Below are 69,716 nucleotides of genomic sequence, written 5' to 3'. Positions count from 1 at the left end.
GTTAGTTGCGGTGAGCAAGCCGAGTGCCACGACAGCGTGGCCTGCCTCCGTCATATCTCCGGCAAGCTGCACAAGAAGGTCTGGATTGCCGCCGGCCATATTCTCTCTCTCTCTCTGATCCCTCTTTCTGAAATCTCAAGTAAATTCCAAGTCTCAGATCTGGAGGCCAAGAGTCGTGAAACAGTCTACACCACTCCGGCTTGCAATAAATTCAGAGAAGCAAAGCCGTCGAGCAAGTTGTGCTTGGAGAACTCCGACGAGATGGAGTCTCCGGCGGTGTCTGTCCATCAGAGAATTGGATTCAAGTTTTGCTTTGGGTTTTGCATTTTGCTAGGAAATGTCATCATCCCATCTGATTGCATTTTGCAGATGAAAAAGGAAATAGAAATGGAGAAGAAGAACTGAAGGTATGACGGGACACGTGAAGAACTAAAGGAAGTGGGAAAAGTCATTTTTACCCTTATTTTGTGCCTCACGTGCTGGGCACGTGGTCATAGTTAATGGTTCTGTGACGGAAATCGACCGCAGGTACGATGTTGATATGAAAAAATGAGTTCAGGTATCACATTGATAACTTTGAAAGTTCAGGTATCATTTTAAAAGTCCTTGAAGAGTTCAGGCACTGTTGAAGTATATACTTTTGAGGGTAAATTAGTCTTTTAACCTCATTAAGTGCCTCACGTGCTGGGCACGTGATCATAGTTAACGGTTCTGTGACGGAAATCGACCGCAGGTACGACATTGATACCAAAAAATGAGTCCAGGTATCACATTGATAACTTTGAAAGTTCAGGTATCATTTCAAAAGTCCTCGAAGAGTTCAGACACTGTTGAAGTAAAAAACCCTTTTTGTAACTCCTATTAATTAACTTGAGAATTAGTTTATTATAGTGTTTTAGATATAACTACAAGCATATAAATGTGTGTAATCACTGGGCAACAAGTTGGTATTCTTACTTTTCCTTGTGATCTTCTTGTCGTAATCATCATCATTCTTGGCAGTTTTGCTGTTCCATGCTATACCATATGACAGCTTGTTTAAACTTCTTACATGGCGGCCTCTCTCTTCGGCTTTGGATGGTCAGTAGTAGCACCAGCAGGTGCCTCAATTATATGATCACTGCATCTAGTTTTTTTTTTTTTTTTTACCAACAACTAGGCTAAGTCGCAGTTTCTTGAGAGAGATGGTTATCTCCTCACTTTCTCTAGCACGTCGAAGCCCAATAATAGACGGCGCATTCTGGCGTGGCTCTTCAAGTTCCCTAATCTACACTTGCCTCCGAGCCCGACGCATTGCTACCACGGATTGCGACAGGAAGGTCTTCGAAATGCTACGAGGTATTTGGGCTTGAAAAATAGGCGTCTTCATTCATTACTTATGTTTAAGACAGAAATAATGATTCTCAAACGTTTTAGTCACATTTAATTTTGAAAAATGCAAAATCAAGATATCGAATCAAGAAAATCTAGAGTAATAGAACCGCAAGTCAATGATTGAAATATCTGCCATATTTCTGATATATCCCCTGATATATCTCTTTTGGAGGGACTGATATATCATAGAGGGAAAATATCTAATCCTACCCTCCACCGTTTTTGTAAAATTTATCTGACATCGTCAAATCAAATATCCTCGATATGACGATATATAAGATATTTAGGATATATCCCGATATAATGAAGAAATATCTGTAAAATCTGACGAGAGAAACAAAAAATAAAAAAAATTACTCAATTATTACAGAGAAACATACATTATGAGATATGTAGGTTACGTGGGGGTGTAAAATTTTAAGAACAGTTTCTAGTCAAGAAATGACCTAATAGAGAGGCAATGCAACCTGTTTGGGAAAAATGCCTCGAGGTGAAACTTCTAAAGGCGGATTTGGGTGAGGAGAAAATGAGAAATCCCCTCAATGCAAATCTAGGAGAGAAATAATTCCCTAAAAGGGAATTTGTGTGAGAAGAAATCCCCTCAAAGCGAATATAAGTGAGGAATAATCCCCTCAAGAACAATCTGGGTGAGGAGAAATCCCCTCAAAGTGAATCTGAGTGAGGAGTAATCTCCTCGAAGGGAATCTAGGTGAGGAGTAATCCTCTCGAATGGAATGTGAAGGAGGAGAAATTCCCTCAAGACGAATCTGGGTGAGAAGAAATCAACAATTATAGTACTTTTGTAAATCAGCGAGCTACTTTTCAATCATATAAAGTCTCTTTTTTGATGTAGATAAAGTTGACATTCATATTTATTATATGTAAATTCAATAAATTGACTCTATTAATTTTTTTTCTTCAAAATATTCCTGATATATCAAAATATTCTTTTTTTAAAGTTCCGATAGATTCGATATGCCCCAAGTCTACCACCCTACTTGAAGATAACCGCACCGAGAATTTTTTTTTCCTTTTTTTTATTATGTTTATGATTTCCTTGTAGGGGTCCCAAGTTTCCATTTATTCAACGGGAAAAATAACTGAAACATAAATCTTATGAAATCTAGCACCTGTCCAAAGAATTGCGTTGAAAACTTGAAATAATACACTGCCTTGTTTTTAGTCACCATTGCACTGACGAATCATATTCGAGGCTTTTTTTCATGAAGCTATTATCAGATTCTCAAAAGCCTAGAAAGATTTGACTTTGGAGTCCCTACCGCCTATAGCCCAGTCGGGGTTTCTTCACATCTTGCGCTCACAGACTCACAGTAGAGGTACGTAGCAATTAAGTTTGTGGTTCTAGTCGAAGTGGAAAGACTTGACTAAGTGCAATGCGTTGATTTCACTCTTGGACAGTGAATGCACTTGCTGGTTCAGTGCGATGTGAACTTTGCCGGCCGCACAAGTGGACTGCATTGGAGAAGAATGTAATTTTTTGACTACTGGGACTAAAACCATGCTGTAGTGTAGTCCCACATACGAAATAAGGGAATCGCACGCACTACTGCCAAGGTATTTTAATTTAACTCCATGCTATACAAGAGGAATATTGTCACGTTTGTATGGGCCCGATAAGGTTAGGGCAACTTGTTGATTGTTCTTACAATGGTCGATGGGAATGACACGGTGCAATTTCTGGATCTTTCTGGATCGAAGTGCAAGACGTACTGTTCTTTGAGGGATGACTTTGGAAGCATTTGTCACCTCTGTCCCCAAGTTAGGCAAGGAAATTCACTAAGTTTCAAAATGCGCATCTATTTCGATATTGACAGAAGTTTGTAAGCAATTGAACTTGAGCACTAGTATAAGAGTAGCATTTAATTATGAAGGTCCATTATTGTTTGACAACCTATTGGGATGCCAATGGATATTAGAACCAGAAGCGTCTGTGCTTTAAATGGCTCCATGTTCTTCTTCCTTCTGATTTTCTTATTCAGCTTGCTTCCATCCCATTATCATTGCGCTGACATTGTTAAGATAACTCCTTCGCAACCATTAGCGCAGGGACAAACTCTAGTTTCCCCTGGCCACATTTTTGAGTTAGGCTTCTTCAGTCCTAATAACTCTGCTAACAAGTATGTGGGGATATGGCACAAAGATATATCTCCGCGAAAAGTTGTATGGGTGGCCAACAGAGAAAATCCTCTTGCAGCTACAGACACCTCGGCGAGCTTGACTGTTAGCAGCAATGGGAATCTGAAGCTTGTTGATGGGAAACAGAAGTCTATTTGGTCTACCAATGTTACTTCTTTGGTGTCATCATTGGATAATAGTTCAGTTGCTGCAGTTCTTTTAGACAATGGAAACTTTGTTGTCAATGATCATCTGGGAGCTGACTTATGGCAGAGCTTTGATCATCCTGGTGACACAGTCCTGCCAAACATGGTTTTGCGTTACGATAAGTCTGGAAAGGGGAACTTCTTGAGTTCTTGGAAAGCAGAGAATGATCCATCACCAGGGAGATTCTTGCTTGGATTGGCGCCACAGACGCCGTCACAAGTGTTCATTTGGATAAATAATGGATCAAATGATTCACATTCAGTTCCTTACTGGAGAAGTGGACCGTGGGATAAGTCAAGCTTCATTGGTGTACCAGAAATGGATCATCGATATATAAATGGATTTAGTGTAGATGATAACTTAAAGCAGGGCACGCAAGATTTTTCTTATAGTTTATATGACAAACCTGTGGCATACATATACATATCTCCGGAAGGAATAGTGAGGCTTACATTTTCGAAGAATGATGGGAAGTGGTATGTTTATTGGCAGACACCTAAGAATGCATGTGACATTTATGGAGCTTGTGGACCTTTTGGAGTTTGCAAAGCTTCTGCATCTCCAATCTGTAGGTGTTTGAAAGGTTTTGTACCGAAGTCAAGCGCGCAATGGAGCAAAGGAAACTGGACAGGAGGGTGTGTGAGGCAGACCAAATTGTTTTGTGAGAGACAAACAAATAAATCAGTCTCATCAAGAGGAAAACAAGTTGGTGATGATGGGTTTTGGAAGATGGTGAAGTTGAAAATACCAGATTCTCATGAGTTCATTACTGCTTTCAATGCTGAAGAAACGTCCGACGACTGCAAATTACGGTGCCTAACCAACTGTTCTTGCCTTGCTTATGCATTTGTCAATAATATAGGGTGTTTGGTGTGGTCCAAAGATCTTATTGATATACAGCAGTTTTCGGCATCTGTCGGAGTAGATATTTATATTCGCCTAGCACGCTCCGAACTAGGTAACTGATAGTAGTGCTTGCATAACTCTTACGACAATCTCTTTTCTTAATTTTCTGTTTCATGCTTGTGTTTGTATTGTAAGTTCATTTTGTCTCTCCTTTTTTCAGGTGAAGGAAAGCCAATAAAGTTAATCGCCAGCCTTACAGCTATTGGTTTTGTGAGTATCTTGGCAGCCATAGTATTCGGATTTTACAGGAGGCAAGCTAACCAGAAGAGTAAGAAATAAACCAATTCATGCATTAGCACATTATCTCTCTGCTCTCTTTTTAAATATAAAATGAAATCAGTATAACTTTCATTAATAACTTCATAGGAGTATGTTTTTGTTTTCTTTATTCATTGGCATCCGAATGTTGCTTTGTTGTTTGGCTCCAACTCAGTGTTCGATGTTATTTATGGAAACAGGACAGAACTTTAAATCGACTGGTATGATTAAGAGTTCAAGAGATGGTCTCCGAGAATATATAGGAAAGCATGATCCCTCAGAGCTAAAGATATATGATTTTGATAGCATACTAATTGCTACAAACAATTTCAGTCTCGCAAACAAACTTGGGCAAGGAGGATTTGGCCCAGTCTATAAGGTACTTTCTTTCTCAAGGATACTATATATCTAATTTCGACAAGTACAAGAAACAAACATGACTTCAGTTAATAAATTGTGGAGCTCGTGATTTATAGGGTATGCTACAAGATGGGAAGGAAGTAGCTGTAAAGAGACTATCTAGTAGCTCAGGACAAGGCATTGAAGAGTTCAAGAACGAGATGTTGTTGATCTCCAATCTTCAACATAAAAATCTAGTTAGGATCATGGGTTGCTGCGTTAAAGAGGATGAGAAGTTACTGATTTACGAGTTCATGCCAAACAAAAGCTTGGATACTTTTCTATTCGGTTAGTTTCAATAGTGTTTTATGCATGTTCAGTTGCATTGCAAAACTCATCTTCACTTATCTTCTTAATATTTCAATATAATCTTTCATCTCTTAGATGTTTTTAAATGTCAAACTTGGGATAACCATTAAAATTTCTTTGAAAAAGTAGAATCTCACCTATCTTTTCTCATCTAAGAAGTCTGAAGAATTGAACCTTAGCAATATATGGGTTTTGGAATCACAAATTCACAGCGACATACTACCATAAAGCTATGAATAGTCACATGAAATAAATTACCAAGAGACAAACTCCATCAGTCAGTACTTTCTAGATCTAAACTATTAGATATATATTATATATTGAATGCGGCTGTCAAAAATAATGCAGAGAACTACTAGATATTGAATGCGTCTGTATAATATAATCTCTACTGTGTGTTCAACTCAGAAATCTATGATGCATTCACTACTACTTTTCATATAGCTGTGTCTGCATTTCCTAGCAATATATTACAACAAGGATAGAAATCTGGTGTTAACCAAGTTTTGAAATGGTAGCAGTCTCATGATATTTCATTGAAACATACATGAGAGTCGTGATCTATAAAAAAACCTTTACTGATTACACTAACTAGGTGCGTTGATTATTTGATCAGATACGAGGAAGAGAGCCGTGCTTGATTGGGTGACACGCTTTAATATTATTCAGGGTATTGCTAGAGGGCTTCTTTATCTTCATCATGATTCGTATGTGAAGGTAATACATAGAGATCTGAAAGTCAGCAACATTCTCTTGGATGAGAAAATGAATCCAAAAATTTCAGATTTTGGATTAGCACGCATAATTGAAGGAACACAAAATCTAGAAAATACTCAAAAAGTTGTGGGAACACGGTAAGAATCATTTTCTTCCTAATCTCCAATATGTTGAATAGTTACATACTAATTAATTAGTTTGCTATATGCAGTGGCTACATGTCTCCTGAGTATGCCATGGGGGGGATTTTTTCTGAAAAATCTGATGTCTACAGCTTCGGGGTTTTGATGTTGGAGATTATTAGCAGCAAGAAGAATACCAGCTTCTCTTTATATGACCAACAGCTAGGCTTTCTAGCCTATGTAAGTTCATACTCTTAACATCTACTGTAAAATGTGAACTCATGAGCATGCAGTGTCTTTCATAGTTTCATATAACTTAAACCATATATGTGATTCCTTTTTCAGGCATGGAACTTGTGGAATGAAGGCAGGGGGTTGGAGTTGGTAGATGAAATATTGGGCGATTCGTATTCCTCATTGGAAGTACTAAAATGCATACATATCGGGCTTCTGTGTGTACAAGACAATGCTGTGGATAGGCCAACCATGGCAGATATAGCTTTGATGTTAAGTAGTGAGAAAGATGGTCCACAACCTAAACTGCCTGTATTCACTATCCAAAACACAGCTCATTATCCTCAACCACACTCTGAGAATACAAATTCCTCCAAAAATGAAGCTAGCATTACAATGATTGAAGGACGATAAGCGATAGCAACTTACACCACAATGCAATGCTTTTCAGTCATTCTCAAGGGTTCTTATACATATTGAGGGTTTTCTTTTCGATGTAGAAAACAACTTGTTTCTCTTGGATTAAGTAGTATATGAAGGCATCTTCATAAAGAAGATGCACCTTCATTCATGAGTTTAGACAATATTGTATTGACAATTATTTATATAAAAATTAAGTCTCCAGCACATGATACCTTTTTGTCGAAGGAATTTCATCATTTGAAATTAGTTTCCCTAAATTGTTCACTATAAAATTTGATATATATTGTTGAGTCATTTAGAACGGTTAGGCATTTGGAGTATCACTGCAACGCTGCACCATTGCACCACTTGTCCATACCCACAATTATTTGTTTTGTGTTTTTTTACTGCCATATGAGATTAAAACTTAGGTAAATATGAGATGTTAATTGTGGATGCTAATTACCATAGATTAAAAACTGGGTCAATTTCCTGTCAATGGCGGCTTGCTGGGTCTCCGGTAGGCGTCGTATACTCCCTAAAAGCATACAACTCGTCAAAAAGTCAAAGCATGTAATCTACCTATTAGATGATTTCTTTGCATGTAATCTACCTCTCTCTCAGGATGAAAATATTATACTCCACTTCGCTTCCTTCACTTAAATTTAAACTTTTTCTCAATATTAATTGTGTCCATGGTTGAAAAAAATTTAAATATTACTGAAAGTGACCAGAGAAGATAGTGAGATGTGAACTGTATCAATGTTGATTGCGTCCACAGGGTCAACGTTCTGTGTTTGTTAGTTTGATCTCCATTAGTATATTATTAAAGACTAATCATCATTTATCAATGCCCATTCTTGGCAGATTGAATACAAGATATAGATGGCGTTTTTTTTTTTTTTGAGAAGAAATAGAATCCATTAATAACCAAAAAAATTACAAAGCATTGGAATAACCGGTTGTGGTATCAACACCACGACACATATTCCTACCAAGATCCCTAGTTATGGGTCCGTCACTAATAGTAACTTCCATGAACCGAAAATGTCCAACCCCTAACCAATTTTTACGCCTATCACCCCAGGCTACACAGAATGATAACCAATCCCGAGTGTCCCGATACGACCTCGTCACCAACATCAAGACGAACTGTTTCACCCTCTTCAACACCGTGTCCCAAAACCAGACCACGTGCAAGGGCAATTCACCATCACATTGATAACCAGAAAGCACCGACAATTTAACAAATAATCCCCAGGCAGAACACCATAAAAATAGCACAGCAAGACCAAGACTCCCAAACCCTAGCTCAAGTGAGTAGGGACTAAATATCAGACCTAAAAAACCAACAAAGAAAATCCTAAAAATAACCAAAGAGACACTAATGCAATCAACTCTACTTCCCATTGAAGCCACCAACAGCAACCCAGAAATTCTCATCGCCGGAGATATGTAAGCAACTGCAGCATCCCTTCCACCAGTTCCTTCGCGCACCACCAACTCACCACTCACCCAGCAACCCCATCCGTGCCAACTGCCCAACGACGCCCGACCTTGAGTCTTAAACCACCAACCCAGATCAGCCCCGAACCACCTCTGCCACCAACCCTCTCCATCTGCAAACCGCCACCCAACCTCCACCCAAGATCCATTAGAGGATACCCCAAACCACCTACATAGCCACCGTAGAGAACTCCATCCCCGATCGAATGCCAACACGCTCCAACCCATGGTTCGTGTTCCAATAGGATTTGCCGCCGCTGCCATCCAAAAAGAAGAAAAACTGATCACAAACTCCTTACCTACCATAACACGTTGGAGAATAGCCCAAACCCGTCCGGCAGCAACCACCTTACCCCGCCAAAGCCAAAGGCCCGCGTAGGCACAAGGACGCCGCCGGACGAGCAAACCAGCAAACCCTAGATGCGTCAAGTTTTTCCTCCGATATTTGTGGAGCAGTTTTGATCGTGAAGAGGAGCTGATATAGATGGCGTTCCATCTAGACAAAAGAAGAAAGGGACGTTTGGCACAGAAGACGTCATTCCAAGATATAGCAACTGGGCCTAATGGGCCATTACAAAAGGATTAGGAGTACTTAGGTGGGCTTGTTCTAACGATATATCTAACATTGTTGAAGGAAAATCAAGTTTAGTGTGCCTTATCAAACTAGGAGTAGCAATAGGAGAGAAGGTTCTAGATTTCCCTCCTACACGGATTGGTATTCCTTGTAACATTAGAACTAGTACTTTGTAATCCCTATATATAGGGCTCCTATTCTCAATAATAATACACATCTCTCTCTACACTTCTCTCATCAATCTCTCTCAATACCAATATACTTAAACACGTTATCAGCACGAGCCCTAAACCACAAAAGCCAAAAAGCCAAAACCCGAAAAGAATTTCATATCGCCAAAACTGCCGCAGCCCCTAGCCCGTGCTAGCATCGCTGCAGCCTGCCCCGCGTGCGCCCCTGCGCCTACTGCTGCCCCGCGTGCGCCCCTGCGCACACTGCTGCTCCGAGCGCCCGTGCGCCTGCAACCTTGCACAGCAGCCCCCGCTGTCCTGCGAGCTGCTCCTGCAGCCACACGCCCCTGCGTCGCTGCCTGCTGCCCCCTACAGCTCTGCCGCACGTCTGCTGCTCCCTGCAGCACCTGTTGCGCCCGCTGCTACCTCCTGCGCGCCCATGCGCCTGCAGCTTTGCGTCTAGCAGCTGCTACCCCTGCAGCCTTACTGCACCTCTCGCCCCAGCTTCATCCTGCCGCCCCTGCTGCACATATAACTTGCTGCTGCACGCTGCTACTCAGATTGCTTCGCTCCATCACGCCTGCATCGACACGCGCGTGATCCAAAACCAACAAGTAAGTATCCAAAAGAGTAAGTTTTGAAGTTCCTAAAAATTTGAAATTTATATTTCTTCTTCTTTTCTCGGGGACTTGAAAACCTCCCTTCTTCTACATCCCACCTTTCTTATAACGTGGGTTCGATCATTGAAAAGAGGAATCGTGGGGATTCACGCAATTAACGAACTAAGAGCGTTCGTAAGACTTCGGACTAAGAGCGTCCGTAAGCATCGATTTAACGAACTAAGAGCGTTCGTATGCTACGGACTAAGAGCGTTCGTGAGCATCTATTTTGACCATTCAAACATCATTGTTTCGGTCTAATCCAATTATTCTTGGAAATCGATTTCTTGGTAGCATAGCTCGGAAATCTTATTTATATTAGTTTTCGTGGAAGCATTGACTCCGAAACTAACTTGTTCTTGTTTCATCTTTCTGGATGTCAAACATGAACAAACTCGATTTTGTTCCATTGGATTATGCAGGCAAAAGGTACTTAACATGGGTCACTGATGTCGAGATCCACCTTATTGCCCGTGATTTATTGCATACAATCCAAGAGCTTTGTCCTATTGAAACAGCTCCAGACCCTCAAACTGAGAAAGATAATTCCAAGGCACTTGCCTTCATGAAACGTCACATGGATAGTGACCTACAGTTTGAGTTCATAAATGAGGATAGCGCCATAAAGCTTTGGCATGCGCTTCGCGAACGATATGGCAATGTTCGTGACTCCATACTTCCGAATACAGAAGCAGAATGGAAAGATCTTCGCTTCTCTGAATTAGACACGGTCATGCTATTTTATTCGGAAGCCCTCCGCATCAGAGTAATGATGCGTCTCTGTGGAAAGATGATCACAGAAGACCAGTTGATTGAGAAAACCCTCAATACCTTCCCCGCCTGTGCTATGAGGTCCTCTGACTTATTCCGGACTCATGTAAATGCAAGACGGATCACAAGTTTCCAACAGCTTATTGAAACTATGGCCACTGCTGAAAGACATGGCAATGAACTTGTGAAAAGAGAATTTGATAGGCTTCAAGAGAGCCATCAAGAGCATCGTCCTATGGCTAGAGAAAGTCGCCATCGACGTCATGATCCATACGATCGAAATGCTCCAGAAGGTAATCGCTCAAGGCGACAATCACACGACCGTAGGAGGCGTGATTTTGAGGGAAATAGGGTTGGAAACCATGGAGCCAACGTTGGCCATGGGCACCACTTTCCAACGCCACCAGTCCTAGGGACTATGCATATTGCGCCAATGTGCCTCAATCAAGGGAGAATCCTCTTTATGGTGTCTATTTCTGATATGGAACGTCTGATCAATGGACCTGAATTTGCAATGTACCTACAAAGGTAGTCGCATCATGGTGATCAAGACTTCGAGTTCACAAAGACTTTAAATCTGGCGATGAAGATAAAATGCCGCAGATTTTTATTTACAGTCTTTCATTTTTCCAAGAATTATGTAATGGCAATTATGCCTTAAATCAATAACATGACTTATTGTATTAACTCTTTCCCTCTAGGCGTACTCAAGAGTAATTGTGATGTCTAGGCAAGGTTTGATCTGAGAGAACGGTTTTAAAAGTGAGCAACGCTCCACCAAAATCTCGCCTTACCTTACCTGGTCACAACTAAATTGAAATTACCGAACGGATTGAGTGACTATGATTTGTCTACGGTTTGATTTTTTTTATATTGGATTAGATTTCGGTCAAGAAACTTTGATGTAATCACTGGCTATTATTAATAAAGTATCGATTTATTTTATCTCATGTCATGGGCATCTTTTCGAACTTTATTACTTACAAGATATAAGAGCCAATGGTTTTCATGCGGAAACGCATTGTGAGAATGGACAAGAGTTCCTTTGCATTACCTCTAATGACTACGGATATAAAAGAGTCTTAGAGAAACTTATGTGTCGCTCTAGTGGGTTGTATGCAACCACTATTCGAGTCATTGAATCCAACCATGTCATGAGAGATGATTTATGGGATTCCGATACATATAGGCTTTGGCACGACCGTTTGGGACACCCAGGTCGTGACATGATGATCCGTATATTAAAGACTTCACACGGACATCCCTTTTTTCGAACGAAAGGAAGTAAAACTCGAAATTTGGATCAAGGAGGAGCACCTGCGCCTCACGGCGCCTTCCCCCTTCAAGTCCGGCCACTACTAGCCGGCGCCGCCATCCCCCTGCGGCTCCAGGGTGGCTTTGACGCCACCTCTGCTCCCCTGACTCCAATTTCTACTTCTAAAGTCAATTGTGACTTCATGGCTCAACCAAAATCCTCATTGGTTATTTCTAAAGCCCATTATTCGTTCTGCAAAGCCTGCTCTTTAGCAAAGTTAGGATCGAGACCATCCTATGCAAAGGACACCAAAGAAAATATACCATTTTTTCAAAGAATCCAAGGTGATATTTGTGGACCTATTCAACCATCATGCGGACCATTTCGATATTTTATGGTATTGGTTGATGCATCGACACGCTGGTCACATGTCATGCTATTGTCCACAAGGAACGCTGCATTTGCTAAACTCCTAGCACAAATAATTAAGTTAAGGGCTCACCACCCTGATCATCCTATTAAGTCTATAAGATTAGACAATGCTGGAGAGTTTACATCAAAGACTTTTGATGATTATTGCATGTCCATTGGGATTGATGTTGAACATCCTGTTCCTCATGTTCACACCCAAAATGGTCTCGCAGAAGCCGCCATTAAACGACTACAAATGGTCGCTAGGGCATTGGTAATGCGCACCAATCTCCCTATTTCTGCTTGGGGCTATGCAATATTGCATGCAGCTGTGCTTATTCGTTTGAGGCCCACTGCCACTCAACCCTTTTCTGCGTCCCAGATGGTGACTGGGTATGAGCCTGATGTCTCACACTTACGCATATTTGGGTGTGCAGTTTATGTGCCAATTGCGCCGCCACAGCGCACCAAAATGGGTCCTCAAAGACGATTAGGCGTCTACGTTGGATATGATTCTCCAACAATTATCCGCTACATAGAACCCTTGACAGGCGATCTCTTTACCGCTAGATTTGCGGATTGTCACTTCGATGAGATAGTCTTCCCGTCGTTAGGGGGAGATAAGAACATCAATGTTCAACAGGAACGACAGGAATTGTCGTGGTCTGTCCCCACTCTGTCTCATCTTGATCCCCGAACCGCACAGTCCGAAATTGAAGTGCGGAGAATTCTCGATCTTCAGAACGTAGCAGAATCGATGCCTGATGCGTTTTCTGATATCGCTAAAGTGACGAGATCACACATACCTGCTGCAAACGTGCCTGCAAGGATTGATGTCCCTAAAACTAGAGGACATGACGCTAACTCAAGAGGATTTGAGCATGGCGCCAACGTCCCCTCTCACAGTGATGGTGACGTTGTGGCTAGGCCCATGGCTCCTGCCAGGAAGCGCGGGAGGCCTATAGGTTCGATGGATTCTCGCCCAAGAAAGAAAGCGAGTTTGGCACAAAATAATCCATTAATCATCGATGTGAATAATCCATCTCATGAGAATATTCCGGATTATGGTTATGTCCGAGAGACATCATTGGAGGACGCTCCAATGTCAGAACCAACTCCAGAGAATAGAGAGATCTCCATAAATTACACTAGTGTACATGAGATGATGGATAGAAATTCTATGGCAATTGATGATGCGTTTGCATATCATGTTGCAAAAGGAATCATAGAATATGATGATATCGAACCTCGCTCTGTTGAAGAATGTCAACGAAGAGCAGATTGGCCTAAATGGAAAGATGCGATCCAGGTTGAATTGGATTCACTAACAAAGAGACAGGTATTTGGGCCTGTAACGCAGACACCCCCAAGTGTAAAGCCTGTTGGCCATAAATGGGTCTTTGTTAGAAAGCGTAATGAGAAAAATGAGGTGGTAAGATATAAAGCCCGCCTTGTGGCGCAAGGTTTCTCACAAACGCCCTGGAATCGACTACGAGGAGACATATTCTCCCGTAATGGACGTTATAACGTTCCGCGACCTTGTCAGTTTGGTAGTTTCCGAAAAACTTGACATGCAGCTTATGGATGTGGTTACAGCATATCTCTATGGGGATCTAGATTCAGAGATATATATGAAGGTTCCAGATGGACTTCAATTACCCAAATCAAGTGGCTCTAAACCACGGAGCGCGTTTTCAATAAGGTTAAAACGCTCACTATATGGATTAAAACAATCCGGACGGATGTGGTATAACCGTCTAAGTGACTACTTGATTGGGAAGGGATATATTGACAATGAAATATGCCCATGCGTGTTCATTAAAAGAACAAGTTCCGGATTTGCAATCGTAGCAGTTTATGTCGATGACATGAACCTAATTGGAACTCTAGATGAGTTGAAGGAAACTGCTAAATACTTGAAATCCGAATTTGAGATGAAAGATCTTGGGAAAACATGGTTTTGTCTCGGTGTAGAACTCGAGCACCGTAGTGATGGGATTTTGATCCATCAGTCTGCATATACTCAGAAAATCCTAAGGCGCTTTAATGAAGATAAAGCAAAGCCTGTGAGTACTCCCATGATTGGTCGTAGTCTTGAGCCCGGAAAAGATCCGCTTCGTCCAAAGGATGAGGACGAAGAACCATTAGAGGCCGAAGTGCCCTATTTAAGTGCAATAGGCGCATTATTGTACTTAGCTCAATGCACAAGACCGGATATCTCATTCGCAGTGAACTTATTAGCTCGACATAGCTCTGCGCCAACACGCCGCCATTGGATTGGTGTAAAGACAATCTTTCGATACCTAAGAGGTACGATTGATATGGGCCTATTTTATCCTTACAGAGAGAAGAGGAATGACGGAAGAATGGGATCGGACCCCATTAGGCATGGAGCCACCATCCACCATGACAAAGTGGCCGGCCATATTGCCGCCGACGCCGCCACCAACACCAAGGGTGGCCGGCCTCACCCTACTCCCCTCCATCAAAACGACAATGATGTTTTGATGGGATTTGCTGATGCAGGGTACCTCTCTGACCCTCACAAAGGTCGCTCCCAAACTGGTTATGTCTTTATCATGGGAAGCACTGCGATATCTTGGAGGTCTACAAAACAGACCCTTGTTGCTACTTCCTCGAATCATGCAGAGATTATTGCTCTATATGAAGCCGTTCGTGAATGTATATGGCTAAGATCTGTGATTCGACATATTCAAGGAAGTTGTGGTTTGAAGTCTACCACAGATGAACCTACATGCATTTATGAGGATAATGCAGCTTGTATTGAACAAATGAAGTTAGGTTTCATCAAAGGCAACAACACCAAGCATATATCGCCCAAGTTCTTTTATAATCAGCAACAACAATCACTTCTAAAGATTGAAGTGAATCAAATCCGATCAGAGGATAATGTAGCGGACTTATTCACTAAGTCGTTACCTAAATCCACCTTCGAGAAACATGTGAAGAGCATCGGATTGAGAAAGTTATCCGAACTCCCACGATTGTAGCAATCAGGGGGAGATATCGACATCAGGGGGAGTTATGATGTCTACATGTTCGATCTCGAAGAGTGAAGGACGTATTGTGCTCTTTTTGTCCTTCGACCAGGGTTATTTTTATCCCATAGGGTTTTTGTTACCTGGCAAGGTTTTTAACGAGGCAACGGATGAAGCGTCACCACCAAGTTTGAGCGGCACAAGGGGGAGTGTTGAAGGAAAATCAAGTTTAGTGTGCCTTATCAAACTAGGAGTAGCAATAGGAGAGAAGGTTCTAGATTTCCTAATCCTACACGGATTGGTATTCCTTGTAACATTAGAACTAGTACTTTGTAATCCCTATATATAGGGCTCCTATTCTCAATAATAATACACATCTCTCTCTACACTTCTCTCATCAATCTCTCTCAATACCATTATACTTAAACAAACATAACCCCAAAGTTCTTTTCTCCTAAACTGAGTTTTTGAGTATGTATTTCATTATCTATACGCAAAAGTGCATTATCATAAACTTAAAGAAGGGTTGGTTCCAGTTCCAGATTGTGGCTATATATTCAATCAAGTGGGAATTTCAGGATTTTGAACAATAATGGATTTAATGGCTAGTGAAAAGTATGAGAAATCCAACTACCTCACACACACAGATATACAATCACCGTGATCCCAAAGCCAAAGATAAACCAAACTCCTAAAACGTAAAAACTGATATCAATATTCAAAACTAACAACAACAACAAAAAAACAATTAAACACCAAAAGACACAAAAACTAAGAAAAACAATAGCAGAAAATTGCTAAAGATCAAAACCGTACCTTAAAACCTCTCCAATCAATCACCAAGATCCTAAAGCTGAAGATAAATCAAACCCCTAAAACGTAAAAACCCATATCACAAAACAAAAAAAAAACACAACGACCAACCTCTTAATCCAAACTCACAATAGCACTCCGTAATTGATTAAAAAAAAAAAAAAAAAAAGGAACAAAACACGTCGCATCCAACTCCCTTCCTTGGATGGGAGCACAAGCACCGACTTTCATTTGCTGCTGCCCCTCGCATTTAGTACAATCCTACAATCTTAGAGCATCTCCAACAGTAAAAACTATTTTTTTAGCTAAATCATCTCAAAGTTAAATTTAGGTAGTAAATTTCCAGCTTTTCCTCTAGCAGTGTTAGCTAAACTAAAAAAATAGAACGTGGAGTGTTTAGCTTTTTGTTATTTTCTCTCTCCTCCCTAGCTAAATTTAGCTAGAGATTTTAGCAAAAGCCAAATTTGACTTTCATATAGCTATTCTGCTGGAGTGCTAAACTATCTCAAATTAGCCAAATTTTTAATTTTTTGTTGAAATAGCTAGTCTGTTGGAGATGCCCTTAGCTCTCTCCTTAAACACAAGTCGGCAGAGCAGCCAGTAACAGCTTTGTTATTTTCCATTTTTGGTTCTTTCTGCGTTTTCCTCATCCCCATTCATTTTTCCTCTTCTAGGAACCACCTCGCGTACACATGCAATGCGTGAAGGTTTGAACAAGGCTGTTGTACACGTTTTGGAGCCCAAAATTCGATCTCACCCACTTTGGTTCGTCTCCTTTTCCTTTCAATTCTTGTATTAGTTGAACCAACTTGGATTAGAGAAGCGTTGTTTTTTAATTTGCCGAAAATCCCAGAAACAAGATCAAAGCTTTTTTGATTTCTGAGTTGAGATGGGGCAGTTGATGTGTGTCTAAATGTTAAAAGTTACTTGGGTTTGGAGCTGAGTTTGTTTGTAACTGTAAGAAGGAAAAAGAAGAAGGATGAGTGCTACCGCGGATGGAGTGAAGTACTCACCCGAGTGGTTGGTTAAGCACTCGAATGTTTCTGTTGAGGAGAAGCTTGACGAGCTTCGGCGTTTGATGGGCAAAGCCGAAGGTGATCCGTTAAGGATAGTTGGTGTAGGGGCAGGTGCTTGGGGAAGTGTTTTTGTTGCTATGTTGCAAGACACTTATGGACACTTGAGAGAGAAGGCGGTGGTGAGAATATGGAGAAGATCTGGAAGGTCTGTGGATAGAGCCACAGCTGAACATTTGTTTGAAGTGATCAATGCAAGGGAAGATGTGTTGAGGAGGCTGATTAGGCGGTGCGCTTACTTGAAGTATGTCGAGGGGAGATTAGGTGACCGGATACTTTTTGCGGATGAGATATTGAGAGACGGGTTCTGTCTGAATATGATTGATACTCCTCTTTGCCCTTTGAAGGTTGTCACCAATTTGCAGGAGGCTGTGTGGGATGCTGATATTGTGGTGAATGGGCTGCCGTCTACTGAAACTCGTGTCGTGTTTGAAGAAATTAGTAGGTATTGGAGGGATAGGAAAACAATGCCAATTATAGTTTCTCTTTCAAAAGGTGTTGAAGCTGAATTGGCGCCCGAACCGCGCATAGTTACTCCCACTCAGATGATCCAGCGAGCAAGTAAGGCTGATTCCCATTTTTTTGCTTCAATAGTTGGTAAATTTCAGCGTTCATGCACTGGTATAGAAGATTCTGATAACCATTTTTCAATTCATTTTCTTTTCTATCTGTTTCAACATTTTCGGTGCTCTTTAGCGCTAGTTTAGTTGCTGTGTTTTGTAATTGTGTAACTGTTGTTTACACAATTAGTAGTTGAAGATCTTCAGGCTTGTAGGAGGTATCTTCTCATGATAATAAAAGTGACCTTCATTTCTTTACTTGTACTATTACAGTGGCTTATAATGCATGGAATACTTGTATGATTAGGGGACATCTTTTATCAGTTAGTAGTTAAGCAATTCTCTTTGGTCGCGGATTATCTCGCCTCTATCTAATTTGTATGGTATTTTCAGCTGGTGCTCCTCTTGAAAACATTCTCTACCTTGGAGGACCCAACATTGCCTCAGAGATATACAACAATGAATATGCTAATGCTCGGTTATGTGGAGCGGAAAAGTGGAGAAAGCCAATGGCTAAGTTTTTAAGGCAGCCACACTTCATTGTGTGGGACAATGGTGACCTTGTTACTCATGAAGTTATGGGTGGCTTAAAGAATGTCTATGCCATTGGAGCTGGTAAGATTCAGTCTCATAGCTTAGTGCAACCTGAACATGAGGAAAAATTTAGAAGAGAAAAAACAAGGAACACAAAACGGCTATTTAAGATAAATGCTATATTGTGATGTTAAGAGGTTCCATCTCTTGATGCTTTCAGTTTAGGAATACCTTTCTTACTTGCTGTACAATTAACACGTACTACAGTACCTGTCTTAGATGCTATTTATTTCATGAATTGATAACTGGAAAAAGACTGCATGTGATGTGACCAAAGGATTGCAAACAATTGAGTGTAACATCATATATTCCTTAGCTTTTGACAGAGATGAAATACAGGTGGACTTAAATTAATTATTGGAAGTTGAAGCTTCTACTTTGCACATTAGCTAGCGTAACCAAATCATACACTTTCACAGATGTGGTGGTGGTGGGGGGTTGAATTACGTGCACTTTATTGTCTAAATACAACAAGCTCATGTCCTACGATCCAAAAGTTCTGTGCATTATTCACTACTATTTGGTAGTTCAGTGATATATAAACCTAGGTACCGTGATAGGTAAGGACATATTGTAAGGAAACCTAGGTACTTCAAGTTGTCATAAGGAAAAGATTTATGTATATAGTCCAGTTAATTGGGTGAAGACTATCTGAAGTTTCTTGCTAAAATCCTTTGCGTATGAAACCTAGAAGGCTAGAACTATTGTTAATTGCCTGCTTTAATTGGCAATATTTTGTCAGTTGGAAGGTTGGTATGTTCAATTATCATCCTATGACCTCGTGTTGTTCTACTATATCTTATGTTGGGATGTTTCTTTCATTCCTGTGATATTATCTTTTCATTATGGGACCTTAATACTTTGATTATTGTTGTATCGTTTCTAACAAATGTAGTTCAAGGCTTAATCTGTACATTAATTTTTAAGTTATGATTCAACAGGAATGGTAGCTGGGTTAACCAATGAGAGCGCCACCAGCAAATCTGTATACTTTGCACATTGTACATCAGAGATGATATTTATCACTCATTTGTTGGCAAAAGAACCAGAGAAGCTAGCAGGACCTTTATTGGCTGACACGTATGTAACCCTGTTGAAAGGTCGTAATGCATGGTATGGACAAAAGCTGGCCAACGGGGAGTTAAGCCTTGAAATGGGTGATAGCATCAAGGGGAAGGGTATGATTCAGGTATGGATCTCAATCATGTTAAATAGGGACAAAGAAACAAGCATGAGTTTGTTTAGAACTAAACTTGAAATGACTGGCAATCCAAATGGAGTTAAAAAAGGGAGATGGGGAAGGGTAATGAATACTTACAACTTCCTTGAATTAAATCATATTACTTTTTTATAGCTCAGGGCTTCGACTTGGGAACATATGAACAATATGGGAAGCATGCCAGTTAGGGGTTATAGGAGTGGTCTTGCCTGTGTTTTGGTCTCATGTGATCAAGGGTTGAAACCTCCTCATGGTACCTAAAGATTATAGGGTTCGGCAGGAAGCCCCAGTTTTGAGCCCTGCAAAGTGATTTTGTGGGAGTTCTGGGTATATATTATAAATAATGTGAAGGTCACCCGATTTTTGCATTGATTAAGTTCTAATGACAAGTGATTGCAAAGTTATAATTTAGAAAATTTACAATCAACTATCCAAATGGAGTTGCATTGTCTAGATATTCAAGGTGTGGGGAAATGTATACTGTGTAGCCTGTTGGCCAGAATATATTATGGAACTTCAACTACATATATTCATTGTTTGTTGGGCCTTGCTGACTCTGCAGTTGGAAAGTTAGAGTTCGGTATAATTATAGAATGAAGGATCATATAGGATGTGTAATTCCTTGATGATAGAAGTTTATAGCTGGATACAAACTATAATTATTTTTATTGAGTGCCCCAATGAATCATTGTTTTGGGAGAGCTGTTTCACAGTTGCATTACTACAAATCTATATCACTTGCAGCATAGATGATGAACCTACTCTTATCTTTTTTCATTCATGTTTGATTTCACTGGCTATTTAAGAACTAGTTTGGAGTATGAGTCTGCATTTTGTTCTGTCATGTGACTTCTTTTTCTTTGTTTTTATTTTTATGTTTTGTGTGGAATGATCACTCATTTTGTAATAAAGTGAGATTAGCGGCTTGATTAGAAGACCATAATCATTTGGATATAGCACGGAGTCAACTCACCATATGTGAATGATAATTCCTTTTTTATCTTTCAGGGAGTCTCTGCTGTGAAAGCATTTTATGAGCTGCTTAGTGAGCCCTCTCTAAGTGTCAAACATCCTGAAGAAGATAGGCTCATTGCTCCTGTTCAGCTTTGTCCTATCTTGAGGATTCTATATAGTATACTTATAAAAAGGTAATTTTTTTTTTTTTGCCTATTCTCAAAGTGAAAGGATTCCACTTGAGTTTGAGTTGGGTCAATATCTTCTGAGTTCTGACTCATCTAATGTGAATTGCATTGATCAAGTTGGCAAGTTGGTTTAAATCACTAAATAAATTGGTCTATCATGATGTTAATTAGTATTACAAATGTAATGGCATTCTGTATGATTGTGTGAATAGGGAGTTCCCACCTCAGGCTATTCTTGAAGCTTTAAGGGATGAGACCATGCACGACCCTCGGGAGCGTATTGAGATTGCTCAAACCCATGCTTTTTACAAGCCATTTCTTCTTGGTCAGCAGCAGCTCTGATAATGGAAGTTTCCTCTAGCATGTAAGTGGCAAGAAGTGTTGGCATAAAATTCAAAATAGCAATTCCTGTCTGGTGGTGATTTTATCTGGAGAATGCCTTGGTACAGATGGTTTGTTCTGTTGTGTATTGTTTAAAGTTGGTGTAGATTTTTACTTGCGTTGGAAATCGTCACTTTCTACTCAGATTTGTCATTACATATTTCTCCTGAGATGAATGACAAATAAGTTCCCACAGCAACCAGATTGGTGAAAGGATTACTTAAGGTCAGTCAAGAAGGAAGTGGAGAGGCCGGAGGATCTGGCGGTGGGGGTTCTCGATGGCAGAAGGGCTTCTTCGGTCTGCAGCAGACTATCCGGTTGGTGGTGTTGTTGATCGGTGACTGGCGGTTGGGGACGACTTGTTTTGGGCCTGGGATTAGGATTGGGCCTGGTTATAAAATTGGGCTTGAATTTGGGCCAAACATTGGCCTGAAAATTAGCCGCAGAATAGTCTTTTTGATTTTGTGTTATGTTTTCTATGTTTTGTTGTTGTTTTGACGTTTTAATACAAAAGAATGCTAATTAAGCTACGACATATATCATCCAGATTTACCCAAGTAATTTCTTCACGGGTTCAGACTTCAGAATCACTATCTGTTTGGTATGTCGACTTTCTTCTACCATTATTGTTGATGCTTTGTTGGATTTGGGTTCACTATGGTCACATGACCGCTTTCCAGCCTAGAGTTATACTAGAGATTCTATAGTTTTATTAGTCCTTTTAGACTTGGGAAATTTAACTCATGGCTGATTGGTCTGATGTTTTGTTATAAGTAGGCCCACTAGTGACTCATTATTGTATCATTGAGTCATTCATAGTATTTATCAGGGTTTCTTCTGTATTAATAATGAACCATTTGCTAAAAATGAAAAATAGTAATAAAGGAAACAGAGAGGAGTAATGACTAGTGAGGGAAATATGGAAAAAGAGTGAACGTGAGTCATTCTTATTGAGGTGTTTAATATTTACTGATATTCGCAAAGAGAATACACGGGTGTTTTTGGATTATTGTGAAAAAAATGAGGGTAACTTCGGTATGACAATTTAATTCATCCATGAATGAGAGTCACTAACAACTCTCCACCAAAATGGAGTCATTATTCTATGGTCTTGAAGTATTATGTGACATTGTTATGTGGTGGTCTAAACTAATAGAATTGAAATATATTTGTGGGTTTCATCGCAGGAGTAAAAAGAATATATTAAAGGACCAATCAATAACAAATTGTTACATAGACTAATACTATTAGCTCGGTCCAGTGTATAAATGGTGATGTGAGACTATTAAATAAATTTTAACTGACATGAAAATGAACGAGTCATTTCAGATTCCCGTGTGTTCTTGGTTTGATGAGTCATTTCAGACTATTAAATAAATGGCTGAGATAAGTCCGGTGTGTTCTTGGTTTGATGAGGGTGAAGCAACTCTGGCAGATGAGAATCTTCTTAAGTCTCTCTCAAAGTCTCAAAATAAAAATTGAAGACCAAGAGAGATTCCCGTTGTTTGGACCCAAAATAAACATTTTGGCCTGACAAGGCGTGTCTTGGAGAAATTGAGCCAATGTCAGTGGCTCAAGCTATATATTGTCGACAAGCTCGAAATATATATTTAGAGGCTAAATAAAGCCTACTATGGAAGTATGACAAGTCAACTTTAGCATATTTTCCTACTTCGGCTAGAAAAAACCGAGCTAGACAAGGAAGGAGGGGTGGCAGACTTACCAAATGAAATCGAAATGTGCTGAAACTTTCCAGATCCATTCTAGACAGCCCAAGGATCATTTCTTATGAAGAGTGCAAGAGTTTTTTTTGAGTGGAAGGCCTTCAAACAATCAGCCCAATTTTCTACAGAAGCAAAACTGGAAAACTGGACCTGTAAGAGGTCCAGCAGCATTTTCGGCCCAACCACATGGAATAAAAATCTGAAATTTTACCAGGGTGATCTACACTCATAGTGGAACATTTTTTATGAAGAAGTCGAAAGCTCATTCTGAAGTCTTGTTGGAGAAATAATTGAAGGAATAAAGGGGCAGAAACTGACCTAAAACCAGCTCAATATTCACATGTTCATGTTTCCTACCCACATGAAGAAAGCTAGATGCTTTTCTTCTTTTCCTTGGATATATTTTTCAAGACAATCTCTTTAATAGATCATCATCACTTCCATGTTTTTGCACCTTCATGCCTTGCTTTCATTTCATCATTTCTCTATCTTTTCCATATTTTACAAATCACTTTCATATTCCACTTTCATTATTTTTCTTCCACTCATCATTTCACTCTTCTTTTTCTTCCCTATATAAACACCTTCTCTTCTCATTCTAAAACACACATTCACATTCAACAACAACATCTCTAAGATGATCTAAGTTCTCTCTAGAGCAAACCTCTCTAAGAGCAACTCCTCTCCCTCTATTTCTCTTTCTCTTAGCGGTGATCTCACTCCAAGTCCTAGTCTTCTCAGAAGCCGACTTTCAGTGCCACCAAACCCTCTGTCAACGTGCTTCGGTCCTAGTCTCCTCGGGAGCCGACGGTAGTGCCGCGACCACAACGGTTACAGAACCAGCCAAGCAAGGGTAACGCCCTAGCAACCCAGCCAAGCTAAAGTCACGCTTTAGCAAGATCTCAACATTTCCCGGTGATGTCGCTCTGCTCGATCTACAATATTGAGTATCGATTGTGTTAACAAGAAGCTCAGCAAAAGTCCTCGCCACGAGGCACAAAGAATCCCACGACGAGGTTGGTGCTCTCCTCGTCCACAATTGCTTGAAAGAAGTCAGGTCAAGGGACACCCCCGACGACCGCACCCGAACGGTGCTGGCACGCCCGCGCAGAAAAGAGACTGTTGACAAGCTGCAGCAAAATTGGAGCCAAACAACTAGTTTGTAGCATTTGAGTTGTTTATCTGATAAAAAAAATAAATAAACAAATAAACAAACAAGTTAAGGGACAAAAAAAAAAAAAAAAAAATACAAAAAGAGTTTCAAATTTGTCCGTCGCAGAGGATGCAAAAAATTGTGTTCTTGCCTAATAGTGGCTGGAACTTGTTAATATACTTAAGAGGCCATTGGTATTGGTCTGGGCACATATACCAGAGGCATTTAATATGTCTAGTATGGTATTAGCAGTGGAGGAGGTCAAATCAATATTTTTGCCAATAATTGTGGCGAAAGCTGGGTTGCGAATTGTTGGCAGCGAAGTAGTCTTAATTACATGGCCTCGCAAAGGATGGTTCGCGAAGGAAGACTGGCGATTAATATATGTATGCTCACTATGTATAATTAAGAGGGAGAGAGACTACTGTTCAAGTAATTTTAGTCAAGCCAATACAAGTGGCTTTGGAGCAACGACATTATAAGAGGAGTGCTGATTCAAGACCTCTTTAGTCAAGACGAGGACCTTTGACTTCGAGGTCTGGGGGGCAATGTTTGGACCCAAAATAAACATTTTGGCCTGACAAGGCGTGTCTTGGAGAAATTGAGCCAATGTCAGTGGCTCAAGCTATATATTGTCGACAAGCTCGAAATATATATTTAGAGGCTAAATAAAGCCTACTATGGAAGTATGACAAGTCAACTTTAGCATATTTTCCTACTTCGGCTAGAAAAAACCGAGCTAGACAAGGAAGGAGGGGTGGCAGACTTACCAAATGAAATCGAAATGTGCTGAAACTTTCCAGATCCATTCTAGACAGCCCAAGGATCATTTCTTATGAAGAGTGCAAGAGTTTTTTTTGAGTGGAAGGCCTTCAAACAATCAGCCCAATTTTCTACAGAAGCAAAACTGGAAAACTGGACCTGTAAGAGGTCCAGCAGCATTTTCGGCCCAACCACATGGAATAAAAATCTGAAATTTTACCAGGGTGATCTACACTCATAGTGGAACATTTTTTATGCAGAAGTCGAAAGCTCATTCTGAAGTCTTGTTGGAGAAATAATTGAAGGAATAAAGGGGCAGAAACTGACCTAAAACCAGCTCAATATTCACATGTTCATGTTTCCTACCCACATGAAGAAAGCTAGATGCTTTTCTTCTTTTCCTTGGATATATTTTTCAAGACAATCTCTTTAATAGATCATCATCACTTCCATGTTTTTGCACATTCATGCCTTGCTTTCATTTCATCATTTCTCTATCTTTTTCATATTTTACAAATCACTTTCATATTCCACTTTCATTATTTTTCTTCCACTCATCATTTCACTCTTCTTTTTCTTCCCTATATAAACACCTTCTCTTCTCATTCTAAAACACACATTCACATTCAACAACAACATCTCTAAGATGATCTAAGTTCTCTCTAGAGCAAACCTCTCTAAGAGCAACTCCTCTCCCTCTATTTCTCTTTCTCTTAGCGGTGATCTCACTCCAAGTCCTAGTCTTCTCAGAAGCCGACTTTCAGTGCCACCAAACCCTCTGTCAACGTGCTTCGGTCCTAGTCTCCTCGGGAGCCGACGGTAGTGCCGCGACCACAACGGTTACAGAACCAGCCAAGCAAGGGTAACGCCCTAGCAACCCAGCCAAGCTAAAGTCACGCTTTAGCAAGATCTCAACATTTCCCGGTGATGTCGCTCTGCTCGATCTACAATATTGAGTATCGATTGTGTTAACAAGAAGCTCAGCAAAAGTCCTCGCCACGAGGCACAAAGAATCCCACGACGAGGTTGGTGCTCTCCTCGTCCACAATTGCTTGAAAGAAGTCAGGTCAAGGGACACCCCCGACGACCGCACCCGAACGGTGCTGGCACGCCCGCGCAGAAAAGAGACTGTTGACAATCTGCAGCAAAATTGGAGCCAAACAACTAGTTTGTAGCATTTGAGTTGTTTATCTGATAAAAAAAATAAATAAACAAATAAACAAACAAGTTAAGGGACAAAAAAAAAAAAAAAAAAATACAAAAAGAGTTTCAAATTTGTCCGTCGCAGAGGATGCAAAAAATTGTGTTCTTGCCTAATAGTGGCTGGAACTTGTTAATATACTTAAGAGGCCATTGGTATTGGTCTGGGCACATATACCAGAGGCATTTAATATGTCTAGTATGGTATTAGCAGTGGAGGAGGTCAAATCAATATTTTTGCCAATAATTGTGGCGAAAGCTGGGTTGCGAATTGTTGGCAGCGAAGTAGTCTTAATTACATGGCCTCGCAAAGGATGGTTCGCGAAGGAAGACTGGCGATTAATATATGTATGCTCACTATGTATAATTAAGAGGGAGAGAGACTACTGTTCAAGTAATTTTAGTCAAGCCAATACAAGTGGCTTTGGAGCAACGACATTATAAGAGGAGTGCTGATTCAAGACCTCTTTAGTCAAGACGAGGACCTTTGACTTCGAGGTCTGGGGGGCAATGTTTGGACCCAAAATAAACATTTTGGCCTGACAAGGCGTGTCTTGGAGAAATTGAGCCAATGTCAGTGGCTCAAGCTATATATTGTCGACAAGCTCGAAATATATATTTAGAGGCTAAATAAAGCCTACTATGGAAGTATGACAAGTCAACTTTAGCATATTTTCCTACTTCGGCTAGAAAAAACCGAGCTAGACAAGGAAGGAGGGGTGGCAGACTTACCAAATGAAATCGAAATGTGCTGAAACTTTCCAGATCCATTCTAGACAGCCCAAGGATCATTTCTTATGAAGAGTGCAAGAGTTTTTTTTGAGTGGAAGGCCTTCAAACAATCAGCCCAATTTTCTACAGAAGCAAAACTGGAATATTGAGTATCGATTGTGTTAACAAGAAGCTCAGCAAAAGTCCTCGCCACGAGGCACAAAGAATCCCACGACGAGGTTGGTGCTCTCCTCGTCCACAATTGCTTGAAAGAAGTCAGGTCAAGGGACACCCCCGACGACCGCACCCGAACGGTGCTGGCACGCCCGCGCAGAAAAGAGACTGTTGACCAGCTGCAACAAAATTGGAGCCAAACACCCGTGATCCTTACCCTACCCGCAATCGAACGCCCGTTGTACGTCTTGATCTTTGATTCAATCGGCTTAATCTTGCTTATGTTTTGTTGCCTTTTGAGTTAGCTGTTTTTTTTTTTTTTTTTTTTTTCCTAAAGGGGTCTTGGTTTCATGTCCCCCCCTTATCTACTATCTTTTTTAATTAATAAATTATTTTAATTGCCAAAAAAAAAAAAAACGAGTCATTTCAGATTTTCTCGTTGATCAAACAAACATTTGATTCCCCTTAAGTGTTGGTAAACACATGAACATGATTGAAGGGGAATTGAGAGTAATTCTCTTTATTTCATTCTCATTAGGAGTTAAAATTCCGAACAAAAATGTGCTTTTGGATCCAAATGTGTAGATTATTTTGGTGCAAAGTTTAACCTTAAGGCCCAGTAAGCCTAACGCAAAAACAAGAAGCAACGGGCTATCACTATAAGAAGAGTGCATTAAAGCTCACAGCTTTCTAGAGTCAGCAGAAAAATCAAAAGGTGGAGCAAGTTTGCACAAGAATAGGCAAACATTATAGGAAGGACGATTGCATCAGAGCTCAAAGGCCACAAAAACAGAAACCAGACTGATTGCATCAGAACACAAACGACACTTATTTATTACTGATAGAGTGATAGCATTTCTCTTTGGAGTCAATGCTTGTTTATCTACCATGTCATATATATCTTTTGGGGCTTGCATTCATTACCTTTCAGATTTTACATTGAAAGACTTCTGCATTTCCTGTTCTTCCCAAGCTTAGTTTTTCTTTTTCTTTCTTAAGTTTTTTGTGCCTTTTCTGGTCTCCATTTTAGGGGTTTTCAGTTTGTTTTTGCAAGTTTATACCTTTATTGCTAGCAAACAAGAGTATCACTGGCATAAATATCAAAATCATATGTAAACACACCATAAGAAGTATGTATTTGCACTCACAAAGATATCCTGGAGTCTCATTGCGTCTACTTTTTACTTTTATAAACCAGAAGCTAAAAATTTTGAATTAGCATAAAAAGCAACTGCGTCCAAAATTATTATTTGTGACTGCGAAAGCGGTGAGCCTATAAGAGGGACGTATCTAATTATCTATTTGCATTCAGAAATTAAATATACCCCTTATGTTACATTATATGTATGTTTTGCCTTTATTCACCCAAAAGCTAAAACTTTGAAGCAGATGAAGGTAACATCCTCAAATGGCTTATACAGTACCAGTGCCAGCATTTTTTCAGGTCCTAGCTTGCTGTGGTACTCACTGGCCCTAAAGCCAAAGATTGAAGATAGTTCCATTGCAGGTGGAAAACTCTTTTCAAATGTGGTTGATTGGAATGTGATTGGAACACTAACTTGTCTGCTTTGGGATGATCCTATGTTACTTTATTAAGGAGACACTTCTGTTTCTCTCAAATGTTACTGATCGGTGTGGTGATTTCTGTAATGGGATTTGAACGAAATTGAAAATAAACAATTGACTAGTTGAGGTTATAGCAAAGGTCTTGGTCTATGGTGAAGTTGGTGAAGTTGACAACTCTTTTGCTTATGGATTCATATGGTGAAGGTAATGCAGTTCTTGCAGTTCTTGATGCCCAAGGCCCAAAAGAAAACCATCTAGCAGAGACAAGAAGCAACGGCTATAAGAAAATTAAAGCTCACTGGTTTTTCCAGTCTGCACAAAATCAAAACGAATCAGCAAGGCAGAGCAACTTTGCACAAGAAGAGGCAAGCAATATAGGAAGGACAACTGCATATAATAGTTTACAGGCCACAAAAACAGAAACCGAGCTCAGGAGTCAGACCTGCTGGTTTTATATTAAATATAAACGAGATAAGAGTTATTGCTCAGCTGGGTTTCTTCTCTGTGTGTATGTCCTTTCGGACATTACTCAAAGCATTTACGTTTGGAGTCAATGCTTACTGTGTTCCATGTCCTTATGATCACTTCATTCAGCTTTATTCTTTTTAATTTAGGCTATTTTTTCCCTCTTTCTTTTTGTTGGTTCACATATTTATCTTGGGGATTCAAGGCAGTCCTTATTTCTGCTGCTGCCTCAGGTTCAAACCCCTACTTTACTTTCTCATTCTTACTCTTCTTCTTCTTCATCTTTATATTTCCTTGGAACTAGCACAAACTAATTAAAGGAATTCTAATTTTAACTTTCAGAGTTTACACTTGAGAGAGCTCTGCATTTCCTATTCCTCTTCAAGGCTTCAAGGTCAGTCTTTTCTCTTCTTTCTTTAGTTTATTGTATCTCTTTCAGTCTTTTTCTCTTGTTGGGGTTTGCATTTTTGTTACTCCAATCTGCTTCTGTTTTATACCAAGTTTATACCTTATTTTGGAGAAAAAGTTGAGCCTCAAGGCTTGAAACAATGAAACTAGTGAAACAGTTGAGCCTATAATGTCAAAACTCAAAAACGCTTTGGAAAATAGTATAGCATAAGAGCAACGTATATAACTACAAATTTCACTCAGAAAGAGGTTCATTAAATCTATTATTTTACCTTTAGTCCCCAGGCATATGAAGCCACTGCCTTCAAAGCTATTTTTACCTCTATTCATCCTTGAGGTTCATTATATCTATTTTGTAGCTGTTTTTACCCAAAGCTGAAAGCTTTGAATTAATTAGCATTAGTATATGAAGCGACTGTTTACAAAAAAAAAAAAAATTATCTGGGACAGAAATCTTGAGCCTATAAACTAAATCCAAAATAGCTGCAGGTACCATCTTCAAATGGCTCGTTCATCACCAGTGCCCGCCTTTTTCCAGGTCCTTGTTGGTGATTTCTCTGAGAAACTGGTAACATCTTGACCTCCTTTTTCGGTTTTCAAGATATTTCCAAAATTGAGTGTATAGTTCTCCTCAAATTTAATTTAATGTATTAGATATTCACAAATCCATATCTTTCTAGTGTAATCCATGTCAAGTGTATGATTTTCATCAATATCTATTATGTTTAATGTTTGACACTGAATCATGAGTCCATATCTTTCTAATATAGTACATAGCAACTGTCTTAGCTGAAGTAGTGTTATTCATCAACATTATGACTGATTATGGAATCGTAGTGACATAAAAAAGCTCAGGGAAAAGAGGCATTTCTAACATGATCTCACCTAATTTGCTCAATGAGTCGATAATCAAATTGTCATTGACTTGGCATGAATTATTTCCATGACCAAATTGTCTGTGTTCTAAACTTGTAAAACAAATGATATTCTTGCTGATGTAAGAATTTTTGATTGGTTCTAAAAACAATGATGTTTTCTGAGAAGCAATTATATTTTGTAGAAAATGCCAACAGCTTTTGTCAACGACTTCAATGGACCGGCACTATGCAAACTTCGAGGCCCTACTGGAAAATGCTGGGACGTAAAATTGGAAGAGAAAAACAATGATCTATTCTTCCATAAAGGCTGGAAGAAATTTGTGAAGGATAACTATTTGGAGGAAGGAGACTTTCTGGTTTTCAATTATGATGGCAATTCATTGTTCAGTGTGACAATCTATGATGAAAGTGCATGTGAAATGGACATGGATGAAGCCAAGAGAAAGAGAAGTACTGGCTGTTTTGTTGGTCAAATGAGTAAGTTCTAGTTTGCTTTACTTGTATACAAGACCAGACAATCAAGTTTTTCTCTTATCTGCCAAGTAATTTACATTCTTCTGAAATTGTGTTTCAATTTGGGACTGTATAGGGGATTATGTCATGCCTGGGGAGACAAGACTCAGAATCATTGAGTTCAAATCAGAGCATCTTTGCTTTAAGAGAACTATGGAGGCTCACAGACTGTATCAGCTGGTAAGTAATAAGTGATAATACCCAATGAAAAAGCTAATTATGTTTCTAAAAGTCTTTTCCCTGTTATGAGTTATGACTGAAAAAAAGTAATTCTTGTCTTTTGAATGGAATGTGTACGTGAGTATAAGAATTTTCAATCATTTCAGTGAAAATCAAAGTTCCATCACTTGTGAATCAGAAGTTGTTCTTTAGAGTTCTTCACTTGTCAGCAGAGTTTTCTTTCCCTTTTTTGTTCTTTTGTCATCTACAAGGTTAATTTATTTCTTATATTTCGTTCCCTGATATCAAATATGTTCCAATTGTAGAACATTCCTATAATAATAGCCAGGGCTAAGGGTCTCATGAGCAAGCGGACTATAGAGCTTCGGGATCCAAGCAACAGATCATGGCCTGTTACAGTGACCCCCATGGAAGATGGTCGTACACTTATGAACAAAGGCTGGTGTGATTGTTGCAAGGCGAACCAGATTAAGAAAGGGAACACCGTTGTTTTTGAGTTTGTGAAGGGACATGTGAAGCTTCACATCATTAGAGATGAGGGATGTGAAGTGGTGCTCGCAGGTCCTAATATCGTATATTGAAGCTAGTCACTGCAGGTGCAATAGTCTTGTCTGTTTTCAGTAAAGGATCCTGTGTTACTTAAGTATGGTTATTTTTCATTTCGGGGACGCTTCTATTCCTGTTTATTAGTGATTGTTGTTTTGTACGTTCTGTAATGGGATTTGAATGCAATTGAAAAGAGACAATTGACTAGTTTGGATTTGAATGATCCCATAATGAAGGGGCAGGGACTTATATATTGTGATTACAGATTTACAGTTGCACTGCATTTCTGCACGAAACTGAGTGTGTGATCTCTGTGACTAGAAAATAACTCAGAGAAACATATTATCATGCATGATTTGAACAAAGTAGGTTGCACTGCATTTCTACACTAAACGGATGGGTATCAGAATGAACGAGAATGTTTTGGGAATGTTGTGTATTTTGATCTCTACTAACAGAGCATATATATACATCTACAAAAAAACTCTATTATTACAAAAAACAATATTCCTAATATAAGGCATGATTTAAGTCAGCCTTTCGGGGTTGTCTGCCACCTTTGTCGGTCCAACACTCCCCCTCAAGTTGGTGCATACAGATCACGGATGCCCAACTTGTCAAGTGAGTCATAAAAGGCTTTACTCGATAGAGCCTTTGTAAGAATATCCGCCAATTGCTCTTCAGTAGGAACGAAGGGAAACAAAATGACCTGTGCATCCAGCTTCTCTTTAATGAAGTGTCGATCTACCTCTACATGTTTCGTACGATCATGTTGAACTGGATTATGAGCAATTTCAATTGCAGCCTTATTATCACAATAAAGCGGCATAGCCTTTTTTTGCATGAACCCCAAATCTCTCAACAAATTTCTCAACCACAACATCTCACAAAGTCCTCGGGCCATTCCTCTATATTCTGCTTCTGCACTGGAGCGAGCCACCACCTTTTGTTTCTTGCTCTTCCAAGTAACCAAATTACCACCCACAAATGTGAAGTAGCCCGAAGTAGACCTGCGATCTGTAATATTACCTGCCCAGTCTGCATCTGTATATCCGGAAACATCCAAGTGACTGTATTTTGAAAAAATTAATCCCTTCCCTGGAGCAGACTTTAAATACTGCAAAATACGAAATACAGCATCCATATGGGCTTCACTGGGATTATGCATAAACTGACTCACCACACTAACTGCATAAGCTAAATCTGGTCTAGTGTGGGATAAATAAATCAACCGTCCAACTAACCTCTGGTATCTCCCTTTATTTGTAGGTACTTGATCTATATACTCTGCTAACCGATGGTTCTGCTCGATAGGAGTAGCAGCCGGTTTACAATCAAGCATACCTGTTTCTGCCAGCAAGTCTAGGACATACTTTCTCTGACTCAACACAATACAATCCTTGCCACGAGCAACTTCAATTCCTAAGAAATATTTCAAATTACCCAAATCTTTCATCTCAAATTCAGAGGACAACTGACCTTGTAACCTTTGAATTTCCTCAATGTCATCACCTGTCACAACCATGTCATCAACATAGATAATCAAGGCAGTCACTTTACCACACCGATGTTTAAGAAACAAGGTATGATCTGAATTGCTCTGTCGATACCCAATTTTCTTCATGAACTTGGTGAACCGGCCAAACCAAGCTCTGGGAGACTGCTTCAAGCCATAAAGCGACTTCTTCAATTTGCACACCACCTGCTCTCCAGTGGAAGTACCATATCCAGGAGGCAAATCCATATAAACTTCTTCATGCAGATCACCATGCAAGAATGCATTCTTAACATCAAACTGTTGCAAAGGCCAATCAAGATTAGCAGCTAATGAGAGAAGTACCCGAATTGTGTTAATTTTGGCCACTGGTGCAAATGTCTCATCATAATCCACTCCATACTTCTGAGTATACCCTTTAGCCACTAATCTCGCCTTGTACCGATCCACTGAACCATCCGAATTATGTTTCACTGTATACACCCACCGACAACCAACTGTCTTCTTCCCTGGTGGTAATGACACCAACTCCCACGTACAATTCTTCTCAAGAGCATCCATCTCGACTGTCATTGCTTTCATCCACTTCTCATCCTTCATGGCATCCTGCACTTTACTAGGAAGAGACACAGAAGATAATTGATTCACAAAGGCTACATATGGTTTAGATAACCTATGGGTCGACACATAATTAGCAACAGGGTATTTAGTCTTAGCACTTAGAGTAGGTTCATAGTGTTTCGGAGGTTGACCACGGGTTGAACGACTGGGTAAGGTTTTGGTAGGAACACTACCTGACACAAAAGGACTTTTAGACAAGGAAGGATTGGGACATACCTCGGGTGATGATTGAGCAGGTGAGACCGCTGAAGAGGAGGGAGAGACTGAAGCATTGTCTAAAACACCATCTGAAGACGGTAGAACCTCATCCTCCACTTGATCAAAAATTGTCTCCCCAGCCGACTGGTCAGACTGATCCGGTTGACCAGTTGGTAATACATTGCTCAAAGCTTCTTCTCTGGATGAACCCCTGTTTTCCCTATTTTCCTTCTCAATAGTAGACGATGGGTCCTCCAACTCTGAGAACTCATATGCCAGACACTCATTTTGCCTATTAGACAAATCTTCATAATAACAAGACTTCTCCCCCTTACTAGGAGTCACAGGAGGCAAGAAATAACAAACATCTTCACTGAAAGTAACATCCATGGTGACATAAAACTTCTGGGATTGAGGGTGATAACATTTGTAACCTTTCTGATGAGACCCATACCCAACAAATACACACTTAAGGGCTCTAGCATCCAATTTTGTCCTTTGATTTTTATACAAATGAACATAGGCAACACAACCAAAGACACGAGCAGGAAGGGTATTAGATGATGGGATAGAAACATAGTTAGACAAGACCTCAAGTGGGACACAACCTTGAAGAGGAGCAGATGGAAGGCGATTGATAAGATGAGAAGCACACAAAACAGCTTCTCCCCAGAGGTACTTAGGCATGTTAGCACTAAGCAAAAGAGATCGAGCCATATCCAAAAGGTGACGATTTTTCCGTTCAGACACCCCATTTTGCTCTGGTGTCTGTGGACAGGAAGTTTGATGGATTATGCCATGGTGTTGGAAATATTCATGAAAAGAATGATTAATAAACTCACCCCCATTATCGGAACGAAAAACCTTAACATGAGCATCATATTGAGTACGAACAAGACTATGAAATGCTGTAAAGGCAGAGAAGACAGAATCTTTGGACTTAAGTAGAACCACCCAAGATAATCGGGTAAAGTCATCGATGAATAACACAAAATATCGCATTCCAGAAAGGGTAGAATGTTTAGAAGGACCCCACAAGTCTGAATGAATTAACTCAAAAGGCATAGTACTAGAATGAAAGCTCGAAGGATAACTAGACCTATGACTCTTAGCCAAAGCACAAGTTTCACAATGCAAGCTAGAATCACTTATTCCCAAAAATAACGAAGGCATGGACTTTTTCATAACTCCAAAAGATGGGTGACCCAAACGCCTGTGCCACAACCATAACTCACTCAGTCGATCAGAACTCGATGTCAGGGCTAAAGGTTGTTCTGGTTCTTGTGTTTGTCCTGCGTACATGCAATCCAAATGAAACAGTCTCCCCCTCAGGTCTCCCTTGCCCATGATCACCCGATTGCACAGATTCTGAAAAACAACATACATTGGATAAAAGGTTACTGAGCACTTATTCTGTGAATTCAATTGAGATACAGATAACAGATGATGAGACAACGAGGGCACATAAAGGACATCATGTAAAACAATGGATGGTGTAACTTGAATAGACCCAATACCTAAGACCGGAAAAGACACACCATTTGCATTAGAGACATGAGATATAGAAGGAGATGACATAGACACAAAGAAAGACTTGTCGTAGGTCATATGATCGGACGCACCAGAATCAATTATCCATGTATCACTACCAGTAAAGTCAGAAATATGTAAAGCAATACCAATTTTACCTCGAGTTTCCTTAGTCAAGGAAACATTACCCTTAGAGAGGTCTCGCCCTTCGACACCATAGAAATCAGGTTCTGGCACCATTTGGATTGCTGCTTTGCCTCTCTGACCTCTACTTCCTCCAGTATTACTTCCTCCTCTCCAACCGGAATTGTTCGAATTAAACCTTCGTAGCTTAGGGCATTCATTCTTGAAATGACCAACTTCCTTACAATAGTTGCAAGTCATTTGGTTATTAACCGGAGCCAGCCCTCGGCTATAATTCTGATTCTGTTGGTACACCTGGCTCCGAGGTCGATAGTGACTTAGAGATGGGACATGAGATGAACTCCCATACTGAGGAGACAAAGATTGAGGTGATCTAGCCTGGACTGCTAAAACTGAAATGTCAGTATGAAGACCCTTGGCAGCAACTTTGTTGGCTTCATCTTTTCGAATATAAGCAAAGGCTTGCTCCAACGTTGGAGGAGTTGCAAGACGCAATAACTCATTCTTTGCCCCTTCGAAATGAGGATCGAGACCAGCAAGAAAGACATGAACACGCATCTTATCTTGCTCACTCCTGTAGGTAGTGATGTCTGCTTCACAAGTCATAGGATTAGGATTTCTCTGATCAAGCTCCTGCCAGATTGTCTTCAAATTTGCATAAAATGTTGCAACAGGCTGTCCACTTTGAGTTATTTTGAAAGCTTTGACATTTAATTCATGAACACGGGCAAAGTCACTTCCATCATAATAAGTAGCAGCAACAGAGTCCCAAATTGCTCTGGGAGAATCAAAATTAGCAAATAACTGCATTACCTCTGGAGTCATTGCTTTTAGAAGAATTCCCATCACGTTAGTATTTGCTGTGTCCCATTCATCAGCTTTTGGTCCTGCAGCAGGTCTTGCAGTGCTACCAATAACATAACTCCACTTTCCAATCCCTTGAATATGGATCTTCATAAGCCTGTGCCATCAAGCTTGACGCCAAAGCTTGAGTTATCGGTTACATTTTGAACAATCACAACTTCACGAGCCACAGATGTAGATGTAGCTCCTGTAGCCTGAGGATCACTTACGATCAAATCCACCATCTTACTTACTTACTTTTTTCTTCTTCTTTTTTTTTTTTTTTTTTAAATAAATAAATTCAAGCAGAATCACTAGACCTATTACTAGACCTGTGATAAATGTCTCCCTTTCGTTCTGTCTCCCTCCTCCTTTTTTTTTTCTTTTTCTGTCTCTTTCTCTCTTTTCTCTCTCTCTTTCTGTTCTGTCTCCCTCTCTTTTTCTCTTGCAGGTGCTAGGCGTGAGGCGGAGGGTGACAGGAGGCTTGGAGCCGCGCGGGGCCGGGATCTGCGCAGGCGGGGCCGAGTGGACTGCGCTCGTGGGCAGGCGCAGTTTTGCCGACTTGGGTGTTGCAACAGCGGCGGTGGGTGGAGACTGGAGGCTGCGGTGGAGCTGGCGTGCGTTGCTGGCTTGCAGGGGCCGCTGTGATGGATGACGCCGATCTGGGATGGATGACGCCGATCTGGGATGGATGCGATCAGAGGTGATCAGATGAGATACCAAGGACTGGAGATCAAAAACAGGTTATGGGTTTATGGGTTTCAGATAGTGTTTGATCAGAAGAAAAGAATTGGCTAGAGTGTCAGTATTAACCAATCTGTATTAAACAAAAGAACCCAAAAGAACTCAAAAGAACCCGAGAAACAAAAGAAAAAAAAAAACACAGCGGAACAGATTCCAAATTGGATCTCTACTCTGATACCATATCAGAATGAACGAGAATGTTTTGGGAATGTTGTGTATTTTGATCTCTACTAACAGAGCATATATATACATCTACAAAAAAACTCTATTATTACAAAAAACAATATTCCTAATATAAGGCATGATTTAAGTCAGCCTTTCGGGGTTGTCTGCCACCTTTGTCGGTCCAACAATGGGCAGTTCAAGATAATTGTCTACTTCATCCGTAGACTGATCAGAAACCAATGACGGTAGTCTACAGATTTCCTTTGGAAATTCACCTGAAAGTAGGTTGGATCCCAAACTCAGAAAAAAGAGCCTTGGAAGATTCCCCAGCCAACAAGGAATGGACCCTGTGATTCTATTAGAACTGAGAACCAAAACCTCTACTTTCTTGAGCTTAGATAACCATATAGGTATCTGTCCCATGAGTCACAGTTACTCAAATCCAAAAATTGCAGATTTTGGAATCCATCAAAATCAACCATACCAAATTCAGCTGGAAATTCTTCTGCTAGATGAAAACTTGATGACAGTAAGAGTGCCGTGAGCCTTTTGCAACCCATCAGTATCTGTATTGCCCCTGTGACATTAGACAATCTGGTACAACTGAGTGAGAGGAAGGATAAAAGTTTCAATGAACGAATCTCAGGTTGTATTGTCCCTTCAAGGTCATTTCTGCTCAATCGAATTGCTTTCAAGGACTTGCAGGAGTAAAGGCTAAGTGGAAAGATACCAGTGAAGTAATTGATTCCAAGGTTGATTAATAAGCCTCAGCAGCTTGATTAATAAAATATTAAAAAGTTTGCACCACTGGACCGTCTTGTTGTGTCTGATAATGGTTTTTGGACTTGGTTTAATTGAGCTACAAGACAAGGTGATATTCAAGTGCTGTACTGATCTTTATCTCATAATGCAAAGTTTGGTAGTACTTGGATATGATGCTGCAAGGGCTCATTGGTTTAATTATGAAGCATGAAGATGGTGGCTCCTTTTACATGTTGCTGCATGGTCACCTATGGTTTGCTTAATTATATGGTGTGTACTTGTGTGGCTGGTGTAGTTTTTCAATCTCCTGGTTTGTTTCTTATGGCTACTGCTAGCATATGTGGGTGTTCTAATTGCTATGGCCACCCATACATCCTACTATAGCCTTGTTTTGCTTTCTCTGTTAGTTTTTCTCTCAGCTTTCATTTCAACTCTCTGGGAGGGGTTTTGGTTGATGTCCCCCTCTTCCTTTTTGTATTTTCTCTTATTCTTTTAATAAATTTTTAACTTATAAAAAAAACTAATTAATTCCAAGGTCAAGTTTAGTAAGTTGACTAAGTTTGGAGAAATTTAGGGTAGAGATATTTCCTTCCAAATGGTTGCTTCCTAGATTTAGTTCTACAATGCTTGTGCAATTCATCAAAGATGGAGGTTATCTACCTTCTAGATTGTTGAAATGGAGCATGAATTACAATTTCGATAGCTGACCGATACTTGTAGGGAGGGCAGTCAGGGCACCACTCAACTCGTTAGAGTAGAGGTCAAGGATTCTGAGTTTGGTGAGGTTGACAACTCTTTCGCTTATGGATCCATAGATTCATTTTATTGATGCCACCTTCAATTTTTTAAAGAAAAATTGAGCAAATTTTTAAGAAGTATGATAGTTTGTGTAGTGTATATGTAGATGATATACAAAGCAAAAAAGAAATGAACATAGAAAACACCTAGAAATAATCTTGCAAGAGTTTATACATAATGGTATATATTAAATCAGGAACAATACAATTGCAAGAACATATAACTAAAAAAGTTATAAAATTTCTTCATAGATTTTTTTTTTTTTAGGGCAACGGAAGACTGATCCATTGATATTAAAATCACACGACCTCACTCGGTCAAGCTTGAAAGGTCCAAAGACCCCTCATATTACAAATCAATGCTCGAATAAAACGACTAAAATCCAAAGCTGAAACTCCAAAAAAAATTAAAATAATCCTAAAGGAACTGCAGAAACAAAATGCAGAAATTAAAAACTCCCTAACCCTACACGGCCCTAAAATGGAACCACTGGATTGAACATCTTGACTCCTAAAACCTTCATGGTGTACGTCGCAACACTCAACACAACCACAACAACATTCGAGGAACAGTACAGGGTAAAGAACAGGATAGGCCACCTCGCCTAGAAATCCCAGAACCAAGCCCAACAGAGTGTTGGAGGAAAGGGGAACTGAACCAACTAGGCCCAGTTCACCAGCTTGCATCTACAGCCCAGATCGGTAGAGGCCCAAAAGCCCACCACCCAAACCCTTTGCCTCCCACCCCCAGATCGACGGTTTTGACCTTTCAGAAGATGCGGCCTCCGCCCATCACCGCTCCAGTGGCCGTCCACGGCCTTCCCCATCAAGATAGCCCGAAAGAGACCGCCTTGGATCTAACCTGCAAGCTAAGGAAGAGGAGATCCTAACACGAAGCCTCCGACAAAGCCCCAACAAGCGCTTCACGCCTCCACAAAAAACCAAGTCAACGCTGCCTCACACACCACCGTCCTGCAACTCGATGCCCTCCGATTACGACAACCAACGTCGCAAAACCAAACCTAACGTTGCCCTTGCCTTCAAACCCATCACCAGATCAAAATCCCCGTCGATGTCCACATACCAGACGAGAACGACGCCATAAGACGTCCTTTGGCAGGCAGGATCGAATCCGACGCCGCCGCTCTGCTACACGAAACCCTAGGTTTCGGTATACATATCGATATATTAATAACTCAAGCATAAATTGTCATTACATATCCTCCCTCTACCGACATGAGATAGAGTTTGCGGTTGTATCACAATAATACATAGATTAGGTTCAATCATTTGACGGTTTCATACTCCTATTAACTACTACATAGTAAATAGGCAAATAAAAAACAGCCGCAGCCATTTTTAGGATGATTAAATTATGCTAGAAGTTTTTTCCCAGCTACAGTGTAATTACTATTCTAGATTTACAGATTATAAGAATTACAAAAAGGGGTGAGTCTTTCACTCTTTGGAGAATAGCAAAGGCAGTGGTGCCCTCAGACCGGCGGACGCGAAGAGTTGAGAGGAACAAGCGAAGATGTCACTGGTGGACTACGCATCTTCAGACGACGACGTTTCAGAGGAGGAGGAAGATAAAGAGAACAAGGAAAACGAGCCGGCACAAGTAGCCATGGATGAACCCCACCCTCCAACTCGTCCTCCTCACACCCAGTAATTCTATCATCCTTTCTCTCGATTTCGGGTTCTTATCTTGATAAAGTTCACTTCTTTCTTTATTACCCATGAACGTTTTATCATCTCCATTCAGAATGTTTGCATTGTTTTCATGAATTAATGCTCTAATTGTTAGGGTTCTCAGGAAGAAGCATACTGTAATTAGCTAGTAGAACAATTTTCAATTTTTTTTTTTTTTTTTTAAGTAATTTGGTTTCTTGGGTTGCTTACTATTTCATATACATGACTGTCACATTTACTCTAAAGCACCATGGAAATAATCTACAGATAGTGTTAGATGGAAAGTATATATGGGGGTAAAAACACCCCGCTAACCGTGTTATTGGAATGGTTTCCTTGGTAAGTAAGCTGGTATTTGCTTAACAATTGGATTGCACATGCGAGCATTACGGGTGCTTGCAGTTGATGTGGCAAATGTATTCGGGTTTTGATGTAGGGCTCATATTAAGAGATTCTGCCTATTTATCTTACTAGAGATATCTTGTTTTCGTATATAGATGGATAATGACATGGGATAGATAATGCAAATGTGTCAGAGACTCGGAATATGGAATTAATATATCATGGATGAATCTTGTAAAAGCTGAGTTTGGCTTCCATTTTCTTGGATTTGATTGCTTGGATGCTAAAAGAGGGCTGTTTCTTTTCTTTTTTCTTGTCTGTCTTATATATAGATATATATGTAATTCTTAACAGGGAAGTAGTCAGAATGATTTAGATAAGTCTCTCCCTTGGGTTGCTTTTAATTTGGTACTTTTTCCTGTGTAATAGATCTGTTGTTTCATCATATCAGCAGCCTGAAAGTACTGCTTATTCATCAGCTCCTTCAGTTGAGAAACTTCCTGATGCTTCACAACTCTTTGGTTCTTCTGAGTTCTCATCCAATATGCTGAGTGGTAACTACCAGTCTTCTCTTGTTGGAGCTGAAAGTGCATCACGCAAAAGAGAGTCAAATTCCTTTGCTTCCCCTATTCCTCGCAGTAAAGTTCCTAGAGGTAACTTGCCCCATTCCAGGAATGTTCCAGATACACTTGGTGGTATGCTGGTTCCACCTCAGCTTAGTGGAAGGTCAGTTTATTAATGATTGAAGTACATCCGAGTGTTATTTGGTATCTGAATTGTATGCACTCTGTTCAATATTTTGCACATGAACAAACACTCGCATTCTTTTGCATGCGCGTACACATTACTCAATGAATTTACATCAAAAGTTGCATTTTCACTGTACTAAGTGATCTTCCTATTATCACATGTATCTCTAGCAGAGCCCACCTATTCGATGCCAGAGCCTATATCTTGTTATGTTACATATATGCAAGTGGTGGGAAGTAGTCCAACTACAACCTAGTTTTGTTATTTATAAATAACTTATCTAGTAATGTGGAGGGATACACTGGTTGTAGAGGGATCTGAACATCACAATGGATTGAGATTACAGTCAGGTGGTGTTCATCTCTGGTTGGAAAAAAAAAATAGATAAATGTAATTTGGGGAAGCCAACAGACTAATCATTATAAACAGAATGGATATTGAGAACTCATCTTTACCCCAGTCATTTGATGATGATGTTATAAATCAGCAAGTTTAGGTCGTAGCCTTGTAAATGCTTGAATATGTTTAGAATTGGGCTAGAACGACTGTTATCTGCACACCAGCACAGCATAATGGGGATCTGCACTTTTAACATAAAGGCTGAATGGTTCATGTGTTTGTATTATATGAAATGTAAGTCATAAATTTAGCTGTAGGTGCATTTGCCGGTCACCACAACTTCAAAATCTGTGTACTGGTGATTTGATTAGGTGATCCTGTAAGCCTGTGACTATATGAAGATTAGTATAGTATGTGGTCAGTTTTAGTGACTTATTTATATCAGTCCAGTGAGTGAACTTTCTGAGCTGGGTCTTCATACTAGCACATAATTTAACATGGACATCTAAATTATGAATTGAAGGTAAAGTAGTACTTCAATTAGACATTTCTTTTTCCCTCAAAGCATTCCCATAGATTGGCCAATCACTTGGTAGACTTTGCATACCAGAGAGAACCAATTGTACATGTGGATCATGTGCCAGATATATACTACTTGTGACTTCAATGAATGGACTGTATTTATGTGGAGAATCAGTATTGTACAATAGTTGTGATCCTTTGTTGGAGAGGACTCTATTATGTGAGAAAAGCTATATGCGCTCAATTTAATTTAATCAAATGAGTTGGTTCCTCACTTCCTCCACACTAGTTCTTTTGCAACCTCTTGGGTGTGCAATGTGAATTATGTTGTACTGTTCTATAATTATAAGATTCACTATATTTGCACCCTTTAATCTTTGGTTTTACATCAAACGATGTATTTGGTCCAGCACCACCATTCAGTCATATCTGATTTTGTGACAAGTGCTTTCTTCTGAGAAATTTTTGTTTTTTGTTTTTTTGTTCTTTAAACATTTTTGGTTCTTTTGGCCAGAATAATATTTCTATGTTTTAGTAAGTTGCATATTGCTCATCAGCTGTTTCCTTTTTGGGTCCAGGAGCAATGTTGTCACAGAAGATGTTAGCAAGCTATTTGTCAAAAAGCAAGGTGGTTCACCACAGTAGAGGATATCTGAATGTATGACGGTGTAGTTGTAGTAGTAGATAATGACAGTTTATCATATCAGACTGCTGAAATTTTCGCTTCTGTAAAATGTAAAGACTCTTAGAGGACCCTTTTATTGTATTTACATATTAGATTCAGACATTGTGTTACACTAGTTGACGTGGTCGCACTCACTGGATGAACTACTGCATAAGAGCATCATTGAGACAATGACAATTCCTAATTTTTCAGTTATTCAAATATAATTTTCATCTTTTAATTGGCTCTGTTGCACTTGCGAAGCAAATTTTGGAACATTTCTCAATTTTGATAGTCCCTATGTTATTCATTCTATGATTATATTCCTTTGCAATCAGATGCAAAAAGTAGATTCCTTTTGAATTTATATCCGGACAGATTTGCATTGAAGTGATGTTGCATGTTCAGCAGCAACTGATTTGGCCGATCTCTCCCATACGTGCACATGATAAACAAGCCGCCAGGGCCAGGGCCTACGCCGATTGCTCATACCTCCTCCTTCGAGGAAAGTTTGCCCCTCTAGGCAAAATATGACGCATGATACAGGCAATACTCACCACTAGAATAGCTTACTCACAGGCACTTATCAGACTCGCAATCTAAGACTCCTTCAAGGTTTCATTTTTACTTACAAAATAAAGCTTATTAGGCGCAGACGGCAATGCAATCCTAGTCTGACTATTGCCGACAGGCTGACGTCAATCCTATCGGACCCAGAAGGTGGCAAAATCCCAGTGACTTCATCCCCCTACTTCATGCCATAACCCAATAATTGAACTCCGAGCAAGTTTGAATCCTTTTCCTTTTATACGTTCCCTTTTCTTTTCTTTCTATAGGGTTTGAAAATTTGATAGAAATTAATTGATGGTTTGGCTACTTGGGGATTGGCAACTTTGAATTTCAGCATCCCCATGTTCTAATTGGGAATTGGCTTCAATCCCGTGTGTAATGAGGGAATGAAATCCTGGTCAAACCAGGAATTTTATCCCTACAGTAGTGAAAGAAAGACACGTGTCCTGACTTTCCTTTTCTCTCTTCCCAACTTGCAATAGGAAAAATATTAATTCCTATTTTATATTCGCGTTTTCCCTTTTTATTCAGGAAACAACGGTCTCTATAAATCAGAGGATGCCAATGGAACACTGCATTCTTGTATCCAGAAAGAGGTAACTGGGAGCAAGAAGCTAGCTGTAAGTCTGTAACTGCTTACCACTCGAAAGCTACAAGGTACTTGCATATAGCTAACTTGAAGATAAAGTTCTTTCTTTGGTGGATATACATTCATAGTGCTATAAACAAGATCGATATATGGCTCTTCCTCTTTTTCCTATTAATAGAAACATGGAACTGTTACCCGATCAGAGGAGGGCTCGTAAGAAGATGTATCGAGATCGAAAGATGAATATATTTAAAAAGGGGGAGGAGCTTTCCATACTTTGTGGTACCGATGTCCTTGTGATCCTGTTCCAACCAACTGACAAGGGTACTACTAGTCAGCCAGCTGCAGAGACTTGGCCTAAAGATCCCACAGAAGTCGAACGCATTATCCGCAGATACAAGGCAAAGCTTGCAGCCTCCACTCATGCTTCATCTCCTAGCACAAGCGTGCCGGCAATCAAAGATAGGTCTACTAGTACTCCTCCATCTTCAACTCCATCTCGAAGTGTACCAGAGAAGAGAAAATACATGAACTTAGATTTGTCTTTGTCCGGTTCTTATGATTCCCAAACGAAAAAGTTGAAAGAGGACAAGGGTAAGAAGAAGTTGCATGCTCGGGATGATGATGAGAATATAAATTCACAAGAGGCCGGCATGGAGATGCAGTTCAAGTATCCAACAATCCGGGATCACGCTGGAAGAGAAAATTTATACGACGACGGGGAATTGATGATTGGATATGATGATCATCAAGCAAAACTTGCTTCATTGGAAGCTAAGCAAAAAGCTATAACAAAAAGAATTGCTTCATTGGAGGCAACTCATGCTTAATTTTTCAAGTATGAAGGACTGGATGTTTTAATTCAAATGCGAACTGCTGTCGACATATATGCAAATCATCCTGAATGAAAGTTCTTTCACTATGTATATCTCTAGTTATAATTTCCTCATTATATATAGCAATCCAGAAATAAAGCATACATACAAAGTTCAAAGGCACATTCTTCTGATTCACTTGAGTGTATGAATCGTTTCGCATCAATGTTACTCAGCCATCTTGTACCACATTATAATCAGGTTCTTTTTTACTGCTAATGCTATCATGTCACCGCAGGCCGGGTGATTTTTCTTTCAGCCCTTTAAATACCATGTCTTCCCTGATAGTACAGCTTTTAAATAGCCAAGAATTATTCCTACTTATTAGATGGACAAAAATGGGTAAGGAGTTGCTCTATTAGATCGACTTGGTTATATCTTAGTAACATTCTCTATCCGATCGACTTGGTTATATATCAGCAGGCAGAGCTTTTCTGTCACATTCACTGTTATATCGACTTGTTAATGTATCAGCTGATCTCAAATTATCATGACTATATTGCAATCACTGCATTGGTTCTTCAATGCTTCCAATCGATATTCTTTTGAGTAGAAAATGAGTGGAAAAAGATTGGCAAGTTGAGCTATGATCCGCTTCCCATGACTATTATCCAAACAGAAGAAGAGATGCTTGACAATAGCAGTCCCACTGTATAGTATTTTGCAACCATTTTCAACCTTAGAGTTTCTCTTCTTGATGCTTTGCTACGCTTAGATCCAAGCCCATTCAACATTCTTATATCAAAGCAAGCTAACTACAGGTCCACAGTAACCAAGTTACCATTATTAGTTCAGGGGCCTTTTGTAATCCCTCACCTAAAGCTTCATCAGCTTTGGGATGGAAAATTAGAGTTTATGTGATAAGGCGGATGAGTTTGTCATACTTTGTGGCATCCACCTTTGCGTGGTAATGTTCTAAGCTCACAAGACTCAACCAGAGACTTTAGCTCCAAATTTTACAGTTACAGAATTCTACTGCATTGTAACCAACTACAAGGTAAGGCGCGCTGGCAATGAAGGATGCTTCATCTAGTAGTACAAGGTTGCCTATAAGCAAGGTCGTCAATGGGTACTACAACTCCTCCACCATCTCCACCTCGTAGAGAACTAGGTTCATATTTTGTATTCGTCTGGTTTATATGATTCCTAGATGAAAATTATGGAAGACAGAAGGGCAAGAAGCAGCATGCTAGATTGAGAATAAAAATCCAAAGATGGACTACAAATTCACAACATGGATGCTGCTTGCCAGAATCAGGCAAAATTTGCAACAAGCTGATAGCTTCATTGGAAGCAACTCATGTTTAACTTTATACCACCAAACTTTTTTTGTATTTGTTTAAGGCCAGCATAGAAACAGAACCAGATCTCCTTTTGTTTCTGAAAGAGTGTAAAAGATCTCTATGTTATTAATTGGTTAGTAGCAATAGTGTTCAGAAGTATTATCAGATCAAGACTACACTATAACTAAAGATATTTATGAACCTGAAGTACTTCTCTTTCTCAAAAACCTGCAATAGGGATCAATATGGTTAGTTCAACAAACACAGTGCACATCCCTGTCCACAAATCTAGAGGTTAAGAGGGAACATTCTCAATACTGAATAGATAAAAAATGAGAGTACAACGTAGAAATGTCAACCCGAAAATAACATCCTGCAAATTCCTGCTCCAAGAAAATACACTTCCCAGCTAACTGAAGTATATCATCAGTAAATTTTGAATGATATCACCAAAATAAAAAAGTACAAGGTCAATGTCCACCTGACTTATGAAAGGAACGTAAAACCAAAATAACGTGCACTGGTGTAGAAATTGCTATAAGCATGCCTTGAAATGTAAGAGAATGCTTTCAAGGTTCTGTACAAGGGTCTCCCAGAAGTAGTTATATTGTGGCTTCAAGCCAGCTCAGGGCCACGGAGAAGAGGTTCGTGGATATCACTGTGATCCTTAGCAGCTTGTTTCCTTAATGATACAGGAATGCACTTCAAGACAACAGCAACCGGTAAACTTACGGCTCCAATCAAGACGCTTGCTAACCACAACTTCCAGCTCAGTGGCACAGTTTGAGCAAAAGTGCCCAAAAATTCAACTATTATGATCTGGAAAACTACTGTGCAGATCATCACTATCATGAAAGTATAACTATTAAACATCCCTCTGAACACATTGATTTTCTCCATATCACGGCTGTTAATCTCGTTGAATACCTGACATGCAAGTTTTGATTATTATGAAAGGTAAAACATTCAATGTGATATTTTAATACAGAAGTAGGTTTCTATTACTTTTTCCCTTCTCTATTTCTCAACTTATGAGTAAAATATAAGAGGCAAAAGAATTAAACGTATGATACTATTCACAAGAAACTATCATGATTTAACTGGGACAAACAAAGAGAAAAACAAAATATCAGTAAGATATTACCTGGCAAAATACAAAACAGTTGAATATGAAGGTCTTGAGAGTGGAACTTGCATTTGGACCGGTGAGTTTTAAAAGACGTTTCCCACAAAAATTAAGAACCAGAAGGACAGCAATTTGATAGATACTCTGACCGATAATATTCCTCCACATGATCCCAGTGATGAATTTAATATTCCTTCCAACTGGTGGTCTTTTCATAAGGCCATCATGCGGTGGCTCTGTAGCCAGTGCCAAAGCACCAAGAGTATCCATAATCAAGTTTACCCAAAGCATCTGGACAGCAGTGAGAGGAGCTGATCCTGAATGTTATTTCAAAGTTCCATTTGCATATGCATTAGGTAAAGAACGAAAGATTTCTGTAATAGTTTAAGTTTAACAAGAAAGGTTTATTTTTCCATGTATGAACAAACCTGAGACGCATGCTGATACGAAATTGAGCATCAGAGCGACAATATTAACCGTTAACTGGAACTGAACAAACTTTTGAATGTTGATATAAACTGAACGACCCCATCTTGCAACATTCACTATACTTGTAAAGTTGTCATCCATAATGATAACATCAGCATTTTCTTTTGCAACCTGTGAACAGGTAGAAGATGTTAAGCCAATTGTAGTATTCAAATCAGGAGTGTTTCCTCTGATAGATCTTCTCTATATGCCCTTCTTATGACTATAAGTAAACACTAGCGTATGAAAGGGAGCTCTTATATAACTGAGTCAGTCTTGATGCACTAAACTAAAAATTTAGTAAGAAGACCAGAAAAACGTCATATTCATTGTTAAGGAATTCCAAAAACAGCTTAGATATGAATCGAAGAACGAAATTGAAGCTCTTCTGTATCACACTGGTAAAACACACACAGGTACTATTATATTGACTTGATGCGAAGGAAACAGAAGAAAAACCTTTTTCTTAAGAATTCTTTTGCAGACGTCTGAATATGGGCATAAATGCAGACGTCTGAATATGTCGACATTCATGAGAAAAACAGTTCACTTCAAAGACCCCCTTACAAGAAGTAAAAATCTATACATGTAAGATTGTCAGATGAGGTCATTGCATAAATGCAGAGATGTGTAACAAACCTCTGTTCCGGCTATACCCATAGCGAGTCCAATGTCTGCCTCGTGCAAAGCAGGAGCATCATTAGTCCCATCACCAGTTACTGCCACTACTTCTTTATGCACATTCGTCAACTGCTTCACTAAAGTGTGCTTGTCCAAAGGCAAGGATCGTGCCATTACCTGCACAAAGCATATTTCAGAAATTTTCCTGGTCTAAGAACTATTTTTTCTCAAAAGAAGGGAGCCTTAGATGCTAAGTTGTTTCAGCAAGTGAAAAACTAAAACCTGCAGTTTTGGGATTATTTCTGCCATCTCCTGTTGGCTCATTTTTCGGAAATCTGGCCCTTCTATAGCTAAACCATCTTCTGTCAAAATGCCACACTCTTTAGCTATGGCTTTAGCTGTATTGATATTATCACCAGTGACCATCCGTACAGTAATCCCAGCATCTAAACAAGTCTTCACGGCTTCCCTCACTGCAGGGCGCACAGGATCCTTAATTCCCACAACAGCTATTAATGTATATTTATCTTCAGGAATACTTTTTGCACTAGAAGGGTCCTCTATATCCTTGAAAGCTACGCATAGAGTTCTTAAAGCTTCACAAGCAAAACCATTAATGACATCAGATATTTTCTTTCTCTGCTCCTCAGACAAAGGCATAGCTTCACCATCAGTATTGACAACCTTGTCACACATTCCTAAAATAATTTCTGATGCTCCTTTGCAGAATGCTCGACACATATCACTACCAGGAAGAGCCACTTGAACCGACATCTTTTTTCTGATTGAATTGAATGGTTCGACCATAACTATCTTATACTCCTCACTAAAAGATTTAAAATCACCTCCCAGAAGCATGCCAAATTCTACTATAGCCATCTCTGTTGGAGTACCTATAACAGTATTTTTCCCATCTTCCCCTTTTACTACCTCTGAGGTTGTATTCAGAAAGATAGACTGCAAAAGAATGTTATAAACTTTTTCAGAAACTGACTTCAATACATCTTTGTTCTGAGCACTCGTTATAGTCTTGGCTTCGTCACATATCCATATCTTATTCACCACCATATGATTTGTTGTCAAGGTTCCAGTCTTATCTGTGCAAATACAACTAGCAGAGCCCATCGTCTCACATGCTGAAAGATGCCTCACAAGTGCCTTGTCACCCATTAGCTTTTTCATTGCAAAGGCAAGACTCAGTGTCACTGCCAGAGGAAGCCCCTCTGGAACAGCAACAACTATTATGATAACTGCAGTAGAAAAGTAACTCAAAAGTGCTGATGCATCTTTCATAGACCAGTTAGTCATGTTATGGTGCGTTCCCTTGTTAACTAAGTACCTCGTAGTCAGAACTACAAATGTGACAGCTGCAAAAGCCAAACCAATTTTTCCAATAATGGTAGCAACACCATTGAGTTTCACCTGCAGTGGTGTCTCATTGTCTCCTCCTTCACTCAGAGTAACCATTAGTCGTCCCCATTCAGTCCTCATACCAACAGATGTAACTAGCATTTTACCAGAGCCATCTTGCACTTTGGTTCCCCCAAGAATAAAAGGTCTCTTTTGATTTATGTCCACTGGCTCGCTCTCACCTGACAAGCTTGATTCATCAATTTGTAAGCTGTGGCCTGATATGAGAAGGCCATCAGCTGGAACTTGGTCTCCAATTGAAAGATGAACAATATCTCCAACCACCAAATCGTAGATAGAAACCTTCTGTCTGCGTCCATCTCTAGTTACCTGAATCTTTATATTTTTTTTCTCCTTATCCAGTTCTTTGAATTGCAAAGATTGCCTGTAGTCACTGATTGCAGTGACCATCACAACCAATAAGATGCTCAATATTATACCCAACCCATCATACATACCCTTTGGCCACCCTTCAGTTGCAATGCCAACGCCAATAGAGACCACAGCAGAAACCATAAGGATGATTAGAGTTAAATCTTGTATGGCTTCCCAGACAAACATCCAAAAACCTTTAGAAGGCTTCTCCACAAATCGGTTGAGGCCATATATGTTTTGCCTAACAGGTATCTTGCTTGAAACAACGCCTTCTTTCAAGGATACTGATATATCTCCTGCTAGTCCTGCTACTCCTCCTCGTGCTTCCACACCCTTGGTATCATGGGTTCGCGCAAAGGATGCAAGCTCATCAGGTGAAATGCCAAAACCAGCATCACTAACTTCTTTGGAAAGACTGTATCCAGCTTCTTTATTACCAGCTGTGTTACACAAAGAAAAGTAGATGGCTGAGAAGGGAATAGAAGTCTAAACAAAGAAATATACGACAAAGGAAAATATTCAATACCATCGATGAATTGCAATGCTGCTTTCTGCACATAGAGAGCTACTCGTATCTTTTCCTGGACAATCAATAAAGGCATAGTGAGTGTTATAGATTAGAAAGTAGATTAAAACCAATCACAATTTGGGAGTAAAATAAACAAGAAGCAAAAAAAAAAATACTAATAAAAAAAAAAAAAAAAACGAGAGAGGGAGCGAGAGAAATTCCATGCATTCGTTGTTAAGCAGATACATAGTGCCTGACTAAAAAATTCCATGAATGTTTGAAAAGGCAGACAAGCCTTGACTTGACAACATCAAAGTACAGCTAAAAATACTGGCATGTTGTTTGGACAAAGCTAGCCACCTTAGCCCCCCAAGGCATGTAGTTCAATTCAGAAGCCATTGGAAATGTAAGAAGCAAAGAAGACAGTATCTCCAGTTTCCATCAGAGCACTGGAAAGTGTAAATGGGGCCCTAAAACTACCGTATAACAGGGACACCTGACCTATAAATAGAAAGGCTGACTGAAATAAGAAAGACCTAAGTGTTCAATACACTAAAACTGAAAAGATTATCCTCGCACAAGTCATGCCAAAGAATTCAAGTCCAAAATTCTGACTTTGTCTGAAGAAAATCTTCATTCTTTTGATTTTGATTCATATTTTGACACCATCAAATGAAAATGCATAAGGCAAAAGAACGGAACTATAATGTAATGTAGCATACAGAAGAAAATAATTGAAAACTGGGAATGTTAGGAGTGTAGAACTTTCCCTGATATAATAAATTCAGTTCAAATTTGGCAAATGCAAAACAAAAATAATATAATCACTTTGTATGGCTCATCGGATTTCTTTTATTTTGGTGGCATCATTAGCTTAAAGTCTTAAACCCAAAACAGACCCAAGTCATTTTCTGCTGTACTCCAAATTATCTAAATCAAAATATGGGGTCGTAACTTTAGTGGTATGGCACTTACCTCCACAATTAAGTCAAGACTTTGTCTCTCGCTCTTCCCTCCCCTCCCCATGACCTAGACCTTCTTTGAACCAAGAAAAGTTTTTTTTCGGCAGATGTAAAATCATCTTCATTGTTGGTATCACTTTCATTCTTGAAAGTCAAAAAAACAAAAATTAAGATTTCCCTAATGGTTTAATTGTTTAATTAAGCTCACACTAGTAACCTCCATGAGCTTGGAAGAAACCATTGCAGATAATTCATAAATTACAATCAATAAACAGTAATAAAGAGGCTGACCACCCAACCACCCTTTGAAAAAGATCATTATAATGAACCAAAAGGTGTTTTTTATTGTGAAATTCAAAACATAACTGGTGTTTGTCCAAAAAAAAAAATAACTGGTGAAATAAACGTATCAAACTGCAGAATTAAGAGTTCAAATTCTATAAAGGCAAAAGGTAATATACACACACACACAGAGACAGAAACGACATCTGGTAGTACAAAATTTTTGACACTGTTCCTTCTCTGGGACAAAGAAGAAAGAAGCAAAGTCAAGTACTATTACCAAAAAAAAAACACTAAATTTGATTAAGATTAAACAACGAGATTAGAAGAGTGCAAGTGGCAAAATATATAGCAAAGTGGAGTGTCAAATTCATCACTATGGTTATTATGTGCAAACCATGTGCACTTGTGCGGCACTAGGCCTGGCAAATGGGTTGTTTCATTAACCCGCCCGCTTTAACCCATTAAGACACCTTGTTTATAACATCTAAATTAACCCTTCTGTTTGTCGATCCTAATAGCAGCCCTTAGCTTGGATTGAAAAACAAATTAATAACATCTTGTCACCTAGGTTGCCACCACTCTTCTATTTGGTAAATGGTAAGGATGGGACAGATAGATAGATATGAATATGATGGGTTGGATAGATACAATGGATAGATATGTATATATGCTCCTAGATAGATATGCATATAAGGATCGGATAGATATAATCAAAAACCCACCTCATTAACACATTTGATCTCTAACTATCACTCCTGTTTAGACCCCATTCACTAATAATCTTACTAATGGCTTCTCTAATAAGATGGGTCCCATCTCGATAATAAGGGCAGGGGTGCAGCTTGAGGCTGCGTAAGCCCATGGCGCGTTTAGTGGACTTCAAAGTTCAAAGTCCAAAACAAACACCACCGCCGGTGACCTAGAAAGTATGTCATGGATTTCATCCGACCGCCTAAGCCCACCGCTAACAACTTTCACCGCAAATCAACTTATATCCCTGATCTTAAGTTTTTCCGATAACAAAATCCGAGCACACTAACACGTACTCTCTATGCAACTCGATCGTTTCAAGAAATGTTGATATATCTCCGGTGGTTGCACCCATGAACACCGCTTCGATTAAGAATGAACAACACGTACATCTCTCTATATCAATACAACAAACAGCGACAACTACAGAATCGCAAGCTTTGATATATCACCGTGTTTTCATTTAAGAGAACAACCTACACAAATTCACAATGTAATCATCGAGAAAAACAAAAGAGCAATCCATTCAGTTTATTACACATAATGATGGATCAATGACGAAATATGATGATCGAAGATTGGAAATGAAACCTGGAGTTTCTTGCGCTTTTTATCGTCCTCGGCGCGCTTGGCGAGATCGGCGACCATACGGAAGCGGCGGCGAGGGTTCTTGACGACGGAGACGGCCTGTCTCCAGCGCCTCAAGGCCTCGTCGGAAGGTCGTTTTGGTTCGACGTCGAAGTTTTTTCTCAAGTAGTCCTCCATCCTTTCCCTCATGCTTGTAAGCTTGTTAACAATTCTGACCGATCGTCTTCAAGGGTGTGGTTAATCGGAGAGAGACCTGCCAAGGAAAGGAATGTAATCGAATCAAATCTAATCGGAGTGAGTATGGAAAGGTTCAAAACCAAGCCGTGAATGGCGGGAATGTTTTATAGTACGTAGTGACTACGTACAGAGAATAATGAGCTGATCGAGTGCTATTTATATGGTGACAGAGAAACTGTACGGTACAGTTGTTACTGATCCCTTTGTAGAACAAATCCACACGGCATTTGCAATAACCGACAGCGTAGATCACGTTTAAATCTCACTGATATTATGGGATGATGGGTGTGGTCGAAAGAAAATGTTGTTTAACAAATGCTTGTAACAGTCAGAGTATATGGGAAGCACTATATAAATCTAGTTCCTTAGTCTAGTTTCTTAGTGGAAAAAGATTTACAAGTTGAGAGAGGTTGTGGAAGGGTTCGGGAATATCCCCGTTCATAGGTCCGAGATCCACATATATGAATTGAAATGTCCAAATGATCAACTCTGCAATCAGTTTGTTCAAGTTTCCATGAAACAATACAATACTTGCTTATAAATCTTTAGAACATTAAACTCTAGTTTGCACAACTTCGCCCAAGAACAAGCAATTATAGATAGCGTTTTGAAAGGAAATGAATTGCCCCATGCATATGTGAAACTGAAATTGCTATGGCCATAGATAGGTGCATCACCATTGATGGGACACTTGCTATTTGCTCAAGATTGTAGAATCAATCTCTTCCGCATTATGAAAGCCATCACAACTTACACTTTGAGAACATATGGACTCATAGACTCATAGTGATCGTTACGTTCCATTGGCTTATTTTGAACCGATTTTTTCGTTGCTAATTGTGTAATAATCAAATTATTCTCATAACAAGGTTGACAATCGCCTCCCATAATGAGGCTGCAAAGGATAGCAACGCAAATGAACTTCATTATAGCTGCCATTAGAAACGATACTGCTTTTCTCGCCTCGCATTTAGTTGTTAGAATCAATAGTTCTTCAAATTTTTCATTTGAAAAAAAATTAAAACCCTTTCTTTTTTTTTTTGAGAAGATGAAAATTCTATTAATAACCAAACAGATTACAAAGCATTTGAACCATAGTTACGGGACCGTCAACATGAGTGACTTCCATGAGCCAAAAAGGCCCAACCCCTAACCAAATTTTACGCCCATATCCGCGAGCTACAATGAGTAACAACCAAACTTGTACCGATACAACCCAGCCAACAACATTAAGATGAACTGTTTTCACCCGTTCGGACACCGCGTCCCAAAACAGCCAGACCACGTGTAAGGGTGATTCACCATCACGTTGATAACCAGAAAGCACCAACAAAAGACTAGACCATGACACAGCAGAACGACCATGACACCATAACAATGGCATCGACACTCCACTAAAACACCCAAACCCTCACTCAAGGGAGGAGGGACTTATTGATCCTAACCACGAACTAAAGACTAAAAGCCTAAAAAAACAAAGAAATAAACTGCCACAATCAACTTTCCTTCTCCACAAAATCGATTCAAGCTTCACAAAATCAGCCACAGCAAAGTTGGGATTGAGGTTGGTAAACTTGACCCCAATTATCTGACATCTAAGCCAAGGACAAAACCAACCTGGAGAGAAACTCCATCTCTGAAATCTCCTTCCACTATAAACCCAGATGGCAAAACTCTCTAACCCAGCACCGTCCCAACACCGATGCAATGTCAATACGCCTTCCAATCTTACCGAGATGACCGCTCCTCGATTCCCCAAGCTTTCTGCAACAGAACACCGATCCGCCGTTGTCTTCATCTGAGAAAAAGAAAACGCCTCCTGTCGCAACCCCCAATCTTGATCACCTACCGCCACCAAGCGAAAGCACGCCCATCCGGCCACACCCTTCGCTCGCCGATGAGGCTGGTAGCCGTCGTCGATGGGAGGGCGCAGCCAGATAAGCAAAGGAGCCGCCTCTGTTTTTTCCAAACCCTAACTGCGTTGCTCCAATTTTTGCGAAGCAAGGAAAAACGGAATTTCCTTGTTTAAATTAAAACCCTTCTTATTAGATGATCACGATACTTCCCAAAAATCGAAATTCTTGATCAATAGAAGAGCAATACCACCGTTTTTGTTCAATAACATTAAGATACCAATGTGGGTGATAAGGGCGGAGTATGATTGCAGTTCCCCTCAATCCTATTGACCACAAGAAAGAGAACCAGATTTCACAACCTTAGAGTGTGTTTGGATGAGGGAAAAAATGATGGAATTTAATTGAAAGTGAGGATTTTATAATTCCTAAAAGCCAATTCTCTCGTTTGGCATTATCAGATTGGAAATTTTAAATTTCTCTGTGGAAAAAAACGAAGGAATTCATTATTTAAATTCTTCACTTCAATTTCCACCAAAATATGTGTCATTTACGAATTCTTTTGCAGTATTCAATTTTCATTTTCAAAACAAAAGCTTTTTTCTATTTTATTTTTTATTTGTTTTAAACTTTATTAATTTATTACACATTTCAAATTTTAAATAGATACAACCAAATAATAGAAATTGCAATTAATGAAATTTTAGATTGATGGAGTTAAACATTTCATCCTTGATAAATTCCTATGAATTTGATGATTTTTTCATCTAAAGTTCTAAACGCACCAAAGACACTGGGCTTTTTGTAAAAAGCTTTGACTAAGGGCAGAGGCTTTTTGCTTTCACGACCTTGAAGTCGTTTTTCAAAATGTGGCTTTTTGATTGCCTTACCTTTTAGATGGGCGGTAAGCCGGGTCATGTTTAAATCTAGAGGCCCATTACTGTGTGGGTCATGTTTATTTAATATCCAACAGAGGAATAATCATGAAAATTCCTGACCCCAACGACGACTTTGTGTTTGTAATTTTGACATGAGGCACAAAATGAACACGCAAACTCGGCACACGCAATTTGAACAGTAAGTAGTATTACTATTTTTTTTTTTTTTTTTTGACAAGAATGAAACTAAGTAGTATTACTATTTAAAAAACATGTGCGCCCAAAAAAGTCCTAGATATAATAATATATGTGCTAGGGCTAAAGGCCAAAAACAAAGCTTTGGATCCTCTTCCCACATCATCATCATCATATTCATTTCACATGTACAAATCAAAAAAAGGAGTTCACCAAAAGAAAATAGGAGTGCTAGAGCAATAATTTTTATTTCTCATTTTAAAAATTTGTGTTGCCAAAAGTAATGGACCGCCCTTTCAAAAAAAAAAAAAAGTAATGGACCGTACCTCATTTGCAGCGGTTAATTTTCGTAAGTCTTATTCTCAAGCTAATTTAAAGTTTCTTTTAAGTTTTTTTCATATTAAATGGCATCCTCCTCGTGTTGATTTTTATAAGTTGAATTTTGATGGTTCTGTTAAAAATAATCAAGCCTCTATAGGTTTTATTATTAGGGACTCTTAAGGGAATCCGTTTTTAGCAGCTTGTAGAAATATCGGATCAGCTAATGCTTTGGTTGCAGAGGCTACAGCTCTTCGTGAAAGTTTACACACAGCTCAGCTGCAGAATTTATCGAAAGTTATTGTTGAAGGCGATTCAAAGTTGTTGATAGATTGTCTTTCTGGAAAAACTGCTATTCCTTGGAGAATTCAAGTGCTGGTCAGAGACATCAAAATGTTGGCTTCTACTTTTCAATCTATTATCTTTAGGCATATTTATTGAGAAGCAAACTTTGTTGCAGATCATTTTCCCTCTTTGGCCTATAATCATGTAAATCCTAAGGTTTGGTTTTCTTATATTCCCCTTTCTGTGTCCATAGCGTTCCATCTGGATCAACTGGGAGGGGGTGTCTCACATGGTTTTATTTTGTAAATATTTTTCTGTCATAAAAAAAAAAATTAAAAACACACACACACACAATATTATGTTATGATTGTTCTTTCAGGAACATCAATACTCTCCCAAGTTCAGTAATTGTAGCTACTGCTGCATCTCTAAAAGGCTATGTGGAAGTGGAACAAAACCTAGTAGAGAAATGAGGAGCAATAGAAAATAACCTTAGTGCAATGAAGTGGCACCCTCCTCCAGACTCTACTATCAAAATCAACTTCGATGATTCAGTATCCAACAACTCTACAGCATGTGGTTCATCTTCAGAGACTCAACTAGTAACATTGTCGCAGCTGTTTCTAAAAACGCAGGGAAGACTTCAGTTCCTATCGCCGAGGCCTTAGCTCTAAGAGATAGTCTCTGGTTAGCTCTTCAAAAAGGAGTTAAAAACATCCAAGTCGAAGGAGATTCGAAACTAGTTATTGATGCAGTTAACAAGAAAATTAGTCCTCCCCGAAAAACTTCACAAATCATCACGGATATCAAGAAGATAGCAACAAGATTCGAAACAATCACCTTCAAACACATTCTAAGAGAAGCAAATTTCGTTACGGATGCTTGTGCGCATTTGGGTCATAACCGTAACAGAGAAAGAATTTGGGGAAGTTGTCTCCCCCCTAGCATTTCTAGAGCCATTTTGTTTAACCAGCTAGGAGTTAGATGCCCTAGAGGCACTTCTTTGTAACTTGCTCGGTATGATATCTTATAGAAGAACTTGCTTTAGAGAGTACATATTCGAATGCAAAAATTATTGCACCACTTCAGGAAATGTTGAAATTCCACCTCATATGCAATCCAACCTAATCCAACTCATTTCATGAATAAAATGTGAAAGTTGTCTTTTCAAAAGAAAAAATGTGAAAGTTGTAATTTTTTGATTTGAGAAAGAAAAAAAAAATAAAAAACAACCCTATTTAGAGAGTACATATTCGAATGTGAAAATTATTGCACCACTTTAAGAAATGTTGAAAATTCACCTAAATTATTTTGTTTTAATGGGAAATAGAAAAGACGAAACCCTAAAATTTAGACGGATAGGGATATGTCCCTATTTTCCGACGGGTCTTTTTCTTGTGGATTTCGTAGTATCTTGTCCCCCAAATTGTCCTTCCCAAATCTAACTTCATTTTAATCAATCAACTCATTTCATATAAATGTAAAAGTACTAATTTTTTGGTTTGGAAAAGAAAAAAAAATTAAAAACAACCCGCTTTAAAGAGTACATATTCGAATGCAAAAATTATTGCACCACTTCAAGAAACGTTGAAAACTCACCTAGATTATTTTGTTTTAATGGAAAATAAAACGGACGAAACCTAAAATTTAGACGGATGGATATGTCCCTATTTTCCTGTGGATCACTTAGTATCTTGTCCCCCAACCTGTCCTTCCCAAACCTAACCTCATTTTAATCCCACAAAATATAAACCCAGAGACGTCTTCATCAAACTGGATTTTGCTTAGTCCCTCCCTCCCCCACTAATCCACTGTACCAAATCCACAAAACCCTAATCATTCACTTCCAATCAGGGCTCTTCCCACGGGTCCATGCATGGTCTCACCCTCACAAAATCATTACCCCAACCCAACCCCCCTTCCACAGTGACGTCACAGTCAAGCTTTCAAGCTTTTCCCCAGATTTGTAGTTATCAATGCCAGCCTGTTCCTCACTCACTGCCAATTCCAATAATTATTATTACCGCCCAGTACTTTTCGGCTACAAACTCCAACGCACCCCACAGTAAAAATTTCAATTTCATTTTTTAAACTTAAATCCCACACACACAAACCCCCAAAGATTCCCTCCATCCGTGCACTTTTGTCATACGTGTGTGGGTGGGCATCAACATCCTCTCCGCCTTTTCTTTCACCTCACTCACATGGTGTGGGGCCCCTCCGTGGGTCCCATCCCCCAAATCTGGTCATTTTAAAAATATAAACCACCCGGGCCCCCCACCCGCCACGTGCAAGTTATTAAATTTTTTTATTTTGAAAATGAAAAAGGAAAAGGCTGATTATTGCAGATAAAAGAAAATGAGAGAGAGAAAAGTGGGTTGTGGATATTTTTTTCAAATTTTTTAAATAAAAATATATTTTATAAATGTCTTAATTATTCTTGTGATTTAATTAATTTTCAAAGTTTATTAATCTTTTAGGGTTAATTCTGTCAAAATTTAAGATTTTGACTAACAAAGCCTCTTCTCTTAATAATAGTATAGATAAACCACCCGGGCCCCCCACTCGCCCCGTCAGCAACCTCCATGTGACATCGTGCCCCGTGGTCCCCACATACAATTGAACAAAAAATGAAAATGCTTTTTTTTTTTAAAGGAAAAATGAAAATGCTTTTTCGCAAAGAGACGAGATGTTTTCTCAGATTTCGAAAAAGCAATGGTACAGAGACAGAGAGAGAGAGTGAGACACGGTAACAGTAAAAAACTCGCGCTTTTTTACTTTCTGATTTTTCCTTCCTACATTTCTTTCTTTTCTTACTGTTTGGTACAAGAACAAATAGTACAAAGGTGCAGCAACCACATGGATTGATAAAGGTCAAAAAAAATTTCCCGATATCGCAACTGCTACAGCCGAGCTGATCTCACTCCAAGGCTTCAGTGTAATTGTACAAAAATCACACTAGGCTCTTTTTTTTCTTGTTTTTACCTTTCTTCTTCCTCAGCTTGGCTGCTCTATAGCTTCTTCTGGGTTCTGCTTCTTCTTCTGCTGTACAGACTTGATTACACTAGAAAAACACTAAGTACCACAGAGACACACTAATAGACTAGATTTTGGGCACCATTTGTTGAGAACTGGGCGACACCAATTCACTTTTACGGTGCCCAAAAGTTACAAACTAAATTTATGACCGTGTTGGTGATTCCTTTGTCTCTCTTTCTTTTTAAACCTGTGGTTCCGACTTAAAACTAGAGAAAATGGGATGTGACGAAAGACTTAGTGGTACAAGAAGAAGAACAAAGAAAAAAGGAAAACGCGAGGCTGACCCACACTTCCTTTCGCTTCCCTTCCTTTAGTGCCTTTTACGTATGCATTTTGTATGGTAGTAAGTAGTATGGTATTTTCTGATGAGATGGTGCTGGTGGAGATTTGGATTCTTTTTCTACAGATTTTGGTGGTGTTTTGTTTGGTTATTCTTAGAAACTTGCGTTGATCCTCCCCCTACAGAAACAAAAACAAAACAGGCCATGTTAATCACATAAAGTAAGTTATTTCTGGATGTTGAAACAAACCTTGATCACTTAGTTTTGAAAGTAACTTAATACCTAATTTAAGGCTTAGGAAGTTCCAACCGGGCATTTCGGCCCCCCTGCGCCGGCGGCATACATCCCTATGGCTCCATGGCCGGAAGACAACCTGAATTCCCAAATGCAGATTTTCCGAGTTAGAATTCAGGCAACAGTGCATGCAATATTAAATATTTGGTAGATATTTATAGAAGTGGATTGGGGATAACCTTGGAATTTGGCAGTTAAAGGACTTGAAAGATGCCATGTCCAGTGAGGAAGTGGCTGGCAGTAGGGAAGTAGCCAAGTTAATGTTAGCTGTTGCAGCTGAGGCATCAGATGAATCATTGGCCTCACTGGCCGCGACCACCGGGAATGCAGACAAGTAATCCCGGGCTCCTTTTGTTGGAGAAGCAAAAGGACTGTCGGGGAGGTTGTGCTCCAAGCTGTTGTGGATTAGGAAGATTCATAAGTCAACAATTTGGAAAAAATGCCGCAGAGACTTGGCATAATGCAAAATCATACATACCTTCCTAGCAAACCACTGACATCGTCATCATGGGGGCTTTCCTTGCCACTCCCACTGTCGTCACTGTTGGCACCTGATTCTTTACCAGTAGCAACGGTTGCTGCCACCTGAGGCTGATGGTCTGCTGAGAGAGCTGAAGAAATGGGTGGCACTGGACTAGAGCAGTTCTCTGCGGTTCAGCACATTTAAAATGTTAGCAACCACACTGAAGCATGAAGGCGCTCATTGTTACTATATAATAGCAAAACTACCTTTAGTAACTTCTGGGTTATGAAATGAAGGATGCACAAAGTTCTGATTGAACATACTGGGGGACTGAGTAGGAGAATTAATCGGACTGCTGGCAGAAAGAGCTCGGTGGTGATGCTTCTTGACATCAAGAAGCTGCAGACCCATTAGCCTTCGGCTTTGAAGTTCAAGTGCTTGCTGAAGCTCAGCTTGCTCCTCCAGCTTCCTCCTCCACAACATGTCTTGAGAGTTGTAAAACATCCTAGCTCCTAGATGAATCAACCAAAAAAAAAAAAAAAAACTACATTCAGTCAATAAAATAAAAAGAGATGATCTAATTTAAAGCATACATTCCATGTGTGGGAAGCTACCTAGCTGGAGATCATAAGGGTCTCTACCATCAAGGCCAGTAGGTGTACCACAGGGTGACAAATCTCCTCTTTCCACTTGTTGCTTCCTGGCAAAAATAACATGCAAGGACCATTAGCTTAATATATCAAATAAGCCGTGATTAGTTGCGCAATTAATTAGAGAAAACAAGAAATGAGAAGTGAAGAGTGTGCCTGTACTTGTCCTGAACTTTGCCCTTCTCCTTGTAAGGCTTGACCAGCACTCTAGCATCACAAACAAAATGAGGGTTCCCTTTCGCCAAAATAAGCTTCACAGTCTCCGGGTACACAAATGTAACAAACCCAAACATCCTCTTCTGCTGGTATGGAATTCTCACATCTTGAACAGGTCCATAAATGCTTCAATATTCCATTACCAAACAAAGTCAGCAAAACACAACACACCTATTATTTCACTAAGCGCATCATCAAAATAGCAATACAAGGGTAAAAACACATAGAGAACAAAAAACCTGAAGTAATTTGACACGTCTTCTTCTCTGAAAGTGCTATCAGCTGGAAAAGTCAAGTATATCTGCCTTGAGGCTGGGTTCACCATCCCAGCCCCACCGTTCATCATTGGAAACTCGTTCCTTTCCATCCGAGGAGATCGACTAAATTTGTGTATATCATCCCCCATCATCAAGGCTGCAGCGGCCCTATTAACACAATGAAGATTAATAAAAACAAAAATAAAACCAATATAAATTTCAATTTGTTGATTAGAAGCTCTGTTTTAAGTACCTCTGCGCATCAGTTTGTTGCTGCTGAATAAGGAAGTTCATGCACTTAGTAGAGGAGTAAGGGAAAGAGTTGGCTGAGGCCATGAGCTGGGAAGCTGCAGCCAGTCTTTGCTGTTGAGCAGACTTGGATCTGAGAAGTGCTTCATGGCACGACTGGTCCATCATCTCAAGCTTGCTTGGTGAACCAACAAGTGGAGCACCATCTGAACCCAAGTCCCCTATTCCACCACCATGCAAGAATCTACAGCTAGTTCCATTCTTGCAGTACCCTCTAGCATAGTACAAACAGGGCTTCCACCCGAACCCAGAATTCGGGTCTTCCAAGCACACATCACTGACGGAGCAGCTCCGGCGGTGAAGAGCCCCACCACCGCCCCAGTTCCCGGAGCCACCGTAGGAGGAGAAAAGGGTCTGATCAGAACCATTAGTTGGGCTGGAAGACAAGTCCGACTGGGGGTAAAACAAATCAGGGGATTTAGGAGCTCCATCGTTGAGAAAAGAGAGCTGCTCCTGAAGCTGAAACTCCTCAAGCACATGGTCGGGTCCACCGTTTCCGAAAAAGGGTAGAGATGAATTCATCATGGAAGATGAAGAAGAAGAAGACACGTTAGGAGCCATGTTGTTGGGACTCATCATCATACTCTCGTCTTGGTTTCGAAGCTCGGAAGACAGAGCAGCCCAAGTAGAAGCAGAAGAAGATGGGTTTGGTATAGTGAGAGACAGCCTTGAGGAAGCAGAGTTTTGCCTCGAAATAGCGATTGGGTTGGTGGAGAGGAAAGGCGAAGGAGAGGAAGGTGTGGTGGGTGTGGATGGAGAGTTGGATATGGGCATTAGTCCCAAGTCCTTCCGAGCCTTGAGAATCACAGAGTGGAGAAACGCCTCGGGGCCGAAAGCTAATCGTATCATCTCCTTCTCTCCATGGTCTTGAATTAGAAGAAGACCCATGATTTTGGAAGCATTTTCTGGGTCCAAGTTCGTGATCCTTGAGAACACAATCCTTGTAGCTTCATAGGAATCCATGGCTGTGGGTTGGTGCAAAACTTCACCGCCACCAACCCTTCAAAATTAGGATTTGCCTTTGAGAGGGACACAGAGAGAGAGAGAGTGTGTGTGTTCTCTATGAGAACAAGTAAAATTTTCTTTCTCAACCACACACCAAAACCTTTTACCTACCAACTTGTGATGAGTGGAGAGATGATGAGTGTCTTTCTTTTCTCCTCTCTTATTCCTGCAAAACCCATGAAAAAGAAAGGTAAAGAGAGGCCCAAAAGGAAAAGGAAAAAACCATAAAGAAAGTTTTGAGTGTTAAAAGTAGGAGTAGTATTCATGCCTTTAATTGTTAAAAGGAAAGGAAAACAAGAAAAAACTTTGGTGGTTGAATTTCTCACAAAAAGAAACCAAAGAGAAGCAAAAGTTGCAGGAGAGTCATAACCCTGAAGAAACAGCAAAGAAACCCACAAAAAACCCATTCCCTTTCTTCTAATAAACAATCTATTTCTTTGCCAAATTAGAACCCAAATCCAACTCTGATTCAGAAAAGTACAACTTACCCATGAAAGATACTACTGGTCTTCCTCTAGCTTCTCTGTCTCTCCCAGCAGCTCTACTACTTGAAGCATATTAAGATTTTTCCTTTCTAGTCAAACTTCTACTACTAGAACTTGTGTGCTTTCTAGGGTATTTAAATTTTGCAGCAAGAACAGAGCAGCAGAAGAACCATCAATTGCTTCACCACTGCTGCTGTCTGTCTCTGCTGCTGTGCTGGGCTTTTTGGGTTCTGAGCTAATAAGAACTACTTGGAGCTCTCTCTCTCTCTCTCTCTCTCTCTCGACAGATAGATTTTTCTATTTCCACTCTCTCCCTCCCTCTCTCTTTCTCTCTCTCCTTTGAAGTCTTATAGGGTAGTGAGTGAGGGGGAGTGAGTGAGAGCGCGTGTGGAGTAGCGCGTTGGGTTGTTTTGAGTGAATCCAGATCTGTGCTTCAAATACTGCACGTTCTCTTGCCTCTAATCACTGACACTCTCTATAACTCCTTCTCTCTCTTGTTTCTCTTTCCTTCCCGAACCAAAACAAACCTGGCTGACTCCACACACCCCCCCCCCACTCGAGTGTGTCGCACGCGGCAGTCAAAACTTTGGTTGGGAAAGGAGTGACAATTTATGAAGCGACTCGCAGTCGATGCAAAGTTTACCAGATTTAGATTTACTTCGCTTAACTATAGGTTACAGGACAATTTACTTTTTGCATTTATGAGTTGGACAATGTGAAAAAATTAAAAGAACAAAAAAATCTAAATGGTTGTTTCAGCGGTTATGTACTTTGAAATTTTTCGTTAATGATGATGTGATTTCTCGCTCCAGATGCGGTTATTAACTTCTTATGTGTCACCCTACCAACGCAAGTCATATAAGCTAAAAATTTATGTGAGAAATAGAGTAAAAAAAGACACATTTACTGATTTTTTAAACTGATTAGAAAAAATATTCACGTGTGAGTACAGCGATATAACAATGCTACATTTATTATTTTTAAAACTTAAAAAAGATTTAAACTATAAACAATATTGAAACTCTTACATATGTACAAGACATTAGTAAGGGTTTCAGTTTGGAATAACTCTTTTCCTCATTCTGCATGTAGTGTGTTTCATTTTGATCAATTGGGGGATTGTTGTCCCATGTGTTTTAAGCTGTTCTTTCTTGTTCTTCATTTTCATAATGAAAAAGGAAAGTGTAAAATATAATTTGAAAGAGTGAGCATCTATTCGTCATGGGCAACGTGGATTACACGCTCTTGGAATTTGGTTTAAGAGACAAATTCCATGTGTGTTTTGTGGGTTAGTCAATGCATTAAGCTAAAACTAAACAATTAGCTTAATTGAGATGTATGATATGGAAATGGGATCTTCTGTCTTTGTTTATTAATCTTTGGCCAACAATGTTTAATTTTTCCATCATCTTCAAACACATAATTAAGGGTCATTACTCATTAGTGCTCATGTCCCACCAGCTTATAAAACATATGTTCATCTCTTTAGGGTCTTTGCTTTCTATGGGGCTTTTGCTCATTTCCTTCTAAAATAATTGTCATTATGATGATTATGGATACTATAATGCCTAAATTTGCAAAAGAGAGAATGGGGTTTTGTTTTTCTGATGGTAGTAGACTACAAAAGGTTTGGGGATTTGCATAAGATATAGGAGGGGGCAACCATCTTTCTCCTTTGCATTTGCATTTGCATTTGCATTGTTATATAGATCCAAATGCCCCCACAGCAAATGAATGATGACTGAATCTTTTCCCTATCTCCTTTCTTTCTTCTCTCCAAACACCCAACTCAGATCTCATTATAATTTACAGTAAAGAGGCCCATGGCTTTTCTCCAACCTTTTCATGTTTATTACTCTGTTATGTGCACAAAGAAAGATAAAAAGGAGTACAAATTGTTTGCTCATGGTGGTTGGGACTGGAAAAGTACAGAGCTTGAGGGGGAATTCTGGAGCTTCCACATGGGGTGTGGCCATGGACTCTCATAATTTTACCATGCATTGCTTTTTATCCTGCATCTGTTACACTACTGGGTACAATGTAATGATGTATTGGTGTGATATTATTGAACAAGATTCAGTGTGAAAAGATTCTCTATTGTTCTCTTGCATAATTTTGAGAAACATATATCGTCTTGGGCAAAAGCATCCGTGTTTGGCATGAGAAATGTCATGAGATATTTAATAACTAGTATCATATTTGTGCAATGTATGTGTGAATGATAAAAAAAAACTCTTCAATTGTGATCCACTTTTTCTATTTTTCTGTCTTTTGTTTTACTAAAATGAATCCTTCGTTTTTTAGACTAAAAGGTATTTTAGATAATTCATATTTTGATAAATCATGTGACAATAAATGAAACACTTGGTTTTATAGTATAGAAGATAGACAGACATACAAATAGATAGATACATAGATAGATAAGAGGTGTAGTGAGTTTAACAGAAAGAAAGATGTACAGTACATTTACAATTTCAGTGTCTTATCTTTGTCTTGGAGCAGTTCCTTAGCAAAACGAGGATAAGCAACTCCTTAATTAATAATGTTAGGCTACCCTTTCAATCTAATAAAAGAAGTACGTGTAGAAGTTTGTATTTGTTCACATCAAGTAGACTAATTCAATATAAATGTACAATATATATTGTCATAAATTTTAATATTTGAGTCCAAGGGACTATTATTTGTTATTTGTGTGCTTTTCACAATATGTGTAGTAACTCATTTTTTTGTGCTCTTATTGAGTTGACCATTGTATGATCTGTCTGCCTCCAATGAAATAAAGTTGTTATCTTCCGCTAAAAAAAAAGGGAAAAAAAAAATGTGATCTCAACTATTGATATTAAATTTATGACAAATTTCATTTTACCTCACTAAGTTTAACACCCTAAATCACTTGTGCTCGTGCACTTCTAATTTCATCATGGGTTCCCCTGTACTTATTAATTTTAATCAATCTCGTACAACCCTTAGTCTTTTGGCAACTATTTTGTGGTATATTTTGAAATTCTCGTCACTTATGATATAATTTTGCATGCTACGTTAGTAATCATTATCATATAAGGGAACCTATTAGAGCTATATTTTCAATTTACAAAATACTTAATTGAAAAGACGAACTTTTTGGCCAAGAAAAATTGATACCTTAGTTGAGAGAAAAAATTAAAGCCTCTTCTAACTCTCTACGTGCTAAGCTGCAAACCCTAGAAACCCGATTCCTCTTCTTTGATCTCGGTTGCTTCGTCTCCCTGCCTATGCCAAACATCATTGGCTGCTATTGGACTCCCCTCTATGGTCTAATCTCTCTGTTCTTCGGCTTCTCCCGTAGGGCTATTTTAACCTGTTTCCTTTTGCTCCTTGAGAAAACACTACGGCCACGTTTGGAAACTAAGATAGGAATGGATTAGAATACATAATTGGATTAGATTGGATTTAAATTAGATTTGATAAGGAATCCTTAACCTTGTACTTTGTTTGTTACATTAGATTTTGAATTGGATTGGAACTCTCTCCTTTTAAAGAAAAATCTAAAAAACAAAAAATTGAAAAGAACGTTCAAAGCTCAAAGCCTCAGACTAGAGGGAGAGAAAATTCACGGTTTGATATTTCATTGACTGAGTTTTGGGTTTGGTATTGCATGAAAGGAGATACATCTACTTGTTATTAGAGATTTGGAGCATGAGTTAAGCTTCGCATCGGTGATCCGATGGCCGGAGACGAAGAGCACAGATGTAAATGGAGGTCGGAGATGGCTGAAAATTGCCTAGAAATTGCTGGATTTTAGCCCAAAAGTTCGAATTCGCCATCGACCACTCATGGTGAGTTTGACAATGAGGACTTGATGATGTTTTGGGAACCAATAATTGAGATGTAAGAGGAGGAATAGATCGCAGGAGTTGGCCGGAGATGTCTGCTTTTTGCCGGATAGGTCTGGAATCAAAAGGGAATGGCCACCGAAGATGGGATGGAGAGGTTGTTGTTGGCGCGAATATGTTTCACGATTGAGTTTATCTCTCTGTTAAAGTAATATATGCTTCTTATCGCACCTATACAACAAGACTTGATATCCAACTCTGATAGGAATTTAAACTTCCAATCTATAAATATCCAGATTGTCAAACAGCTCGAAACAGTTAGACAGATAATTTTTAATCCTATCAAGCTTAACCAAGCAAACAAAAGGGCCCGAGATATTCAAAATCTTATGTGGTTGAGATATCTTTAATCTCATACTAATTATCTAGGAGCAAGGATGTTTACAATTTTCAAGACACGCTGTGGAGGAAGAAGCTGGAGGAGCAAGCTTTAATCTCAAGAACTTTCTGCATCCTACATTTCATAACTCAAACTAATAATTAATCTCTAGTTAGGGATCAGTTCCTTTGTTCTTTGTTCTTTGTTCTGGAGTTGTTTCTAGTTTTCTAGTGGGAAAAAAATACAAACAGTATCCAACTTAAAGCCCACTCCAAATTTCTATACCCAAGTTTCCGAAACTATCACAATGGTACCTGGAATTCCCAACCTGACCCAACATTCGTACCTGCCGTTCGTGACGGCGTCAAGCGGCATGCCCAGGTGGCGTATTTTAAGGGATATTTTGGTCACTTCATTCACTTAGACTTTTTTTAATATTTTTTTCTTTCCTCTCTCAAATTTTTTTCTTCTGGTGATTTCAACATACCCATCCTCTCTCTTTTGGGTCCCTATGCTCAGCTCTCAAACCTTGAGCACCACTGGCATTAGTTGGAGGAACACCTTCCTCCATGCCACCACCCATACGACCATACCCATGTCAGGAGCAGCGCCCCCCATACATCTTGGCAATGATGGGATTGCAAATGCTTTCGAGCTCATTCACCTTCTCATCTTTAATGATATTCCTCACTTGAATCTATAGCTTTGGAATCAGGACCTTCTGGTTGCAATTGAGGCCGGAATCGGCACCTCCCAAGCTTCCACATTTAAGCTTATCAAAACCCAAAATTTCCCACAACCCACCTCATATCTCCCCTAAAATCAATTGACCCAAAAACAATCAGCCCCAAAGAAAACAATCAGAGCTAATAAAAACACTACCTTCCCCATATTTCTTCTTGCAAACCCTTTTTTACACACAACGGCGAAAACAAGAGCAGAAAACAAAAGGGGATGAAGTGTGAAGAAAGTGATTGTGAGAAAAATGAGAGGAAAACAGAAAAGAGGTTGTCGAGGTCTCTCGATCGGCAATGTTGGAGCTTAGACTCCACCATTGCTGATTGCTACTTCTCTTGGGGTGTCAGAAAGTGATTTTTGCTATTAATTCACCATTTTGGGTTTATGGGTAGACTCCACCATTGTTAATGGCATGTTTCCTCCACCATTATTGATTGTTTCTGGGTTTGCTGGATTTGAATGGGGACGCGAGAGAGAGAGAGAGAGAGAGCATGGTTTATCTATTTGGGTTTAAATGGGGACGAAAGAGAGAG

General features: G+C 39.5%; 8 protein-coding genes across 13 annotated transcripts; 5 read left to right on the top strand and 3 right to left on the bottom strand.

The window, feature by feature from the left end:
- Nucleotides 1-3,142: 3,142 nt before the first annotated feature.
- LOC133713334 (G-type lectin S-receptor-like serine/threonine-protein kinase At1g61500) lies at nt 3,143-7,289 on the top strand. Its single transcript, XM_062139337.1, has 7 exons — nt 3,143-4,675; nt 4,784-4,891; nt 5,082-5,260; nt 5,358-5,568; nt 6,206-6,443; nt 6,518-6,668; nt 6,774-7,289. Exons 1-7 carry the CDS (start codon nt 3,295-3,297, stop codon nt 7,074-7,076), a joined length of 2,571 nt encoding a protein of 856 aa, XP_061995321.1. The 5' UTR covers nt 3,143-3,294; the 3' UTR covers nt 7,077-7,289.
- Nucleotides 7,290-16,789: 9,500 nt separating this feature from the next.
- Nucleotides 16,790-29,340, top strand: LOC133715200 (probable glycerol-3-phosphate dehydrogenase [NAD(+)] 2, cytosolic). 4 transcript variants are annotated; one of them, XM_062141601.1, is made up of 6 exons: nt 16,790-17,856; nt 18,249-18,470; nt 19,391-19,638; nt 20,677-20,816; nt 21,023-21,174; nt 29,289-29,340. In XM_062141601.1, exons 1-5 carry the CDS (start codon nt 17,202-17,204, stop codon nt 21,150-21,152), a joined length of 1,395 nt encoding a protein of 464 aa, XP_061997585.1. In that variant the 5' UTR covers nt 16,790-17,201; the 3' UTR covers nt 21,153-21,174; nt 29,289-29,340. The 4 variants fall into 4 exon arrangements, with proteins under 4 accessions (XP_061997585.1, XP_061997584.1, XP_061997583.1 ...); XM_062141600.1 differs by lacking the exon at nt 29,289-29,340 and adding an exon at nt 21,388-21,781; XM_062141599.1 differs by lacking the exon at nt 29,289-29,340 and adding an exon at nt 21,337-21,781.
- LOC133715202 (putative B3 domain-containing protein At5g66980) lies at nt 29,291-31,659 on the top strand. The gene is made up of 5 exons (XM_062141602.1): nt 29,291-29,340; nt 29,838-29,922; nt 30,415-30,709; nt 30,822-30,925; nt 31,231-31,659. The coding sequence occupies exons 2-5, from the start codon at nt 29,857-29,859 to the stop codon at nt 31,504-31,506; spliced, it is 741 nt and encodes a 246-aa protein (XP_061997586.1). The 5' UTR covers nt 29,291-29,340; nt 29,838-29,856; the 3' UTR covers nt 31,507-31,659.
- Nucleotides 31,660-35,028: 3,369 nt separating this feature from the next.
- LOC133718592 (uncharacterized) lies at nt 35,029-36,416 on the bottom strand. Its single transcript, XM_062145461.1, has 2 exons — nt 35,474-36,416; nt 35,029-35,153 (listed from the first exon to the last, which is right to left on the bottom strand). The coding sequence occupies exons 1-2, from the start codon at nt 36,414-36,416 to the stop codon at nt 35,029-35,031; spliced, it is 1,068 nt and encodes a 355-aa protein (XP_062001445.1).
- A 3,799-nt stretch (nt 36,417-40,215) lies between these two features.
- Nucleotides 40,216-43,320, top strand: LOC133715415 (uncharacterized). The gene is made up of 3 exons (XM_062141904.1): nt 40,216-40,438; nt 41,234-41,530; nt 42,994-43,320. Exons 1-3 carry the CDS (start codon nt 40,305-40,307, stop codon nt 43,058-43,060), a joined length of 498 nt encoding a protein of 165 aa, XP_061997888.1. The 5' UTR covers nt 40,216-40,304; the 3' UTR covers nt 43,061-43,320.
- Nucleotides 43,321-44,420: 1,100 nt separating this feature from the next.
- LOC133716107 (uncharacterized) lies at nt 44,421-45,068 on the top strand. Its single transcript, XM_062142843.1, has one exon. It carries the CDS (start codon nt 44,421-44,423, stop codon nt 45,066-45,068), a length of 648 nt encoding a protein of 215 aa, XP_061998827.1.
- A 1,608-nt stretch (nt 45,069-46,676) lies between these two features.
- On the bottom strand, nt 46,677-53,826 carry LOC133713529 (calcium-transporting ATPase 4, plasma membrane-type-like). The gene is made up of 7 exons (XM_062139571.1): nt 53,493-53,826; nt 50,923-50,977; nt 48,894-50,836; nt 48,630-48,788; nt 47,951-48,122; nt 47,541-47,839; nt 46,677-47,323 (listed from the first exon to the last, which is right to left on the bottom strand). Exons 1-7 carry the CDS (start codon nt 53,676-53,678, stop codon nt 47,012-47,014), a joined length of 3,126 nt encoding a protein of 1,041 aa, XP_061995555.1. The 5' UTR covers nt 53,679-53,826; the 3' UTR covers nt 46,677-47,011.
- A 6,179-nt stretch (nt 53,827-60,005) lies between these two features.
- Nucleotides 60,006-64,589, bottom strand: LOC133714056 (zinc finger CCCH domain-containing protein 53). Of its 3 annotated transcripts, none has more exons than XM_062140066.1 (10): nt 64,258-64,589; nt 62,709-63,935; nt 62,438-62,623; nt 62,139-62,324; nt 61,947-62,032; nt 61,656-61,844; nt 61,348-61,516; nt 61,049-61,264; nt 60,858-60,948; nt 60,006-60,753 (listed from the first exon to the last, which is right to left on the bottom strand). In XM_062140066.1, exons 2-9 carry the CDS (start codon nt 63,725-63,727, stop codon nt 60,870-60,872), a joined length of 2,130 nt encoding a protein of 709 aa, XP_061996050.1. In that variant the 5' UTR covers nt 63,728-63,935; nt 64,258-64,589; the 3' UTR covers nt 60,006-60,753; nt 60,858-60,869. The 3 variants fall into 3 exon arrangements, with proteins under 3 accessions (XP_061996050.1, XP_061996048.1, XP_061996049.1); XM_062140064.1 differs by having other exon boundaries at nt 61,599-61,844; nt 64,258-64,588; XM_062140065.1 differs by having other exon boundaries at nt 61,599-61,844; nt 62,145-62,324; nt 64,258-64,588.
- Nucleotides 64,590-69,716: the final 5,127 nt, after the last annotated feature.

Source organism: Rosa rugosa, chromosome 6, assembly GCF_958449725.1.
Source record: "Rosa rugosa chromosome 6, drRosRugo1.1, whole genome shotgun sequence".
Lineage (NCBI taxonomy): Eukaryota > Viridiplantae > Streptophyta > Magnoliopsida > Rosales > Rosaceae > Rosa > Rosa rugosa.
Note: the sequence above shows the minus strand (reverse complement) of the source record. Positions and strands in the feature narration are given on the sequence as shown.

Bases quoted from the DNA above. Each gene is read 5' to 3' on its own strand.
- LOC133715415 (XM_062141904.1), top strand. From the start codon at position 40,305: ATGTCACTGGTGGACTACGCATCTTCAGACGACGACGTTTCAGAGGAG. The intron at 40,439-41,233 runs GTAATTCTATCA...CCTGTGTAATAG, and splicing joins ACTCGTCCTCCTCACACCCA to ATCTGTTGTTTCATCATATC. The intron at 41,531-42,993 runs GTCAGTTTATTA...TTTTGGGTCCAG, and splicing joins CCACCTCAGCTTAGTGGAAG to GAGCAATGTTGTCACAGAAG.
- LOC133715200 (XM_062141601.1), top strand. From the start codon at position 17,202: ATGAGTGCTACCGCGGATGGAGTGAAGTACTCACCCGAGTGGTTGGTT. The intron at 19,639-20,676 runs GTATGGATCTCA...TTTATCTTTCAG, and splicing joins AGGGGAAGGGTATGATTCAG to GGAGTCTCTGCTGTGAAAGC. The intron at 20,817-21,022 runs GTAATTTTTTTT...TTGTGTGAATAG, and splicing joins TATAGTATACTTATAAAAAG to GGAGTTCCCACCTCAGGCTA.
- LOC133718592 (XM_062145461.1), bottom strand. From the start codon at position 36,416: ATGAAGATCCATATTCAAGGGATTGGAAAGTGGAGTTATGTTATTGGT. The intron at 35,154-35,473 runs GTAAAATTGGTA...GTTGTTTTTCAG, and splicing joins CTTGACTAAGGAAACTCGAG to AATCTGTGCAATCGGGTGAT.
- LOC133713334 (XM_062139337.1), top strand. From the start codon at position 3,295: ATGCCAATGGATATTAGAACCAGAAGCGTCTGTGCTTTAAATGGCTCC. The intron at 6,444-6,517 runs GTAAGAATCATT...TGCTATATGCAG, and splicing joins CAAAAAGTTGTGGGAACACG to TGGCTACATGTCTCCTGAGT. The intron at 6,669-6,773 runs GTAAGTTCATAC...TTCCTTTTTCAG, and splicing joins AGCTAGGCTTTCTAGCCTAT to GCATGGAACTTGTGGAATGA.
- LOC133714056 (XM_062140064.1), bottom strand. From the start codon at position 63,727: ATGGATTCCTATGAAGCTACAAGGATTGTGTTCTCAAGGATCACGAAC. The intron at 61,517-61,598 runs GTAGTTTTGCTA...GCTGAACCGCAG, and splicing joins TAACCCAGAAGTTACTAAAG to AGAACTGCTCTAGTCCAGTG. The intron at 61,265-61,347 runs GTATGTATGATT...AATCCACAACAG, and splicing joins GTCAGTGGTTTGCTAGGAAG to CTTGGAGCACAACCTCCCCG.
- LOC133715202 (XM_062141602.1), top strand. From the start codon at position 29,857: ATGGCTCGTTCATCACCAGTGCCCGCCTTTTTCCAGGTCCTTGTTGGT. The intron at 30,710-30,821 runs GTAAGTTCTAGT...GGGACTGTATAG, and splicing joins CTGTTTTGTTGGTCAAATGA to GGGATTATGTCATGCCTGGG. The intron at 30,926-31,230 runs GTAAGTAATAAG...TTCCAATTGTAG, and splicing joins CTCACAGACTGTATCAGCTG to AACATTCCTATAATAATAGC.
- LOC133716107 (XM_062142843.1), top strand. From the start codon at position 44,421: ATGGAACTGTTACCCGATCAGAGGAGGGCTCGTAAGAAGATGTATCGA.
- LOC133713529 (XM_062139571.1), bottom strand. From the start codon at position 53,678: ATGAGGGAAAGGATGGAGGACTACTTGAGAAAAAACTTCGACGTCGAA. The intron at 48,789-48,893 runs GTTTTAGTTTTT...TGCTTTGTGCAG, and splicing joins AAATAATCCCAAAACTGCAG to GTAATGGCACGATCCTTGCC. The intron at 48,123-48,629 runs GTTTGTTACACA...ACCTGTTCACAG, and splicing joins TGGGTATAGCCGGAACAGAG to GTTGCAAAAGAAAATGCTGA.